The sequence below is a fragment of the Papaver somniferum genome, chromosome 6 (genome assembly GCF_003573695.1).
Source record: "Papaver somniferum cultivar HN1 chromosome 6, ASM357369v1, whole genome shotgun sequence".
Lineage (NCBI taxonomy): Eukaryota > Viridiplantae > Streptophyta > Magnoliopsida > Ranunculales > Papaveraceae > Papaver > Papaver somniferum.
Window position 1 is genome coordinate 111,036,997 of NC_039363.1, and position 60,948 is coordinate 111,097,944.

Here is a 60,948-nt window from a genome sequence, read left to right on the forward strand (position 1 = left end):
CAAAAAGTTGATTAAAAGATAAAGAAGAACTAAAACAGTGAATCTGCGACCCACAGAAGGCGTCAGAAAACAACGATATTTTACCACTGCTGTAACAGAAACAACGATACTTAGCTTCCACTGTCGCTGTCGCTTTTGTTTTAAGTCTGCTGGAAAACGACGGTTCTGGTAAGTGTGTTCTTCGTGTTCTTCAGGCGTGTTAATGGCAGCAGCATGTAACTTCTCTGCAACTCCTCCTGCGCCTCTCTGCTCGCCTCCAAACCTCCACAAACTCTCGACAACCTCTATACTAAACCCAAGGGGTCCTTTTATACCCAAAAGGCGCGTTTAATCTCGCCATAACTCGACATAATTCTCATTAAACCCGCTGTCCAAAAATAAACGATAGTTACCATTTTTAGAAGATTTTCACGTCAATTCTCTCCCTGCACGCTCCAAATTGCCTTCTCCACGCCTCAACACTCTTCCTGAGATAGCACATGCACGCTCTAACTCCAATTATTTTTGCTTACAGTGCGTGTTGCTCTGTTTTGGTTTGGTGAATCGAACCAGGAATTCTAGCCAAATTTGATCAAACCTGATGCCCAAAACATGTTCTCTATGCCATATCACATCTCTATGCCAAAATTCAGCCATTGAAGCGACGTATAACTGCTTCATTTCTTCGGTCGAAAATCTCCTGAACTGTGAACAATTTTCCCGCCAAAAATCAAAATTTGAATTTTGAAGAAGACTGCCCCCTATCCGTCTCTGGAGTGCAAATAGCAAATGCCCAACTGAGATGCCCCTTAGTAATTTGGTTGCCCCTTAACCAAAATGAGAGTCCGAATGACAAATGTCCTCTGGGGATGCTCCGCATAATTTTTCGAGCCGATTTTTCCAAAATTATTTATTTCCAAAAAATACCTACAAACACACAAAACATCATAATAAGGACGAAAACGAGTACTAACAATACGAAACAATGAGGACAATTTAGACACATAAATGCGTCTATCAAATACCCCCAAACTTATTTTTTGCTAGTCCTCGAGCAAATTTATTCTTGAAAAGTGACCGAGTTAATCTCGGGTGGGTTTATCAGAGGTGTACCCACAAAAACCAATACTCCAGACCCTAGCTATCTACGAAAAATCTTGGAAAGCACTAAAGAACCTCCTTGGTTGGCATACTTATTAATTACAGGAGGAAGTACCCTGACGCGAAATTCCAATTGCTGTATACGAGTTTGCACTCAAGCATACTAAAATTCATATAAGTGACAGAGCTCTACTAAGATAGTTTCACGATGGACATCATACTCGGAGTCAGACTAATCACATGAAAAGATTAAGAAGATGGAAAAAGAAAAATGTAGATGGTTGAAAAGTGAACGGTGTTTTCCATATCTGTCTGAAGGCCTCTGCCAAGATGAACCTAACCTAAATGACTGAGATACCGGTCTGACTAATATTAACACACTGGCATATACAAGGGAACCAGTGGTCAATAACTTAAATCTAGATCAACAAACTGGCAAATACAAGGGAACCAGCAGTTGACTACACATAACAATAACCATTTTTTTTTTAACTTAACGGCATGAATAGATCTTTTTGATCCAAGCGCATGCTTCTTGTCAGCAGATTACACGATAGTTCCCACGGGTCCTGCATTCCACGCTTGCTTAGGCGACGGAAACAAGGAGAACATACGCATATTGCTATCCAAGTGTTAATACTTATTCCGATTGGTCTAACTGGTCCGGTCTAATTTTTTTTTTTTTTTTTTTTGAAAAGGTAACTCAGTCACTCTATTTCACCCTAGCAAAGGTAACAACTTGAATCGTGTGCCCCACCAAATCACTTGAAATAAAAGAAAAAAAAATAGAAAGTGAAAAGGACTCGACGAGATATGGCGAAACTATCATGTTATTTCTAACACCTGAGCTCTGTGCTTTTATGAATAGACTCTATAGATGTTTCCATCTAGTTAGATTGGTTCCTCAGCTCCTAAAACAAAAATGTTTCCATCCACTTAGATTGGTTAGTGCTATCCTTAATAGGCGTAAATTTCTAGGCTCTGGAGTTTATTTATTGCAACTAAAAAGTTTCTCCCATACCCCAAACTTAAATCTAACATTGTCCTCAATGTTCTAAAGATAAAATTAAAAACATGAACGAGGAGAAACGGTTACTATTTGAAGTAAAAGAGTTAAGGAAGGATATTACCGTGTTGCGTGAGATTGGGTTACCTCCCAAGAAGTGCTAAGTTTAAAGTCTTCAGCCAGACTTAGGAAAGGATTAGTCAACTCGAACCATAAAGTAACATTCGAAATAACTGTGGGTCTTCAAAACTAAATAGAGCTGACCAAAGGGAATTGCAGTAAACCAAGAAAATGGACAAGAAAAGCATGCCCTTACCTAGTTTCCTGATTAAGATATTTATATCTAATTGTGGTTCAGGTTCAGGTTCTATGAAAGGGTCTAAATAAAATATTTTCCTTGGATGCATTTTCTCATAGATTGGATCCAAATTACTAGGTCCTAGAGTCTGGAAAAACTTAAATAAGAACTTAGAATCACGAAATAATAATAACCTAAATAACTGAGGATCCTCTAAGTCAATAAGGTTTGACTTACATAATTGACCACAGTGAGAGTAGTGGTCATTCTTAACCAAATGTGTCGATTCTAATTTCCTAAGGCATTTAGGTTTAGTCTCACAACTTAATATTCGACACATTTGAAATCTATATGTTCCCACATTTGGAAGAAAACTATTTGGTGGGAAAACAAAATCAATCTTGGTATTATTGCCTAGGTTAACCACATCAACCAGAGGATGGGTTTCTAACATTTGAGACTCTTGTTGGATATCATTAGGTTCTGGAAAATGATTATGAAGATAATCTTGTAAGATGGTTGAGGCATTGATGTTAAGTCCCAAGTGAGGGACCTTACTAAGAGTTAAAGCACATGGAGAATGATACTCACCCCCAAACTTAGAGTTTTCGGCGTCTCTAGATAGACTGGTCATAACCTCCCTAATTTCTAGGTCGGCAATTGATTTTTCTAAGTCAGGTTCATCCTCGCTAATCTCTACGAGTTCATATAAGACTATTGTTTCTAAATCGTTTGACTCGATCTCAAGATAAACTGGTTCCTCTAAACCATCATCGGTTTCGTAAACAGGACATACTACATCGTCTGAAACGGGGGTATCTTAGTCAAAATCCGTCCTTTTGGGTGAATAATTTTTAAATTATTAGGATCGAACCAGAAATAATATAATCATTATAAGGCTCAACTGGGGTAACCAATTCCTGATCACTATTCCCACATATTTCAGATTCTTCATCATCACTATCCTCATCATCATGATACAATTTTGAAATTCAAGAATTCTCAATCTTTGTTCCAAACTACATGGTCTATGTTTATAATATTTCTCATAGATCGTTAGGGTGATTCCTCAATAAAAGTTGGAGTATCCATATATCGCTGCCCACGCATATATTCACCAAGAGTCATTTCCGAAGACGTCTCTTGATAACGAGAATTTCTAGACATATATTCTCGCAACGTCATCGCAGGGCGTCTCCTCAAAAGGATTCATCACCGAAAAATATAAACTACAAGGGATTCTATACAATCACAAACAAGGCCGACTCGACTCCACCAAAGCAAACCTAAAGATTTCTAGCAAACAAAAAGCATGATGGCTCCACTTAGATTGTTTCTAGACCAGCTTCTATCTTTCGAAAGGGAATTCGTTGCAATTTGAGCAAACCCCTCTGGAATCAATCCGAGTCAAAGTAAGTTGAATTGAGGCGAGGGAAGCTCAGTGGAGCTTTGATACCCAAGGCCTCACCGCTATCACAAGGCGGCGCAGTCACGCATTCAACTCACAGAAACCATCATGAACTTTGGAGTGTGCTTAAAGAGCAACCAATTTTTCGAACGAGTTTCCTATTAAGCTCGTTACCCTATCGGTCTCGTTCTATTCCAAATTTTAAGCTTGGGTTCGCGTTAGGTTTCGTTTTACTAAGGCGGGCAGAAGGGAACGGTGATGAAATCCGAACCCTTATCTTGTTTAGGCCAGGCCTTGCCCTTTACTAGGAAAATAAAGACAGTCCGGTTCGTCCTCAAACAATTATCACCTTAAGGCAGACAGTAACCCGCTTGCAGGAGATTCGCGGGTGTTTCGATTGGACTTACCTCCCGTACCAGACGGGCGATGAACCGTTGTCGTCGACTCGGGCCACGACTCCTATGCCGTGTGCGAACCCGAGGGGCCGAGACGATATAGTAATCGTCGTCCTTCCCTGCACACAGTTTATATAATTTTTTTTTTTTTAATAATAACCCTTCCGTAGGGTTAAAAAAATAAAGTCCAATTGTTTAAAGTCCAAAGTCCAAAATAAATAAAAAAAATTACAGTTTTCCTCACACACTCTAAAAAAAAAATTAAAATTAAATCCTAAAATTGTCCTTTTTTTCTCTTTCTTTTCGCTTTTCGCTTTAAGCTTTTTCCTCTCCAAGTCCTTAGTGCTCCACTTCGAACCTGTAAATCAAAGACAAAAAGACAAAGTAAAAAGGAACAAATAATAAAAAAAAAATAAACCTAAAAATTCTACCTAAGCACAAATCCGCGTCGGCGCGCCAAAATGATTAATATTTTTCGTGGGTTGTAGTAATGAGGTTCAAACTCTCGGACTTGTGAAGTAATTTTTTTAAAAAAAAATATATACAAAATTTTTCACAGGATCAAGAGACACTAGGACTCAGGATTCCACCATTAATCATTCACACAATTCATATATTTATTTGAAACAATTATAGCTCAAATCATAAGGACTCTCATTCTTGCCAAGGTATATTTTTAGAATATTTATTGTATATCACTAGCATGACGCATCAAAAGCACTACGACCAAGCATACATCATCATACGATATCACAACCAATTAAGAAAAATCATAAATCGATCAATAAAAAGTGCAAGTAGTCAAAAAAGAATTAATATAATTATCATATGTGTAAAGAACGACTTCCTCCATCATCCCAATGTTGGGGTTTAGCTACTCATATTAATCATGTTCTCAGAATATATTTTTATAGCTCAAAAAGTTGATTAAAAGATAAAGAAGAACTAAAACAGTGAATCTGCGACCCACAGAAGGCGTCCAGAAAACAACGATAATTTACCACTGCTGTAACAGAGACAACGATACTTAGCTTCCACTGTCGCTGTCGCTTTTGTTTTAAGACTGCTAGAAAACGACGGTTCTGGTAAGTGTGTTCTTCGTGTTCTTCAGGCGTGTTAATGGCAGCAGCAGCAGCAGGTAACTTCTCTGCAACTCCTCCTACGCCTCTCTGCTCGCCTCCAAACCTCCCCAAACTCTCGAAAACCTCTCTACTAAACCCAAGGGGTCCTTTTATACCCAACAGGAGCGTTTAATCTCGCCATAACTCGACATAATTCTCATTAAACCCGCTGTCCAAAAATAAACGATAGTTACCATTTTTAGAAGATTTTCACGTCAACTCTCTCCCTGCACGCTCCAAATTGCCTTCTCCACGCCTCATCACTCTTCCTGAGCTAGCACATGCACGCTCTAACTCCAATTATTCTTGCTTACAGTGCGTGTTGCTCTGTTTTGGTTTGGTGAATCGAACCAGGAATTCTAGCCAAATTTGATCAAACCTGATGCCCAAAACATGTTCTCTATGCCATATCACATCTCTATGCCAAAATTCAGCCATTGAATCGACGTATAACTGCTTCATTTCTTCGATCGAAAATCTCCTGAACTGTGAACAATTTTCCCGCCAAAAATCAAAATTTGAATTTTGAAGAAGACTGCCCCCTATCCGTCTCTGGAGTGCAAATAGCAAATGCCCAACTGAGATGCCCCTTAGTAATTGGGTTGCCCCTTAACCAAAATGAGAGTCCGAATGACAAATGTCCTCTGGGGATGCTCCGCATAATTTTTCGAGCCGATTTTTCCAAAATTATCTATTTCCAAAAAATACCTACAAACACACAAAACACCATAATAAGGACGAAAACGAGTACTAACAATACGAAACAATGAGGACAATTTAGACACATAAATGCGTCTATCATTGATCAAAAACTTTATCGATATATCATTGGAAGCCTTTTATATCTCACGACTACTCGACCTGATATTGCTTTTAGTATTGGTTGCTGTGCTAGGTTTCATGCAAATCCAAAGGAGTCTCATCTTTCAGCTGCAAAAAGGATCATACGATATATTAATCACACTGCAGGGTATGGTCTCTCCTACACTTTTGATACTAACACTGATCTTACTGCCTATTTAGATGTAGATTAGGCATGATGTGTGGAATATAGAAAAAGTACATCAGGGGGTTTCTACTATGTAGGATTGAATCTCGTAGCTTGGCATAGCAAGAAAAAAAATTCACAATCCATCTCAACATGTGAAGCAGAATATATCGCTGCAGGTTCATGTTGTGCTCAACTTCTATGGATGAAACAAATGCTTGCTGATTATGGAATCAACACTGGAATAATGAGAATCTTATGCGACAACACCAGTGCAATTCGCATAACAGAAAATCCAATTGAGCACTCAAGGACTAAGCACATTGACATAAGGTACCATTTTATCCGAGATCTTTATGAAAATGGTATCATTAATATGGAATTTGTGCCCTCGGAACAACAATTGGCTGATATTCTCACCAAACCATTAGATACTGCTACGTTTCAAAACCTACAGCAGTCTATTGGTGTCGTTCTAGTTCATTAGTCTTCCATAACTCTTGCCCCTGCTCTTATTTAGATCCTTTGGGCAATATAGTTTGGAACTACTTGAGGTGTAAAGTTTTCCACATTTGTTTCTAAGTAGATGTATCTTCTAAGTATCTTAGTGTCTTCTTGAAATCCTTCTTTTTCTTGTAAAAGTAAGGTCGCTCTTTTTGTTCTTTCGGGAATGACATCAAATGCGGGAGAGTTCTTTTGAACTTGCGCTTAATTTCCATATCTTTGTGGGGAGTGCGGCTGTGAAATATTTGAGGAGTTATCTTGTATCTTTATAAACTCCATGATGAATGCATTTAGCTTCAGTTTTATGATTGCATCAAAACCAAGTTTTTATGTACTAATCTTTGGTCTTGAAGTATCTCTATGAGAATTTCATTAGGATCCCGTTTTCGTACCTTTGCCAATTTTATTGAAAAAAAGGGGGAGAATTAATATGTAGTTCACACTACAAATACATATGGTTTACGTGTTTTACGCATCATTATGTAAGGGGGAGTGGTTTTCGTGTTGAGACGAAGTATTGACTAAGGGGGAGCGATACATATCACCATAATATTGTTGTCGAAGTTGTGATATGAGAACTTTGATGCTGTGTAATAATACTATGACACTGTATAACAATGATCGAGAACATTTGTTTTCTCATTGTTATGGCTACGGAACTTCAACAACGATGATGCTAAACTTACAACCTTTGGAATCATTGGAGTACTTGGAAGTGCCGAAGATTTCGAGTAATGTTGAAGCACCAAGGAGATCAAGCATGTGGATGAGAAGCTACAAAGCTTTTATCTATTTTGTAATCCATATGTATTGATAATTTTGCTAATAAAATTGACAAAGGGGGAGATTGTTAGAGCATTGCTCGGTCGAACTCGCATGCGTTGCTATCTCAAGCATGTTTGTTAATATTAGTGATCAAAACTATATGTCTTGATTTCTAGTTTACTTATGACTAAGTCTCGATCTGGGATAGTCATGTTTAGTTGAAGCTCCAGAATCCATGGCGATCATCCTACAAAGACGAAGAACCACTCGAGGAACCGGTGGAACTTCATCCGACTAAAAGGTATGTGGAGACTTGAACTTATCTATCACTCAAAAGTCTATTCTATCTCCTACTCTTAAGACAAAGTCGTTTAAGTATGATAGTTTTCATACATACACATTTGCTATTTCGAGCCGAGTTTACTCGCCTATCTTTTTCTTGAAATATATGTTGGTAAGATTTCGTTTTAACCATTTTCATCTTTACCCGTGACGAAATTCATGATGACGTTTCAATCTTGAAAATAGCTTCGATGACGATAGTCGTGAATAACGATTGTTATAACATTATAGAAGAATGTTTCAATGAATGAAATGTGGAGTTGAGATTACCATCTATGGATATAAGCATATATAGTATGTTCGCACATTAGTGTATAAATCCATGTATCGTAAGCCAAGTGCATGCATATGTGTGCATGCAGTATTGGTGAAGGAGATAGGTTGAGTACGGGTACCCACGAAAGTTTTCATACTGAAAATTTCTGATGGAGTTTGTAAGTTTTCAAACTAGTAAACCATGCACCTTAGGTACTCGTACCCACGGAAGTTTTCAAACCGAAAATTTATGCTGAGTTTATTAACTCAAATCAGGTAGCTGAGGTACGCATACCCGTACGCGTACTCAAGATGGTGATATCTCAAATCGGTAGATCATGAACTTATAACAATAAATTATAAGGAATGAAATCTTTGCAAACCATGGATACATTGTGAATTGATTCAAGTGGATCAAACCGATTTTCTTTCAATCGTGTCTATGAATAAAGATCTAAGCAATTGAAAAACTCTTCAACTAGTTCTTATGAGTCATTTGAACTTGTTATGAGAAAGATGAATACAGTTAATATGAAAGTGCTCATATGGCTAACCATTGGTTAGCTATTTGTGAACCAACTAAGTGTAAACATTTAGGTAGGGTTACTCAAACATAAATGAATGCATTTCATTTGTGTGTGTGACAATCTAAGTTTCGATCTAACGGTTGAAAGATATTAGCTTGGTTGAATCAGGTTTTTCATCTAACGCTGAATATTGGATGCTTTGTTACCAAGGTAACTTAGATTGCAAACCCTGATTTGAAAACTATATAAAGGAGACATCTACCATCTATAAAAACTAATCCCCACACCTCCTGTGTGATACTAGTTGGTTTGCTAGAGTCGATTCTTCTTTAACCTTAGGTTTCTTCTCGAGACCCTGTAGGTTAACGACTGAAAGACTTCATTGGGATTGTGAAGCCATACGAAACTAATTTTCTTGTAGTTGAGCGATCTGATCTTGCCATTTTCTATCATACGAGTTCAATTGAATAATTAGCTTGAGATTATATCTCCGATAGGGCATGATAAAAATAAATCACAAACATCTTCGTCTCATCGTTTGTGATTCCACATTATCTAGTTTCTCTACCATACGATTTAGATTATTGTGAGGTGATTGATAATACTCGGATGTTCTTCGGGAATATAAGACCGGTTTATCAATTAGTTCATGTTCACCTTGATTTATCAAAGACGGAACAAAAACTCTTGGGTATTTCTGTGGGAGACAGATTTATTCAATTTTATAGACTTTTCTGTGTGACAGATTTGTCTATCAAGTCTTCGACTTTGGGTCATAGCAACTCTTAGTTGTGGGTGAGATCAGCTAAGGGAATCAAGTGCGTAGTATCAGAGACGTCAGGAGCGCAACTATACCTTGAATTGAAGTGAGATGATTAGGGTTAAACTATAGTCCAGACCGAAGTTAGTTTGTAGTAGGCTAGTGTCTGTAGCGGCTTAATACAATGTGGTGTTCAATTTGGACTAGGTCCCATGGTTTTTCCTGTATTTGCGGTTTCCTCGTTAACAAAACTTCTGGTTTCTGTGTTATTTCTATTTCGCATTATATTTTGTTATATAATTGAAATATCAAAGGTTGTGCGTTGTATCGATCAATTGTGAAATCTAACCTTTGGTTGTTGATTGGAAATTGATTGATCCTTGGATATTGGTCTTTGGTACCATCCAAGTTTTTATCCTTGTATTTGATAAAGACTCGCAGATTTATATTTGCTTGAGTAAGGATCAAATCAAGAGATTGAGATATTAACTCCTCGATATACTTTTCTCTAGATTGAGTCTGACTGTCTAGTTGATTTTATAGAAAGTATATTGGAGTTAGTCCATACAGATTGCTAATCGAGATATAGGGTGAGGTTGTTAGACTCCTGCATTTTCACACAACACAAAAGATTTTGTTCATAAGGAAAGTTACAATCTACGCACGGGAATACCATAATAAAGTCCGTTATCCCAAGTTGCTTCACTTGCTGTGAAGAATTCTGCTCTCAACTTCTTGGAATCGTAACCCTAAATAGTAAATGAATAACCTATTCCAGTAACCACCTTACTGTATACCTCCAAAACCAAGAAATAGTTAGAGATAAAGTTTAGTACAAATGAGCTTATGTTTAATATATAAACTCCTTTGGTCAAAGAGCATACCAAGACAAGGATAACTTATCTCAGTTAGCAAGCTCTACTCAAGCAATTCTACGAGGAATGTAACTAACCAGTTTGCCTAATCATTTCATAAGTTTTACGTTTATAAAATAAACTATTCAATAGATCCATGAGAATGAAGTGTACATGAAGTATCCCAAAGATCATAATACCAAAAAAAAAAAAAAAGATCTTCTAGTCTTCAATCTTCAAGGTATCACATGCACTAACAACTTGAACTCCTTTAGTAAAAGAGCATACCAAGACAAGGATAACTTATCTCAGTTAGCAAGACCTACCCAAGCAATTCTACGCAGGAAGTAACTAACCAGTTTGCCTAATCTTTTCATAAGTTTGACATTTATAAAATAAACTATTCGTTAGATCCATGAGAATGAAGTGTGCACGAGTATCACAAAGATCACAAAAAAAGAGACTTTTAGTCCTCATTCTTCAAAGTATCACATGCACAAAAAAATTGATTCATACTAATGATAAATACATACAAAACAGAATATACTTGTTAGAGCACTGCTCTGTCGCAAATATAGATGTTGCACTTGCTTCTGCGTTAATGGTTTTCACGGACAACGGAAAATAATTTCAGAGACTCATAAAAGGTGTTGCTGCCTTATTTGAGTTTGCTAGGGATAAGGGAAAACATGTCCGTTATAACAAACCAGAAACAGATCAATTTTATAACTCCTCTGGATACTTTGACGACTTGATATGGGGAGTTGCCTGGGTGTACTACGTAACTGGAAAAGTGAGCTTCCTGTCATTAGCAACAGATCATGACATGGATGTAGGTGCTAAGGTCTTCTCTCGGACGCCGGAATCTAAAGTTCTTAGTTGGGATAACAAGTTGTGAAAATACGAGGGTACCCAAATATACCTCAATCTAAAACTTTTTCAGCTATAAGTCCTTTCTCCGAAAGTGATTGTTTATGGACTGAGTCGAGACAATACAACTAATCGGTTCACACTTCGTGTGATCGTCTATGGATACGAGATTGAGACAATACGATAACAAGATAACTTGTGTGATTGACTATGGATACAAGATCGAGACAATACAACAACGAAGTGTGATTACTTGATAATAGGTTCGAACTTAACCAAACACAATAGGATTGCTATCAATTAATTAGGGATTAACGTTTGTGTATTTTACTTCTAATTATAATAAAAAAAATTATAATTGCGGAAATAGAAAAGTAAAAGACACAACAAGATTTTGTAAATGAGGAAACCGCAAATGCAGAAAAACCACGGGACCTTGTCCAGAATTGAATACTCTCAGGATTAAGCCGCTATACAAAATCTAAACCAACTTCGTGTAGTTGAGACCAAGCAACTAAACATATAGTTCACCTAGTTACCTCAGTATCCCTGCGCCTCCAACTTGCAATAATTCACGCACTTGGAACAATTCCTTTGGTTCTTATTCCAAATAATAAAGGAACAACAAATCTGTTCGGTAACAACTCTTTTTAAACAAGTGATATGAGTTTGACAAAAGGATCTTCCGTTTATCCCAATAAACTCCTTTGTCAGGTTCTTAGATCTGTCTATTAATGCAACTACCAAAGTAGTTGGGTCTAGATTTTGCAATCAATATTCTTAGTCACAAAGACAATATATTGGTGCCGATCTACTCAACTAATCAATCAAGATTATCACAAAGATAAACCGATTATAGTTGGATCCCCAGCCGAACAAGTTTTGTGCACACCAAAGATTATGAACTCAAATAAGAAATCTTCTTTGTCTTCAAATCTTCTTAGATATTCAATAAACACATGCACACAATCAACTTGAATCTCTTGTGATCAATCACACACAGAACGGAGTATGTTAACAATGGATTATCACAAGACGTCTTTAAATCTAAATACAGTCTAAAGATCCCCGTCGAAACTTCGATCTAGTTTGAGTGAATCTTATATCAGAAGAGAAGATTCCCAAGCATAAAAAAACTAGGTGCAATCAAACTTCAACCACCGTTGGTCAATCAAATCAATCGAAAACTAATAATATACTGCAATTATCTAGTTTTCCACCAACAGTACTCGTAGAGCTTCCCAATCCCAAATAAGTCTTTAAAACGAGCGGTCATAAGAGATTTCACCTAATTAGAATACTTTCCTCTCCAAATAGACGACTCCACCGGTAACAACACAACTAGGTAATTTTGTTGGCTTTGAGGATTAGTTTGCTCGAAATGCAAACTTCAATATTTATAGACCAAGGAAGTTTGGACACCAAGGAATTTCCAAAACCGAAAATATTCTCAAGATATGCAATATATTTCCAAATTCGGTTTTCATAATTCCTGGAAATGCTCTGTCCAAATATTGACCAAAATCTCAGTAGAAAATCTCCAATTAGTAAATGCACATTACCAATTTTTATTTTCTAAAGATATGTATTTTAATTGCTGGAAACTAAAAGCATAGAAAACTAAAAACCTTAATTAAAAGATTCTCAATTTATTTCGATCCAGGATTCTCCTTTAGTTATTAAGGATTATCTTTAAACAATAAAAGATAAGAGTTAATGCACATGTTCAAAGTATGTCGACATCTTTACTTTGTAAATCCTTTTTCATATTTACAATCTTGGAACCGATTTGCTACACTTCCAAATGAGTTTAGAATTGGTTCATCTGATTTCCAGGAACTATGTAATTGATCAAAAACGTTCAATCACCATTCATGGGTTTAATGGTTCTACTAAAACAAGTTCCGGTTCTACCTCCAAGTAGCTACTAGGATCGGTCACATTAGTTTCCAAAACATTGTTAACTAAGTATCAGGATCGGTTACCACTTAATTATGGTACTTACTTGTGATCGGTTGCACAAGTTATAAGATCGGTCATACCAATTACTAAAACTTGTTAACCTACTACAAGGATCAATTACACATCTTGTGATTAGACCCAACCAAGTTCTAGGATCGGTTACCCAATGACTAGGAATGGTCACACCAATTACAAATATCGATCATACCATCTCAGGTGATTACTTAGGATTGGCTTCACTAATAAAAGTCATACCAGTACAAAAGTCAGGCATTGTGAATAATTTTACCAAGATACATAAACAAGTTATGAGCGGCTATACTAAACACACATATTGGTAATCCAAATATTTGCAATGAATAACAATACCAATAAGCCTAGCGATTTTCCTTTCGATTCATAAAACAAGTTTATGAATTGTACTTCCTTTAAACGAATGTAAAACATTGTTTTCTATGACGAAATCTTCACCCATACCCATACACATAATCACAATAGCATTCATACGATTATGTCGATATCTTTGAAAAAGCGGGGTCTAACAACACCACCCAATATTTCTCTTAGAAATCTGTATGGACTAACTCCAATATACTTTGCTAGAGAATAAACTAGACAGTTGTATATGGTGGATTTTTGACAAGGCCTAAAATCGTAAACCCATAATTATACGTACTTCTGATCCAACAATCAGATGAGTATTGAGGCTCATGTCTCTCATCAAATCTCTGACTGAGAATATTGTCTCTCGGAGTATATGCAGATATGTAGCCTCTCAGCCGAGGCAATGGCATATCTCGTGAATACTGAGCAATTTTAGTAATTACTTCCATATAGAATCGCAAGATTAGACGGCTCCTAGACAGCTCTCCTGCTAGTATAGAGCAATAACGTCTTCAGGATGTAACAATGTTTTCCCTGACTATATAGAAGGAATGTGACGCTTCAACAAGCTCATATCACTCGATTCCTCCTGAATAATTAATGCTCCTAGACGATCGTACTAGTATAGAGCCATCAATTAATTATTCCTAAATCATTAGATTCATTCACTGAATCCTTGAAAAATATTCTACGTTATTCATAATATTTCGTTACTTCAATTCATGGTTTTCCCAGCAGAACTCCATGGGTTAGTGATAAATATTCAACGTACGGCCATCCGAGCTACCTTTGAATAAGCCCCGACCAAAAGGATGCAAGTGTACTCAACAATATTGTACTAACGAGCACCTGAACACACGAACGAGCATCTCAAAATACGACGGGACAATGAACCTATGCAAAATAGGAAAGAAAATAATAAATAATAAAATATTAACCAAGGCGCTGGGGGACTGGGCCCACCGGCCGGCCGGTCGTGCCGTGACCAGTCCCACGCCCAATTTTATATTTTATCATATTTTTATTATTTTCCTTGATCTCATGAAAATTCCCTCATTTGAGCAAAATTCCTCCGTTTCAAGGAAACTCCTCAGTCTCATGGTGTTTCCTTCATCAAGGAAATAATAAAATAATTAGGAAAGATGTGCAGGACCAAGTCTACTAGCCGGCCGATCATGCCATAATTGTGGCCGGTCCCACACCTTGCGTTCCTTATTATTTTATTATTATTATTTACTTGATCCCTTGAAATTCCTTGATCTCATGGTATTTCCTTAATTTCATGATATTTCCTTCAAGTCATGAAAAATTAGGGAAACTCGTGGGACCGAGCCCTAGCCGGACGGTCATGCCGTAGCTGGTCCCACACGTCTCTTATTTTATTATTATTATTTTTTATGTTTCCTTGATCCCATGAAATTCCTTGATTTCATGATATTTCCTTCAAATTATGGAATTTCCATAAAATGATGAAATAATACATAAAATTAGGGACAACTTACGGGACCATGCCCAAGCCGGTCCCACACGCCCTTATTTTATTATTATTTGTTTCCTTCATCTCATGAAAACTCCTTCACTTCAAGGAAACTCCTTGATTTCAACAAAAACTCCTTTATGTCAACAAACTCCTTGATTTCATGGTATTTTCATAAAATCATGAAAAATATAATAAAGTTAGGAAAAATGCTATGTGACCGGGCTTATTGGCCAGCCGGCCATGCCTTGGACATAGCTGGGACCACACTTCATGATTCCTTTCATTTTATTATTATTATTTTTTCTTCATTTCATGAAGTTTCCTCGGTTTCAGCAAAAACCCTGATTTTGTCATATTTTCTCAAATGTTGCTCAAACGCACATCAGAAAATATCAAAATTCTCAGGACTGAGACACGGACACTCTAGCAACGTGAGCATGTTACCTTTACCGACCAAGGTTGGCTCTTTGGCTATTAAGAAGACGGTCCTACGCATTTTCACAATTTGACCTAATTTGCGCAATTGCACGTATTTGGGTCCAAAACTCTTCCAAACAACTTGGAATTTCATAGAATGATCGTCAGACGATCCCGTGACCAACCAGGGATGGTTTTATGACCCCTTGGTCGGTCCCTCATCTCTTCATAATGAATTAGGTTTTATCACCTAAGACTCAGACGAGCATTATTTTAATAATAAATGATTAAACCGGCATTTGATCATCCTTTCACCAACTCTTCAAGAAACCTTGGTATTTTCTCACTCGAGCATACAGGTGCTACATGGTTGATCCATGATCCCATGTAGCCGGTCCCTCCTTCACTTTGTGGTAAATTTTCAATGAACCATCAATTGATCGAATTAGGGTTTCGAGTCCAAGGTTCATAGTTCCAGATTCGAACGCTAATAATTTTACGTTGATCTCATGATCAACATTTTATTAATTATACTCGGTCCAGTTTCCAGTATCTTAATTTAATATTTTATCTGGTCACGCTACCAATTATTCATCAAACGAGCAACATTTGCTCAGAAGAGCAATATCTGCTCAAACCAAGGAATATTGGTTCAACTATCAATATTCAACAATTCATCGAATGAGCAATATTCGCTCACCTTAACTATCGACGTTTACTTGAGAATTATACCTCTGTCTCAACAGACATGTTCAATTTATGCGTTTCAGAACATTTTCAAATCATGTTCAACTCAGCAATACATGGACCCATCGTCCCATGAAGTCAGCAACTGACTAACTAAATACACGGCTGCCTTGCAGACTCCACAATCACGAGACATCAACCGTGTCACATGGGGGATATTAACTAGGGTTTTGGTCTGGCGATCTACGGCACGTGTGTTCATACACACGATGAGAGTGTGAGCAAGTCGTGCAATTAGTTGAAGGAGTTAACAAAGTATTGGATGGAAAATCGACCAAGTCTTTGCACGTTGAGCAACTGGTTTTAACACGATTTCCACTTCTCCAGTCTTTGATTCCATCAACTGTCACACTTCATGGGATCATGGTTTACAATTCTAGCAATATAAATAAGTCTCTGAATCATGATTGAAAACAAGACAATCTTACGTCAAACAGACAACACAAGATTAAAAACTCAACGTCTGAGCAATTACTCTCAACAGAGCAAATTCAATCATTCAGAACTTATCTTATTCTCAGAATACACAACACACCCACAATCTTCGATCACCATTGATCTCACACATTTCTCAGCTTCCCTCCTACAAATCGACCCATCCTCTCTTGTGACAGAATTTACTCTGTAACGTCCATTGTCTTGGTCTAGGCCGGAGTACTACAGATTGATATCTCGAATTCAAAGCACTCCCTTCTTGCAATGCATCTGTGTGAGGTTTGACAGTTCGCTCAGTTCAAGGAGTTTCCTCCGCACGGTCGTCTACTCAATTCCGTAAAAACCAGCAACTCGTTTTGCCCCATCTACAACAGTCAGACTCAATCTAGCTTAAAGTATATCAAGGAGTTAATATCTCTTTCTTGTTTTGATTTACTCGAGCTAATAGAAACACAAGGAATAACTTGGATGGTATCAAAAACCAATATCCAAGGATCAATCAATTTCCAATCAACAACCAAATGTTGGATTACTCTAATTGATAATCTGATGCACAACCTGTATTATTTCAATTATAAAGATAAAACAATATAATACGGAAATTGAAATAACACAGACACCAGAAATTTTGTTAACGAGGAAACCGCAAATGCAGAAAAACCTCGGGACATAGTCCAGATTGAACACACACTGTATTAAGCCGCTACAGACACTAGCCTACTCCAAGCTAACTTCGGACTGGACTGTATTTGAACCCCAATCAATCTCCCACTGATCCAAGGTACAGTTATATTCCCTGCGCCTCTGATCCCAGCAGGATACTGCGCACTTGATTCCCTTAGCTGATCTCACCCACAACTAAGAGTTGCTACGACCCAAAATCGCAGGCTTTGACAATAAACAAATCTGTTTCATACATACAAGTCTATCAAAGGATCAATCTGTCTCCCATAAATAAACTCTAAAGGTTTTGTTCCGTCTTTTTATAATAATCAAGGTGAACATGAACCAATTGATAATACGGTCTTATATTCCCGAAGAACAACCTAGAGTTATCAATCACCTCACAACAATCTTAATCGTATGGTAGCGAAACAAGATGTTGCGGAATCACAAATAATGAGACGAAGATGTTTGTGATTACTTTTTATATCTTGCCTATCGGAGATATCAATCTCAAGCCAATCAATCTGATTGTACTCGTACGATAGAAGATGCAAGATCAGATCACACAACTACGATAAAAGTAGTACCGGTCTGGCTTCACCATCCCAATGAAGTCTTTAAGTCGTTAACCTGGTTTTAGAAGAAGAAAACCAAAGTTTAAAGGAGAATCGACTCTAGCACGCAAACTAGTATCACACGTAAGGTGTGGGGATTAGTTTTTGCACAATACTAGATGTCTCCTTTATATAGTATTTCAAATCAGGGTTTGCAATCAATGTTAGCTTAGTAACAAAACATTCAATATTCACCGTTAGATGAAAACCTGATTTAGACTCAAGCTAATATTTCTCAACCGTTAGATTGAAAACTTAGCTTGTTACACACACTTGACAATGCATGCTTCTAGGTTTGTTAACCGTACCCAAACGTATGCACTTGTTGGTTCAACAATAGTTAACCAAAAGGTTAGCCATATAAGAATTTCATATCAACCATGTTCTTCTTCACCATAACTAGTTCAAACGACTTCAAATGAACTAGTTAGAGAGTTGTTCAATTGCAAGGAAATCTTATGTACTACACAAGACATAATTGAAGCAAAGATGATTTGATTCACTTGAATCGGTTCATGAACTTTTATAGCCACGGTTTGCAAACTGAATTCCTTAGTCTTTTTAAGTTTAAGTTCAGAAATCATCTTCAGATATATAACCTTCTCAAGTTCGCAGACTAGGTTCGCGAACTTAAGTTACCGGGCAGAGTTTACAAACTCTAGCAGAAATTATCGAGTATGAGAACTTCTCCGGTTCGCGGACTTAGATTCACGCAAGTAGTTTTTCAACTCCAGCAGAAATTCTCGGGTTTGAGAACTTCGGCAGTTCGCGGACTTGGTTCACGCCATTCTTCCGGTTCTCTTGATCGAAAAAGTTCGCAAACTTTGGTTCAAGGAATAGGACTTATACATAAATGTGTTTCCACAACAATGATTATGTCCACCATTAGTTATGTAATCTAAACTCTCATTTCAATCACTGAAACATTCTTAGAGGACGTTACGTAGTTGCTACACCATTTCCCGTCAAAGCAATTTTCAAGATGATTGAAACATATCATGACTTTTGTCACATGGTAAAGATGAACTTGATCAAAGCGAAAAGCTTACCAACACATATTTCGAGATATAGATAGGCCAGGTATACTCGGCTCGAAATACCAAATGTGTATAATCAAAGTCTATATATGTAGCATACGACTTCTTGTCTCAAAAAGTATGAGATAGAGTAGATAGACTTTTGAGTGATAGATAAGTTCAAGTCTTTACATACCTTTTTGTCGAGAAGTTCCACCGGTTCCTTGATTAGTTCTTCTACTTGTATGATGAATCGCCATTAAGTCCTTGAGCTCAACTACACTTTCTAGCCTAGTCTGAAATTTAGCTATAATAGACTAGAAATCAAGACTTATAGTTTTAATCACTAACATTGATAAACATGCTTGAGATAGCAATGCATCCGAGTTCGACCGAGCAATGCTCTAACAATCTCCCCCTTTTTTAATTTTAGTGACAAAACTATCAATACATATGGAATACAAAAAAGATAAAGAAACTTTAGTAGATCCTATTCCACATGTCTAATCTTCAACATTCCTCGAAATCTTCGTCACTTCCAAGTACTCCAATGATCCCAAAGGTTGTAAGTTTAGCATTACCGCTGTTGAAGATCCGTAGCAATAACAATGAGAAAACATAGTTCTCGATCATTGTTATACAGTGTCATAGTTTTATTACACAGCGTCAAAGTTCAATTTTATCACAACTTCAGCAATAATACTACGATGATATGTATCACTCCCCCTTAGTCAATACTCCATCTCACATGGAAACCACTCCCCCTTACATAATGATCCGAAAACCATATGTATTTGTAGTATGAACTACATATTAATTCTCCCCCTTTTTGTCAATAAAATTGGCAAAGGTACAAGAACAGGATCATAATGAAATTTCTGAGAGAGACATTTCATGACTAAAAGAAAAAATACATACCAACTAATTTAGATGCAATCATAAAGCCGAAGCTAAACGCATTCATCAATGAGTTTAAAGATACAAGATAACCCCTCTAAAATTCCACAGCCACACACCCCTCAAGATATGACCATTAAGTGCAAGTTCAAAAGAACTCTCCCCCATTTGATGTCATTCCCGAAACAACAACAAGAGCGACCTTCATTTCAAAAGAAAAGAAGGATTTTATTGGACACCAAAAACCATGAGAACGATTTTCTATATCCAAAGAACTCAATCAAATTAATCACAAGTAAACCCATGATTAATTTAATCGGAATACACAATCAAATTAAACACTAGAGGTGATCAATTCAATTGATTATGCTCAACATAAGAGAACTCATGGAGACACGAAAAAAACCCAACTAGATTAATTACAAGAGAACCCATAATTAATCTAATTGGAATACACAACCAAACTAATCACAAAAGTAATCAATTTAATTGTCATTTGTTTTGCTCGACATAAGAAAACTTACGGAACAATAACTAAATAACCAAACAAGATGATTAATTTAGTTCAATATGCTCGACATAACATATCTCACGGAACATCAACTAAGCTAATAAATCAACTTGGTTGTATAGTGCTCAACATAAGATGCATTACGGAGCCTTGCATTAATACATAAAATATGGATCAGGTATGATTAATACTGCGGAATACACAAGGATTCATTCTATCTTTAATCACTATTTGCATAACGATAATTAATAGACATAATCCTTGAAAACAAAAGATTTTAACCTATCTTCCATCAAATATTTGACAATATAGGCTTAACTTTTGTATTTTTCAAAAGTCCATTCATTCTTTTACCAGTACGTGAATACCGACCATGAACGACTTTACTTTTGACAAAGTATAGGCCAAACATAGTTCAAGGATGTAAACACCAATCCCATAACAAATTGCAATATAACAAATCATAAAGATTAATACTGCAAAACATCATCCTCCAAATATTTTTAGAATTTAAACCAATAAACCTAAAAAGAATAAGAAGATGAAAAATAATAGCTATGTGTAATCACAATCATTGCTATCCAAAGCACTAGTTATTCTTCCAAATAAACCAAAAAGAAGACATACTAGGCAACAATGTCTTTGAGAAATTCCTTATCATTCCAAAACTCCTTGTCGTCAACGGCCATTGGAATATAAGGTTCGTGGAGGAAGGAGTCAATACCAACGAACCGTCTTGGCTGATGATGTCGAACCAGGGCCTTCTGAATTTCCAAAGATCTTAAAACGCAAGCCTTTATTTCACTAATCTCCTTTCTTACTTCATTCAACTCATCAAGAACGTGGGAAAACTTCTGAGAGTTAGAAGGGACAGCCCTTGGCTTTCTTGTATTCCTCCTCTTTCTTTTCAAGGAAGGAGTTACTAGAGATTTCTCTTTTTCCTTGATTGATGGCTTAACAATCATGTTGACATCTTTTCCATCCAAAGACATGATGCTTAGAGAGCAATTATAAACAACTGGTTTTTGTGAGTGGAATTCACAATCTCATCAAGCAGTCTTAAGATATAAAGAATATCAGAGAGGAAAAAGGAATGTAGGGTTCGCAACCTTTAAACAGGTTCGTGGACGTCCAACTCTAAACCCTATAAAGAGTAGAATTGTTGATAATAACCCTTTAATTTATTTGATAGACAGGAAAAACAAACCAAAAAAAAACTTTTCCTAAAGCTTGAACGGTACACAATCTTATCTCTTTTGATCAGGCACATGAGACAAGATTTACCAAACAACAGAATCAATTTGTGGTGTGGTGAACAACAATTTGTCCACCATTTTCCTCTAGAGAGGAATCCTCAGACTTCTGTCTATCAAAGAGATTTGACCATACCTTCTTCTCTAATGGTCTTATTTTGTCTTTCGAAACCAACTTCTTAGACGAAGATAAAATCCTACATACCTCAGCAGTCTTCTGAGCAAGTTTAAACTTCCTTGGGAATCGATTTGTTCTTCGTTGAAGTTTGTTGGCGTGCCTCACTTGATGTTTGTACTTGTAACATCTTGATAGTTCATGACCCTTCTGAGAACAAAACGAGCACGTCAAACTTGGATAGTATTCAGGCATCTGTGGTGTGAACGCATCTAGACACATAGTAGATCCTGAAACATTACAACCAGAGTTTCCAAAGGATGGGTAATTTGATTCTTCCAGCTTGATTGGATTCTCCTCTTCACCGAAACCATCAAGGTTTATATATGTATTGCTACAATTATCAAAATCAATGTTTTCACATAGAAGACCGACACTTAATTTCCTATCTACATCAGAATCATAGATCTCAGACATCTCATCAAGTGTTACAGCAAGACCTTTGTTCCCAGTGTATTTTCTACGATTTGGGCACTCGTTTTCAAAATGACCAAAGCCTTTACACTTAAAGCACTGTGGCATATCCTCGTCATCAGCCTCGTCAGCATCCCTGTTTTTAGGAAGAATGCGATTGTGAGGTTTATTTGATGACTTCGGTTTGTCTCTTAAAAACCGTTTACTTCTCTTCAATAGAAGATCCCTAAACTGTCTTGTGATCAAGGAGACTGATTTGTCAAGATCTTCATCCGAAAAATGATCCTTAGGGACATAAACACTTTTACCTTTATCAAGTAATTTAGTATTCTTGTGTGCTTTAAATGCAACATCCTTTCCGATTTTGTATGTTTGCTCATGATCAAAGATCTTTAGCTTTCCAACCAATGTATTTCTGGAAATATTATCAAGGTTATTTCCCTCAATGATGGCATGCTTCTTAGACTCGTATCTAGATGGCAGCGATCTGAGAATTTTCGTCATAATGTCTTTTTCAGAAATAGTCTTTCCCAATGCAAAAGATGCATTAACAATTTCAGACACTCTGTGATTAAACTCATCAAATGTATATTCATCTGCCATACGAAGGTTCTCCCAATCGGAATTAAGATTTTGAAGTTTAGCTTCCTTTTCACTGGAGTTACCTTCAAATACGGTTTCTAAGATATCCGAAACATCTTTAGACCTAGTGTAATTTGACATATGGTGCTGAAGATTTGGGGTAATGGCATGTATGATTGCATTCAAACCGTCGGATTTTTGCTTTGCAGCAAGTATCTCGGCAGGACTGTATTCACCAATATTCTTGCAAACGTTTACATCTCCAACTGCCACAACGGGATCATCATAGCCATTAACAACATACACCCATGATTAAAAATCACGTGCTTGAAGAAAAGCTCGCATAATAATTTTCCACCATAAGTAATTAGCGCCATCGAAGACTGGTGGTACGTTAATAGAGATAGCACCTCTGTCCATAGAGTCAGATCGCTACAAACACAGACTTGTAAGGTCTTGAACGTGTTTGTCTGCTCTGATACCAATTGAAAAGGCGGGGATCTAACAACACCACCCAATATTTCGCTTAGCAATCTGTATGGACTAACTCCAATATACTTTGCTAGAGAATCAACTAGACAGTCAGACTCAATCTAGCTTAAAGTATATCAAGGAGTTAATATCTCTCTCTTGTTTTGATTTACTCGAGCTAATAGAAATCAGCGAGTCTTTAATCAAACACAAAGAATGACTTGGTAGGTACCAAAGACCAATATACAAGGATCAATCAATGGCAATCAACAACCAAAGGTTGGATTACTCTAATTGATGATCTAACGCACAACCTATATTATTTCAATTATAAAGATAAAACAATATAATGCGGAAATTGAAATAACACAGACACCAGAAATTTTGTTAACGAGGAAACCACAAATGCAGAAAAACCCCGGGACCTAGTCCAGATTGAACACACACTGTATTAAGACGCTACAGACACTAGCCTACACCAAGCTAACTTCGGACTGGACTATAGTTGAACCCCAATCAATCTCTCACTGATCCAAGGTATATTGTACTCCCTACGCCTCTGATCCCATCAGGATACTGCGCACTTGATTCCCTTAGCTGATCTCACTCACAACTAAGAGTTTCTATGACCCAAAATCGCAGGCTTTGACAATAAACAAATTTGTCTCACACAGACAAGTCTATCAAAGGATCAATCTGTCTCCCACAGATAAACTCTAAAGGTTTTGTTCCGTATTTTGATAATAATCAAGGTGAACAGGAACCAATTGATAATCCGGTCTTATATTCCCGAAGAACAACCTAGAGTTATCAATCACCTCACAACAATCTTAATCATATGGTAGCGAAACAAGATGTTGCGGAATCACAAATAATGAGACAAAGATGTTTGTGATTACTTTTTATATCTTGCCTATCGGAGATATCAATCTCAAGCCAATCAATCTGATTGTACTCGGACGATAGAAGATGCAAGATCAGATCAGACAACTACGATAAAAGTAGTACCGGTCTGGCTTCACAATCCCAATGAAGTCTTTAAGTCGTTAATATGGTTTTAGAAGAAGAAAACCAAAGTTTAAAGGAGAATCGACTCTAGCACGCAAACTAGTATCACACGTAAGGTGTGGGGATTAGTTTTTGCACAATACTAGATGTCTCCTTTATATAGTATTTCAAATCAGGGTTTGCAATCAATGTTAGCTTAGTAAAAAAGCATTCAATACTCACTGTTAGATGAAAACTTGATTTAGATTCAAGCTAATATTTCTCAACCGTTAGATCGAAAACTTAGCTTGTTACACACACACTTGACAATGCACGCTTCTAGGTCTGTTAACCGTACCCAAACGTATGCACTTGTTGGTTCAACAATAGCTAACCAAAAGGTTAGCCATATAAGCATTTCATATCAACCATGTTCTTCTTCACCATAACTAGTTCAAATGACTTAAAATGAACTAGGTAGAGAGTTGTTCAATTGCAAGGAAATCTTATATACTACACAAGACACAATTGAAGCAAAGATGATTTGATTCACTTGAATCGGTTCATGAACTTTTATAGCCACGGTTTGCGAACTGAATTCCTTAGTCTTTTTAAGTTTAAGTTCAGAAATAATCTTCAGATATATAACCTTCTAAAGTTCGCAGACTAGGTTCGTGGACTTAAGTTACCGGGCAGAGTTTACAAACTCCAGAAGAAATTCTCGGGTATGAGAACTTCGCCGGTTCGCGGACTTAGCTTCACGCAAGTAGTTTGTCAACTCCAGCAGAAATTCTCGAGTTTGAGAACTTCGGCAGTTCGCGGACTGAGTTCACGTACTTGGCTCACACCATTCTTCCGGTTCTCTTGATCAACAAAGTTCGCAAACTTTGGTTCAAGGAATAGGACTTATACATAAATGTGTTTCCACAACAATGCTTATGTCCACCATTGGTTATGTAATCTAAACTCTCTTTTCAATCATTGAAACATTCTTAGAGGACATTATATAGTTGTTACACCATTTCTCGTCAAAGCAATTTTCAAGATGATTGAAACATATCATGACTTTTGTCACATGGTAAAGATAAAATTGATCGAAGCGAAAAGCTTACCAACATATATTTCGAGATATAGACAGGCGAGGTATACTCGGCTCAAAATACCAAATGTGTATAATCAAGTCTATATATATAGCATACGACTTCTTGTATCATAGAGTAGAAGATAGAGTAGATAGACTTTTGAGTGATAGATAATTTCAAGTCTTCACATACCTTTTTGTCGAGAAGTTCCACCGGTTCCTTGAGTAGTTATTCTACTTGTATGATGAATCACCATGAAGTCCTTGAGATCAACTACACTTTCTATCCTAGTCCGAGACTTAGCTATAATAGACTAGAAATCAAGACTTATAGTTTTGATCACTAACATTGACAAACATGCTTAAGATAGCAACGCATGCGAGTTCGACCGAGCAATGCTCTAACAGTTTTATATACGAAGTTCAAAAGATAGACGTTATACTTCGTACTGTAATTCCTTAATACTATGTCTAACTAGAGTATAATCATTCACAGCTTCGCAATTATGTTTTCAATATGCACGACTTGAAAGATACGTTATGAATAAAACAGTTCAAGTCAAATATTACTAATCTCAAGTGGAAGGATGATGTCGTCGTTGTAGCCCTTTACTTCTTCACATTCTTCAAGTCTTCGTGTAATACTTGTAAGTCTCATATCCTAGTAACTTTCTAGCTAACCTATACGAAGTTGACTCTAGTAAATAATCAAGCGACTCTTTAAATGAGTTTTGATTCACTAAAATATGACAACCAAACTTGATATACCAACGCTTGGTGGGTTCAACCGAGCTATGCTCTAACAATCCCTCCCTTTGTCAATTTTAGTGAAAAAACTCTTACATCATATGGATAAATAAATTACAAGAATTCATTACACATACGCTTGATTACAAGTTTCAACAACACAATCTGTATACATTCAATTGACATTATAATAACAAAGCTAATACTCCCTCTAAAGGTAAGATAGGTAGATTTTCAATCCGCACATCTTTGTTATTCCCTTTGTAGTCCATATAACGACAAGTATCAATATGATATGTTACTCCCCCTTAGTATATGCTTTACTCTTTCGTTAGATATAACATTTAGCACCATTGTCCTTTCCTTAGTGATACCAAATCACTTGTTTACTCAATATATTTCTCCCCCTTTTGTCACAAAATGACAAAGGTACGAGCAAACAAAAGACAAACCAAAAGGATCTTACAAATCTCAAAAAGACTTGCAACCTATAAGAGTTAAGCACAAGGGTTCCACACACCATTTTAGATAACCAATATCAAAACCGAAACTACAAAGTAATTTTGTTTTGATATGTTACCAAGGAAACAATTTCCCGAAACAATTTTCCCTAATAGTTTATCAAATCAAAAATTGACTAAGCACCTTAGTTTTTTTGCTAAACCGATTGTACAAATACAATCGCTTGTTCGATAAGATCAGAATTAACTCTGTTTTTCTCATCAGGTTCTAATTATTCAAATAATAACTTATACCTTTCACTTTTAAACAAGACAAATACTAGGTTGGTTAACTAGCATTTCTTGTTAAGGCATTCAATTAGACTTGAATAACCGAAACCTCCACTTTGATAAGTCTAGCTAAGATCAGAAATAACTTAGTTTCTCTTATTCGGAATCAAATTGGACTAAACAATTCATCCTGAAAACCTTTTTGTTAAGCCATAAACAATTTATACAAACCAAATAAATCAACTTGCATAATTATTCACCTCAACCGGAAGCAATTGAAACAAACATAGACATTAAAGTACCGCAATTTGTAAGCCTAAACAATCGATACCAAACCATAAAGAAAAGATAACAATAGTTTTTCTTAACCAGAAACAATTGAATCACACGCACATCCATACACAAATAATGGAATAAACATCAATTGTACCGAAATTTTGTTAAGCAAAGACAATAAATATATACAATAAAATCAGACTTTTCTTAAACAGGAAAACGATTAAAACCACATGTTTTTTTTGAAGCATACATTTATTTGATGTTGCTGTGAGAAAGAGCAAGAACGTACACAGAAAATAAACACGAAAAGGAAAAGGAAATAAAGAGGAAGAAACTTGTAGCTTTAGTTGGAATTAGATAGAGTATGCAAAGATTAGGCTAAGAGCAACCACAGTCACGACCAAATTTGGGTACTAAACCCAAATTTGATCCCAGAAAGTGCCGCAGTGGTGAGGAGTAAAGCCATATTTAGTCTAGAGAATTAGGGTTTGTGACCAAATGTGGTCGCCAACCCAGACTAAAATGATCAATAGTGGGACGGGGTTATTACGAGCGTATGAATCGAGACGGAAGTATAGTGGGCGCTTCACACCGGGCGTATGTATAAAGAACGTATGATATTGGGGCGGATGTATACAGAGCGTTTGAATTAGGCATATTTATAAACACCGCCGGGCCATACGGAGATAAAACATACGCCCCATAGCAGGCGTAATTATAATGTACGTCCCAATGGGGCGCAGTTATTAAAAGCGCCTGGTCTGGGCGCATGTATTACGTGCGCCTGTGTGAGGCGCATGTATTATGAGCGTCTGTGTGATGCGCATGTATTATGAGCGTCTGGAATGGGCGCACGTATTGTGAGCGTTTGGTTTGGGCGCATGTATTACGAGCGTCTGTTACCAGGCGTACACCCAGACGTGCGCCAACGGTTATATTTTGGAACTGATTTTCTGATTATCTGATTTTCCGACCGTTTGATACATTGCAACGGCTCTTTCGTATATCTATATATAGCATTTGATAGTACTAATTTATTTCTGCATCCATTATTATCTTATCATTTATCATTTTTATTTCAAGAAATATAAAAGTATGGCACCACGCGGTCCCAATTTTACAACAGAAGAAGATACAACGATATGTAGAATCCATTTAGCCATATCAGCAGAAAATGAACAAATCAACATCTGTTATGCTTAAAGAAATCAAATTCCACCCAAAAACAAATCAAGAAAATTACGCCTAATTAACCTAATTACTTAGGAATAAAAACCATACCTTTAATCTTCAATCAAATTTCCCCGCACCCAATTAACGAATTAGACTACTCGTTTCTTTCACAAGAACATAGATTAATGGCCATCACATGAGATTTGGAAGAAAATTTGCCCTAGATTTTTACTTAGGTTTCGTCATCGTTTTTTTTTGCTTCTGTAAACATAGGTTATGTAAAAAGAGGAGGAGAAAAGATAATAACGTATATATCCAGACGGTCTTTCTAAAAACGCCCCACTCAGACGGATATTCTATGCACGCTCCACTCAGACGCTGCTTCTATAAACGCCCCACTCAGACGCTGCTTCTAGAAGCGCCCCACTCAGACGGATTTTTAATAAACGCCCGACACAGACGCATAATCCATCTACGCCTGAACTAGACGCACTTTCTATGTCCGCCCAACACAGACGCACCTTCCATATCCGCCTTACCCAGACGCACCTTCTATGTCCGCCCGAGTCATACGCACTTTCTATCTCCGTATGTATCAGACGCACATAACTTCTCCGTCCCAGTAGACGCACTTCCCATCGCCGTCCCATGTTAGGCGTGAACTATACCTACGCCTCAATCAGGCGCACGTAATAACTCCGTTTCATTCAGACGCATATTTTAAAGAACGCTCGGTCAAGAAACGTGAGTATAAGTTCCGTCTGCACCAAGCGTTCGTATAAGTTACGCTTCACCAATTTTTGGGCGTCCCCCATTGCGCTTGAACACCCAGAATATCAAAAAATTTTGGCTTTTAGTATGGCTTTTGGTATTTGGTCAGTCTCATGACTGTGGTTGTTCTAACCTTTCCCTTTTCTCTGCCTTACCAGCAGCTTTAATTATACTTGTACTGAATCTCCATCCTTGTATTTTTGGATGGGGTATGTTAGGTGTTAATCCAGTGTAGCAATTCAACGACTTTTATAACTCCATTCTTCTTGTATATACTTTTATAAAAGAATCTGTTTTAACAAACAATAAATAAACCTAGCTAACTTAGCCATCTACCTAGCATATGCATTATCAGCTGGGACTTGTATTTTATTGAAATGCACTGTGCCAATTAGGTACTACCATAGAGAAGAAGATAGGGATTTGTGATCAATCCTACTTAGATCCTTCATATAAAATTATTACTGTGTCCCAAACAAGTTAACCAAGAATTTGAGCTTGGAATGTTGTCTGGCAGGCAGGGTCTAAAGAGTGACTTGGAGTCAAATGGTTAGAATGCACCTAAGTGGGCCGAATGGCGATGTGCATATATAAATGTCTAACAATGAGTACAAAAGAGTATGTGAAAATCATAAATCTCGGTGAAAAGAACACAAAATCAGGAATTCCGCCCTATATTTTGGTTAGATGTGTTCGAGGATGTATGACACTAAACTAAATCAGCCCATTTCCGATAATCATTAAAAAATAATTATCCAAGGTGTAAGGAGTTTTTATTTTAATGGGTAGGTTCACAAAATACTGATAAATATGGTGTCACAAATCTTGGTTTGGTTTGATTTAGTTTATGTCAGTTCTTGTTTAAGTTTATTGCAGGAATTGATTAATCAAATCGAGGATGGATGTATGGCATAATACAACATTAAGAGTATAGTAATGCGACAAGAGAATACCGATTAATGGTTGGCCTAACTCAATATTTGTCTGATTTCATCAAATAATATATACTCTTGTCTGTCTCGATCTGACTAGCAAAATGATGCTTTTTCCATCTTCTTTTTTCCCGTTCATTATTTCAGCGAGTGAATGGAACAGTACTAGCACACTGATACATACAGATGTAGACAAGATTATAAAGTTAGCCCTTCTTCTTATAGTTAGTCTCTGTTTAGCTTCAAGAGTTACTTTATCCCTCCTTATCCAGTTATATTATCCTTGTAATTGGATTTGGGGCCTATTCGTTTGTACTACATAGTTTTGCAAGTGAGTTTTACACTATAACAAGGGCCAGGCTGCCCACGGCCGCAAGTGGATGTGCAATTGTTCATGCATTATGTTGCTTGATAATCTTGACAGAAACCCCTTATTTGGTTTTTTGTTCTTGGAAACCTTGATCCATTTACTTTCTTTATAATGTACTTGCCATTGGCAGACAAGGAGAAAGAAGTGCACCAAACAGAAAAAGGGAGAGTGCTTCGTAATAATTTGCAATGATATATCATATACTACCTCCATTCCAGAAAAAGTGATACTTTTCGTTTTTCATTTTTACATAAACGAAAAAGTGAAAATATCACTTTTCCTGAAACAGATAAGTATTACAATATGTTTCATATTCTTTTTAGATCGATTGAAGGATAAGTATCTACGAGTTTCAAACTAAAGTCATTGCGGTCATGCGGGAACGGAACGGAACCACATCATGGGAGGAAAAATAATGATGTTATGCAAGTGGAACATCACTTAAGCTTAATGATGGCTTGCCATAATGGATCAGTCAATAAAAAGCTGTGAAGAGCTTTGGGTCGTTATCATGGGATGTGATTCGCAAAAACACATAGTCATCATCACTCAACTCAGACAGTATTGCTTCTCCATGTTGTATCTGATGTCCATTTTTGGCTCATTCCACCATCGCTAACTTTGTTGCCTGCCAGTGGTATTATTTTCTGAGAACAAATTGGTGCCAGAATCTCATATATTATAGAGATTATTTTTTCTGTGGCTTCCTAATATTGCCCCTTATCCCAACAGAGTGTACTTTTTTTGTCGAATCCAACTGATTTTTTATTAGGAGCGACAAACATTACATTAGTACAAATTGTTGGTCCTTGTGACACTACTAAAAACGACAGAAATATGGAATCAAGTACATGGGAAAATGTCTCTCTTTGATCATTAGGCTTTATAAAAAAGAATGCTAATCACAATGAAACTAGTACTAAACTTGAGTGTATACACATTGAAACCAATGTTTTTCAAATGTAAATATCATTTACGATACATTAAAACACATCATTTTATTTTCAAACGTCTTCATATATTTTCGTACATCTAGTTTAAACAACTATTTTGTTTTGTAATCTATATAAATAATTTTTGATCAATCATGATTAAGATATCCGAACAGCGTACATGTTGTCCCAGGGCTTCTGGCTCAATATGCAACTGTTAAGTGAAAAATAGAAAATTAACGAACATAACACCTTTACTGAAAATAGAAATTATGTAATAGTTGCAAGTACTTAACAAATAAGCCAGCCAGCCAGCCATTGTTCAACCCACTCCCACGGCACAACTCTCCACTTTACTCCTCTCTCTAAAAAATAAAAAAACTCAGATCCCTTCCTCACTCACCATTTAATGTGAATTAACTCTCCTTCTGTCTCTCTTGTTTCTCAAACCATACCTCTCCTCTGTTTCTCTCTCTGTTTTTTTTTTTTTTTTTGTGAGAGAGGGAGAGAACCTTCATAGAAACCCAACCCAATTCTACATCTCATAATAAGTGAATTCATCATCTTCTTCTCTGGCTAGTAATTGCCATGGCTTTCTCAACTTTCTCACCAACACCTGATAATAATAACAACCACCACCACCATCATCATCACCATTCAAGAACACCTTCAAGAACAACACCCAAACGCGATACTAGTGGTAAGAAAAAACCGCAACCACCAGCGAAAAACCCATCTTCATGGAACCAAATCAAAAGCTTAATAACATGTAAAACAGTAGAAAACTCTAAAGTCCACGACCCATCATCATCTAAGAACAACAACATTCATGGCGGGTATTCGAAGTTAAGTTCATCGTGTAGTTCTATCTGTAATTTCAGAGATGTTGTTCATGGTAATACAAGAGTTGTCCATAGAGCTGATAATTCACCTGAAAACAGCTCTGTTGGTCAAGAAACTGGTCTGTTAAGTCGAAAATCAGTTCATAATATTGGTTCTTCATCAAATCGGTCTACTACTAGTTCTGTAAGATCTTCAATTCATACCAATACTGGTACTACTCCTCTCCATGGGTCTTACACTAATTCAACAACAACTTCTTCTTCAAGAGGAATGCAGCTCAGAAAACTCTCTGGGTGTTATGAATGCCACATGATTGTCGACCCCAGCAGGTAAACTTTTCATCATAATTCTGTAAATTCCTGGTTTGGGTTTTCATTGTTTTGATTGATTTTATCAAAATTGACTGTAAATTGTTTTTTTTTGTTCAGGCGTCCAATTACTCCAAGAACAACAATCTGTGTTTGTAAAGAATGTGGAGAAATTTTCCCTAAAATTGAAAGTTTAGAACATCATCAAGCCATCAAACATGCTGGTAATTTTTCTTCTTAATTTTATAATTTTAACTAGAAAATTTCTCCATTTAGAAAAACACCTGAATTCTCTTCATTTACAGTTAGTTATTAGGTCTGAGAATAGAGTACACACCACCATTGAAGTAAAAATCAGTCAACTTAGGATTCATTTGGCTAATTAAACAGGAAATGAAAAAAAAAAAACTACTCCACTAGGTAGGTATATTTTGACTGGACTGGAGAAAGCTGGTCAATAGAGTAATAACCCTGCAAATAATTACCCCTCACATGGTCACATGGTACAGTTCTTCAAAGCAAAATCAACACCTGTTCTGCTCCTTCCACTCCCTTTCGACAGAGTAATGACCAAAACACCCTCACCATGACCAAACTCTTCGTCTTCAACCAAATAAATATCTCTCTGTATTAAATTTTTGAGATTTCCTCATTTTCAAAATTTGAACAATGGGTCTCCATTAAATTCTGTATTGATGATGGTGGTTGTGTAATGTTTTGTAATGTGTGAATGCAGTTTCGGAACTGGGACCAGAAGATTCAGGTCGAAATATAGTTGAGATCATATTCAAGTCAAGCTGGTTAAAAAAGGACAGTCCAATCTGTAAAATTGAAAGGATATTAAAAGTCCATAACACTCAAAGAACAATCCAACGGTTTGAAGACTGTCGCGACTCGGTTAAAATCCGAGCTACGAGTAACAGCACCACGAGAAAAAACGCTAGATGTGCAGCTGATGGGAATGAGTTATTAAGATTTCATTGTACGAGCTTGACCTGCGGACTCGGTGCACGCGGTTCGACTAGTTTATGTGGCTCGGTACCTGGTTGCGGTGTTTGTACTATTATAAGACACGGATTCCCTGGGAAGGCCCATGATCATACTAAAGGGGTGTGTACTACGGCAACTAGTGGTAGGGCGCATGATAGTTTTGGTGGTGGGGCACTTGAAAGTTTAGGCGGTGGTGGTGGTGGAAATAGAAGAGCTATGCTCGTGTGCCGTGTGATTGCTGGTAGAGTAAAGCGTACTGCTGCGGATGATGCCGCGGCTCAAGAGGAGGATAATAACACTAATATTATGGCGGGAACTTATGACTCTGTCGCTGGTTACGCGGGGATTTATGCAAATCTTGAAGAACTTATTGTTTTCAATCCAAAAGCTATCCTTCCTTGTTTTGTTGTCATCTACACATCTCAATGATAATAACAACTTAATTAATATTAGAGTGTATTAGGAGGTTTATTTAAAGTTTAAACTCTTTTGGGGGTTTGTTTAACTATATAAATTTGAGTAGGAGGATGCCATAAGTAAGCATGCTGATGTAAATATAGTATGTATCTTTTCTAAGAGAGTTGTTTCTTTTGGTAATTGAAGCACTACTAGTTTTTTTGCCCAAATTTGGGTTTGAACTTTGAAGTGAGTGTTGGTGTTTGATGTGCCCACTTGGTAGCCTGTAATGGGGGTTTATTCTAAGAAAAGTTAAATCAAGTTGGAGATTTTGCTGTTTGTGTTATATTCTGTCTTCATCTTATTAAGAAATTGTATATCTTATTCTTTGTCCCCATTAATTCAGTGTTTTGTTCCCTGACTTGTGATATGAAAGATTATTAAAAACGTCCACTATAAACTCAAAACATAACTTCCATTTTCAAAAAATAATTCCCTCGAATTTAGTTCAACTTTTGAATTTGTGAGTGTTTTGAGTCGGGAACTTCTTATCTTATATACCCGTATATTGGATAAGTTTTTAGTAGCTGTCCATAATTTTATTGATTCTGCAAATATTTGTATTGGAAAAATAAACTTCTATAATACAATAATTATTCTAATAAAGATTAGATTATTTTCATAAATACCCTTAATTTCTAGAGATTCTTTATTTGACCTGTGTAACTGTTTCTTCTTCCTCTCGTCTTTGTTCACATACTTCTATGAAGCTCTATTAAATTTAGACAATGAAAATCAGTTTATCTTTGAAAGAAAATCCTCCTTAACCCAGACCCCAAGATCAAAACATAGCGTATAACCGATTTTCAACCTAAACCGATCCAAATCAAGTCTGTTCAAACCATAGATTCATCTTGATAGAACCCTAAAAAAAAAATCTCAAACAGTTACCAACTGTAATTCTTTTTAATCTTCTACCATTGTCTTTCGATTTGCTCGTTCCCCTTGATTATTAACATAATCAATCACATCTCTTGAGAAAATTTTAAAGTCCCTAACCTTGGGAATAAACCAGGGAAATTAACTATTTTGCAACCATGGTTATAACTCTAATCTTGTTTAATCATTTTGCATAAGAACAAAAATAGTGATATTATTTGGGTTTTTGAGATACTCCCGAGATCTATCAATGGCGGAATAGTGGAAAGGAAGATTCTTAGTGATTATAAATAAGGATATTTTTGGAAACTTTTCTGTACTTAATGAGTAGTTTTTTGAAAAATTATATTATTATAGTTCCAAGAAAAAATTGGTGAAAACAATAAAAAATGGGGCAGTTAATAAATACTTATTTTGTGTCCTGATATACAGATTAACAGGACAGAGGGGTGGCTGAATAATCCAAATTTATTTTGATTTCTAGGGTTGGAAAAGATAATATTGGCGTTAAGCCATTAATTCAAAACCAAAACATCTCAAACATCATGTAGGAATCAAATATTTGTTGTTTGTTTTTCTTGTTAAACTTTGGTGCATGTGGGTTGTGTACTACTAGTACACAATGGGGGAGAGTAAGTAGATGATGATAGGTTAGCTAGCATTATTAAGGGGGCACATGGTGACCAAGCAATCCAAGAGTATGATTTTGATGGTGGTGAGAAGAAGAACAGGACAAATTTCTCACCACTGTAATGAAAATGAAATAACTAGATCTCATTCCCTTTATCTCTAAAAGAATAACAGTTTCACATGCCTATAAGCATCACTATTTCGTTTGCTTCTCTTTGTTTGCAGTCTTTTGGAACACTGTACATTTGCAAGCTAGTGTTTATCTATCTTCTGCAACACCTTGTAAGCGACACAGAGTAAATTACATGATCTTTCATTAAGGAAATTATCTAACTAGGATTTCGTGAACCTAATTATACACTTCATACCACGCTCTAAACATCTTCATTAAGGTGCATAACGCGTTTAACATACCGATGTAGCTTTATTTGCTTAGTGAAAATGAAGAAATAAAATGATTGAGATTTTTTTAATGATACCCATTGGATTGGTATTCGAGGTTACGAGTAAACAATGTACAACTAGGGGGTGGATCGCGAGAAGAATGATGGTAAAACAGCTAGCAAACCTCATGATTATTATCATAATTATGCTCTCGACTAATTGTATTTAAAAAATACCACAATTAACATAATCACTGCAATGTAGATTGATAGACCCCTACGGATAGCTCTTTATTGGTCGTGTGACAGACACTTGCACCACGTTAAGAATATCAATCACGCCTAAGGGTGCACAGGAACCGAGCCGGACCGATAGACCGAACCGGAACCGATGGAACCGTACCTGATTTTGGACCGAACCGAGGTACAGGGTACAGGTACCGGTCCAAAATATAGGAACCGAGCTCTGGGGGTACAGGTACACGGTCCAATACAAGAACCGTCCCGTACCGGACCGAATTCCCGAATGATTATGACCGTTAGATTTAGGGGATAAGGGATCGTGTCAGTCGTTGGATTATAGGGGGGTATATAAGCTAACATTAACTGGTTACTTGGTTAGGGTTTCAGTTCTGTTTTTCGCCTCTTCTGTGTCTGAGTTCTGAGAAGGAGAAGAACTTCTTCTATCTTCTCTGTTAACCTTCACTTCAAAAGACTAAACAACTTGGAGATTGTCTTCGTAGTATTTTCCCTCACTGTGTTTCTTTTCATCGTTCTCATCCACTCATACAGGTTCAATTTCATTTCCTTACCAACTATTATATACCCAGCCATGGAAATGGAGAAATTAGTAACCCCAAACATTTACCATTGATTCTTGTTCTGATTCTAAAATCCCGCAACTCATTATTCAATTTGTGGATCTCAAACCTGCTGGAACCAGATTTAGGTAAGTGTTTTTTCTTTTCTTTTCAATTATTATTTTTTTGATTGAAACCATTTTTGTTTCATTTTTCATTTCTAGGGTTTTTTTCAAATCTCTAACTATGTCTGATATAAAATTATTGTTTTGAGATATGGGTGTTACTCAAAAATGATTATTATTGCTAAAGCTGTTCGATTCAGTGTTTCTGGTTATTTAGGGTTTGAGAATCTTGAGATGTCCTTTAATTCATTAGTCCGTGAAGATGACTTGAACCGTCTCGTGTTTGACTAATGATACTGTTTATGTTTTTGCAGCCTTACACTATAAACAGTGCCAAAGTAATCTTCTTGAACCCAAGGCCTCAGACAAGGGCTTGCAAGGGTTCCGCCAATATTTGGTACAATTGTGAGTTTATGACAGAATTCTCCAAGAAAAATATCACTTCTGTTCAAGTGAAATCAAGTGAGTTTTCATGCCTATTCTCAAAACAATGAAATCATATCATACAAATATGATTTACATGCCTTCTGTTAGGGGTGTTTCCCAATTGTCTATAGTTGACACCAAAATAGCAGTTTACATGCCTTTTTCTTATGGAACAGAATTCTTCTGTGAATCACTGAATCTGTGATTGATATTAACGGATTGTTGTTTTCTCTAGCGAGTAGCGGCTTAAAGGATTTTCTTCATCTCCCACCAAACCTTCATAGCGAGTAGCGGCTTAAAGGATTCACTGCAATCACCGTAAGATATTTTTCTTCTTCATATGGATGTTGTTTCTTTTACACTTCTGAAACTAAATCTATGCTTTTAGTGTTCTGTCACATTTTTGGATGATTTTTTTTGCTTTTAGATCTTTGATTCATGAGCAGTAGTTTAGCCGTGAAGATGGAAATGCTATTCTAAAGCTAGGGTTACCTAAAAATTTCTGTAATAGACTAATAGTTGTTTTTTAGTTTTGTGAATGCTGATAAAATGGTATCATGGGTGTTGAATTAGACTCTGAGTATTTAGTTTACCATTCTTTTGATTGAGTTAGTTTAAAGGCTATTTTAAAATGTTTTTTAATTACTGAGAGGACGAATCTGTGGTATTGTTTGTTGAATCATAATCTTTTTAACTAACCTAAATTTGTTTAGTTAGGTTTTTAGATTGCGTCTTGGTTTAGCTAGAGTTAAAATCCCCTACATATTTATACTGTTTGATAACTAAACTACTTAAGTTAAATATTTTCCTAGGTATTTGTCCATTGCTGCAAACTATGTCTAAAAATTTCAATTTCTCTATAACCCACTAATGTACTATGTATGCCCATTGGAGTCATTTATGTCTTCCTCACTCCACTTCAAGGTGAACCATACATGTTTGTACAACCACCCAAATGAGAAATAAAAAAACAGGTAACTCCATTACTTATTACATGTAATTCTGGAAATGTGTTGTCTATTATAATTCTAATTCCACTGTAATTCAGTTGAGTTCTTATTTCATTTCTTGTTTGATTTCATTTCTTGTTTCATTTATTGTTTCATTTCTTGTTTCATTTCAGTCATAAGCTGGCATGGATGCATCAAGTCAAGCTCATGAAATAGCTACTCCTACACCTACAACTGCTACACCTACCACTGCCACAGATACAGTTGTTGGATCCTCAATGCAACCAACAAATGAAGCAGCACAGCCAGAGACAGCAGCAGTAGATGTAGAAGCTACTTCTACTCAAAAGGGTGGTAGTAAGATAACTTCTAACGTTTGGAATTATTTCAAGAGGTTAAATGTTCAAGATGCTGCATGCAATTACTGCAAGAAGGTGATAAAGGCTCATACTGGAAAGAATGGTACAAGTGGAATGTGGAAGCACTTCAACAGATGCAAGCAGAATCCTAACAAGCCAAGGCCAAAAGGACAACAAACTCTGACATTAAATCCTGCAGCACTGGGTGAGGATGAAGGTCAGTTAGTCTGTACTAATTTCAGTCAGGATAAATGTAAAATGGCAGTTGTTGAATTTATTATAATTGATGAGATGTCATTTAGAGCAGTTGAGGGTGAAGGTTTTAGGAGAATGATGCATGTCTTAGAGCCTAGATTTGTTGTGCCAAGTAGAATGACTATTTATAGATGTTTATTAGACATGTATGTATTAGAGAAAGAAAAGTTGAAAAATTACTTCAAGTCAACCAAGCAGAGGGTTAGTTTGACAACAGACACATGGACTTCACCAAACAATTTCAACTACATCTGTGTAACAGTTCACTTTATTGATCAGCAGTGGAAGTATCAAAAGAGAATTATTATGTTTTGTGAGGTTAGTGGTCACAAAGGAATTGACATTGGTGAGATGTTAGAGAAGTGTTTGTCAGACTGGGAGCTTAAAGATGTGTTTACTGTCACTTTGGATAATGTGAGTGCCAACAAGGTAGCAATGGATTATTTGAAGACTAGTATTGTTTCAAAGACAGGGGCAGAAGAGAGAGCTAAGTACTTGCATGTAAGTATATGTATATGAATATGAGTCATATGACTTATTTATTTATTTTACTTTCTACAGTTCTACTTATTTATTAAAATATCTAATACTTGTTTGAACTTTGAATTCACCTTTTCAGGTAAGGTGTGCAGCTCATGTACTTGCACTTGTGGTTAAAGATGCTGTGAGGGTCTACAACAAATCAATTTCAAGAATCAGGTCAGTTGTCAAGTATATAAAAGGTTCTCCATCTAGGTTGGCTAAGCTTAAGCGTTGTGCAAAATTAGTTGGAATAGAGTCTAAGGTAACATTGATATTAGATGTTAAGACTAGGTGGAACAGCACATTCTTGATGCTACAGGCGCAGAAGTGTTTGAAAAAGCATTTATTAGGTTAGAAAGGTATGACAAGGAATATCGGCAGTTGTTTTATTACCCAAAACATAGTGAGAAAGATCTACCTGATGCTAATGATTTTGATATTGATGTTAATGTTGGTGAAGAAGAAGAAGAATTTAGTGAAGAAGAACAAGAAGAAGTTGAGGTGACAGGGAAGAAGAAGGCACAAAAGAAGAAGAAGAAGGTAGTAGTGAGGAAACCTGCTCCATGTGAAGAGGACTGGATCTTTGCCAGAGGACTTGTCAAATGTTTGAAAGTATTCTTTGATGCCACTGTTGCATTTTCAGCCTCGACTAAGGTAACAACAAACACTTTCTTATGGCAATTAGTTATCATATATGAGCAACTAGTTGAGTTTAGAGATAATGTAGATGAAGATCCTTTTATTGCTACTATGGCTGGAAAAATGTTTAAGAAGTATAACAAATATTGGGGTGATTATGCAAAGATGAACCCTACAATCTTTTTTGCCATGTTGTTAGATCCTAGAGAGAAAGAAAAAGGACTACAATTTGCTCTTGATCTCTTGTATGGGAAGAGTTCTTCTAAGGTTGAATCTGTTATGAAGCTTGTTAAGTTGGATTTTAAGATTCTATTTGAAGAATATAAGGATGTTTATTCAGTTCATGAGGAGTCAAGTAGTTCTATTCAGGGACAAGCCAAAGCAGTGGTAAGTAAACCAGTGACAGGGCCAAGTCGTATGAAAGAGTTGATGTCAAGGAGTAAGAGGTTCAAGAAAGGCCCAAATGATGATGAGGGAAAAACAGAGTTGGATAAATATTACATTGACGAGTATGAACAAGGTGAAGGAGAAGATGATGAGGAGGAGTTTGACTTATTGGGTTGGTGGAAGACCAACAGTACAAAGTATAAGATACTTGGACATATGGCTAAGGACATATTAGCCATTCCTGTGTCTTCTGTTGCCTCTGAGTCTGCTTTTAGCACAGGAAAGCGAGTCTTAAGTCCTTGTAGAAGCTCTTTATCTACAAGGACAGTTGAGGCATTGCTTTGCACACAAAGCTGGCTAAGGAAGCCAATACAACTTGATCTTCTATCTGATTACATACCAGATGATGATGTTGAAATTGAAGAAGGTAACATATTACATTATTACTTGTGTTTGGCAGTAATAGATATAGTCTAATGGTTACTAACTGCTATTTTTTTTTTTTGCAGCGTTACTTGGTCCTATCAACAATGATGACACCACAAGTGTTGCTGACATGGATTAGAAGATCAATATTCAAGGCTACTACAGCACTGCTAGACTGCTAGTTGTTCTTTTATCAGATTTTCTCATTTTCAAGACTTAGTGTGTGTCTGTGACTACTGCTACTTCTTTTTTAAGATTTTCAAGACATTGTTTGTTTGGTTTGCCATTAATATTGCTACTTATTAGTTGTTGCTTTGAGATATTGAAAAATAGGTAAAAAAGTAAAAAACATGGCAGTAGGTTTTTGTTTTTGTTTTTGTTTTTTTCCCCTGAAATGGAACCGGAACCGGTACTGGTACCGACCGGAACCGACCGGTCCAAAATGGAACCGGAACCGAAGTACTCGGTACCGGGACCGGTCCATTTTTTTGGTACCGAAGGGTGTAAGGTACAGGTACTCGGTCTCGGCAAGAACCGAGCCGAACCGTACCGTGTGCACCCTTAATCACGCCTAAATAATGCGGCACTAAAACACCACTAGTGTCTCCTGATGACGCAGTCTGCAGCAACTTCATCTGTTCTGTTCATCGTGTGTGTCTAATCATCGCGACCTTGGTTTGATGGCTGAAAATGCTGACGTGGAATGATCTGCATGTACATATAAAATGCCAAGCAAGCAATAGTGGGTCCCAACCAAAAAAACCGATGTCCATCCCATAGGTGACCACCTCTAACCAGTGCAGGACCTAGACACCTCGCAGGGTTCATTACTGCACCAGCATACCCGCTCTTTGCAGTGCCAGTAACGGTAGTGGATACAAACACCATCAGGCCGACGATAAGTCCAATAGTAGAGGAAACACCAACAGGCCCAAGGGCTTTGGCCTGTCGACCGTCAAATGCAATCCAAACAGAAGCAAAAAGGACTACTAACATACAGAAGATTTCAAGCCAGAATGCTTGGCTAGAGCTGATACTTGCCGACGTTGGACCATTTGCACCCGGTCGAGTGACAGTCAGTGTACAACCCCCTAAAGAGTAAGCTTGTACTATGGAGTCACTGACTACAGCCTGCAGTGCAAGGGCCCCTAACACTCCTCCCAGACATTGAGCTAGGATGTGGATGGTGGCGCGAGCAAATGAGATGACACCGAGTAAAGCGGCAGAAAATGTGATGGCTGGGTTAAGATGGCCACCTGAGATAGGGAAGGTGGCTAGAATAAGAATTGAGACGGAGATGAAAATGAATATTGACATTAGTACATTTGGTGTTTCGGTATTTATTTCCAAGGAACAGATGACTATGGTGTCCAAGGCAAATACAAGGACAGCCGTGCCGATGAGCTCTGCAACTGATGCACGCCATACCTAATACATAAACGTACTTGTCAATGACTAAGACTTGGTTATTGTTGTTTTTGAAACAGGCAAATCTGTATTCACCCAAAGGTGCTAATGCAGTATACGAGAAATGAAATGATACTAGATTGCCAATTCGTTTACTCTTTGCAACCTAGTGGAAAAATAAAATAACAGTAAGAGGATTATGGTATCGAGGAAGCACCAAAATCTTACCTCGAGCGAGAAAAAGTCCTCCAGCCCCAAAACCAGCTGTTCAGTCAAAGTTTTCGGCATATGGTTCTTGTCATCTCCACTCTTTCCCTCTTCAGTACTTCAAAACAAAAAAGTAACCAGATGGGAGCAGTGAGAGTTGATCCACAATTTGTGATCGAATTGCAAAGAAAGACCAATGCAGTGTTACAGAGTAAACTTACCTAAACCAATTACTGATGTGCATTTCGTTATCCATCTTCAAACAGCCTAGTTCCTCTCCAATCAAATGCACCTTAAGAGCACCCTTTCTGATCTTTCCTTCCTATTTCTGACTTCTGAAAGAACCTTAATAACGCATAACGAGAATAGTCCACTTTGGCATTTCTATCTAAATCATTCCTGACAAACAAGTACTAAGTTGAATTTGTATATGGCATCTAGGATACATCGAACACTTAGTATAGAAAAAATAACCCGAGGAAGTAGCTCCAAATCTTTCTAAGAAGATGACAACAAGGAATATTATAATACCGCAAATTTTATTCCATATAGCATAGTTTACAACGGCATTAAGTAAGTCAACACCTAAAACCCCTCTACTTTTTAAAGCAATGAAAGGGTTAATTACACGAGATAGAAAAAAACTAAGCAGATACTACATTATTTGTATAGGATTAAAGCCATCTGGCTCTTACGGCCTGAGCAAGATCAGATAACACAACCATATATATGATTCAGAAGTACCGATGTACCTGATCATTCTACTGATTCATGAAAATGCTGACGTGGAATTATCTTGGTGTACAGATAGAATGCCACACAAGCGATAGTTGGCCCCACCCAAAATACCCAGTGTTCATCCCATAGGTGTCCTCCTCTAACCAGTGCAGGACCTAAACACCTAGCTGGGTTCATCCCTACACCAGCATAACCTTTCTTTGAAGTCACTGTGGTGGATATAAACACCAACAGGCCAACTATAAGTCCAATGATCGAGCAAACAATAACAGGTCCATGTGTCTTTGCTTGACGATGGTCGAACGCGATCCAAACAGAAGCAAAAAGGAAAACAAAAGTACATATGATCTCAAGCCAAAGAGCAGGGCCTGTTTCTATACCAACTGTTACAGGTCCATGTGGGCCTGGTGCAATAACAGTGAGAGTACAACCACCAAGAGAGAAGGCATGTACAATTGTGCTACTGACTATAGCTTTAACTGCAAGTGCCCCTAGCACAGCTCCAGCGCATTGGGAGACAATGTAGATGGTGGCACGTGCAAATGAGATGAGACCAATCAGGGCAGCTGAGAATGTGACGACAGGGTTGATGTGGCCACCAGAAATTGGGTAGGTTGCAAGTAGGAGAATTGTAACAGTGAGGGAGATGAAAATGGACATGAGAACATTAGGTGTTTTGGTTGGGGTCTCATAGGAAGAGATGACTATGGTGTCTAAGGCAAACACGAGGACAGCCGTGCCAATGAGCTCTGCAAGAGATGCCCTCCATACCTGGTGCACACAATCGACAAATAAATATTTGATTAATTAACAGATTAATAATAATTAATCATTAACCAAGGCAAAGGATTCAACCATTCACAATCAGGAAGAACTACTTCCATTAACAAAATTTATATGACAAGAGGATTACATAGTACCAAATATCATCAGGATTTCGAAATAATATGCATTGGTTCAACATCAGCAGTCATTCATTAAAACGATAATCTTGACACTTCAATTCAACAAGATCTACCTAGATGTTTTTGTCTTAGAAATAGAAAACGATATCAATCTTGTCAGTTTTCACAATGACAAATCTTTTTCATAAAAGAAAAGAAGAAACAAAAGCCACCTTAAGAGACAAAAAATCCGCTAAGCCCAATCTTCCACTGAAGGACATGGTTGTGTGTTTCTTTCCGTCGACATTACTCCCCTCTTCCACTCTACATACGATGAAGAAGAAAAGTCAGTGACAAATAGAGAGTTAGCACTAAAAATGTAGTAAGACAATAGCAAACAACACCAACTAGATATCCTCCATAAACTGAGAAATAAAATGAGTTATTGGTAGTACAATTGCCTAGGGGAAGAGTTGAAAGGTTGAATTCTGGATCCAACATGAAGACTCTCCACATCTCTCAAATTTCCTCCGCTTCCCACCATTCTTCTTATTCTAATGATAATAAAAAAGCACACTTCTAACTTGTTTTGGGTTTAGGTTTGATATTGGATTTTCATATATATAGCAAACAAAAACCCAAAACTTTAAAACCCTATCAACCCCCCCTTGATGGCAGAGTTGGAAGTGAAATGGTTGGGTAGAGAGATGGAGAGAGAAAGTGGGGATGGTAATAAATGAAACCCATCCAACTTAGATACTCTAGATATTTTGGGGAAGTCCTTCACTGCACTTATGCAGACCCTTCTTTGGTCCCGTTCTGCAGTTAATTTCGAAGTATAAACCCATCTATCATGATCATACAGTTTTCTGGTAAAGCAATTTCACATCTTGCCATAATTACCTGTAAATAAGGTATCTGCCGTTATACCAAGTGAACTCAAATAACTTAGAAGCAAACCGCAAAATTAAGAAGAAGAAAAATGGAAATTTGATTGTTCAGAATAGATCAGATAACTTATGGATATGGGCAATTATTGTGGTATACCATAATCAGAAAAAAATATAAAATTGCTACATGATATTGCATTTATTTTTGTACTGAATCCAAAGAGGTTGGGAAGATGCTAGTAAATGTAAACTCGGTCAAGTCAATCAACATCCGCCCTGCTTAAAGTTTAAAAAAAAAAAGTAAAAGCATCAATCTAAGGTGGGCCACTAGACATGAAGGTGTGGACACCTCTGCATTACTTTTATGGTCTAAACATTTAAGCATATGAAATCATACGGGTATCATTCATAAGTGCAATAATTCATATGGGTAATGCTTATTAAAGAGGAAGAATGCGAGATAGGAAACAAAATCAGTAATTTGTAAACCTTTGAAACCCTTACTGTATATATGATGATGATGTTACCCTCTGACTAACTGCAAGCAAGTGACCGAGTAACACTTTTCTTCGATGCCGCTAGCCTTCTTGAGGGACAAATCTATTTTGCTCCAACATAACACCCCAATTTCGATAAGTCTGGAATCCAGAATGATAGTTCAGAAGATCCAGTAGCAAACATTAGGCTTCCTGGAACCCATTTTATTACCGGAGGTTCAACTTCAGTACTCAACCAACTAGCAACCTGCCCAACAAGAAAAGAACAAAAAACGTCATTGACTCCCAACTCAGAGTGGAAAAAAAAAAGTGCAGTAAAACTGCCATACTAAATCGCTTATTAGAATGTTAAAAGTAATAAACCCAGTTTTTACTTGACTTCTTCTGGGAAAGGGTTTTATGGAATGAAACTAAAAAGAGATGACATACAAAAAAAATAGTGTTAAGGACCTAGTGTTGTGTCTAACTACAAATTTTAGACCAAAAATATGAAGGTTGTTCGAATTCCCAAGAACAGATGACCAAGTTCACACACCTACTTCCCATTTTACTTAATCAGACAACATTATGCTACTTGTGTTGAATTTGTGTTCAAAAACGGCCTTCTTTTTTCCCTCTAACCCTGTCTTCGCTTTTGCACAGTTTCAGGATGTTACCCTACAGCTATTTCACGAAAAAAATGTAAAGCCACGCGATCTCTAGAAAACTATAAGAAATATGGAACATATTACTGTATTAATTGCACAGTTTCAGGATGTTGCCCTAAAGCTACTTCAACGATAAATCGTAAAGCCACAAAACCTTTGGAAAATTATAAGAAAATATGAAATATATGCATATCCAAAAGATCGAAGTGGCGAGTGTTATCATACTTCTTTTCCAGTTCTGACACTCCATGCATATACACTGCCGTGCCCTGAACCTACATAAGAGAGAAAATAGTTAAAAGGAAAAGATAAGAGCAAGAACTAATGTAAAAAGTACCATCCTGAAACTAATACAAAAGCTAAACCATCATATGCATGGAGTAAGATTTTAATAAGTGACAAGAACTAATACAAAAGCTAAACCTATCATATGTATGGAGTAAGATTTTAATAAGTGACAAGAACTAATACAAAAGCTAAAAAGCTAATCTGATATGTAAAATATCTGCCAAAATGGTTTGTACAAAGACAATTTGTAGATGCATATCTTATGCCATAGTCAACCACATTATACATCATGCATCAATATTGTTGACTTATCATGGGTAGTTTTTCTTTAATATACATGATTGCTAAGGATATTGAAAAGGTTCCTCTAGTAAACTTGACCAAATAATTATGTCATACAGAATTTAAGGGATTCAACCAATCTGTCGAACATTTCAAGTTAAATTTGTAAAGTAAAAAAAAAAATCAAGAAAACTACCTGATACAACGAACGCTCCATCAGGACTGAAAGATGCTTCTAAAGTGGAATTGCTTGAAACTGGCTTGACATTGTACGTGGATAGCTGCATCAGTAAAAGTCATTAGAAGCAAACCAGGGAGGTCAGATAACCCGGACTCAACTTCACCACATCTTGCTTATTTCCCAAATCAAAAGAAGAAGGAAAAAAACTATTGGAATGTTAAGTGGCAAAAGAAACTCACAAGTGTGCCACGGAATGAGTCAAGTACATGAATATGCCCGCCTGTTGTGGTCAGAAGCATACGTGTTCCATCATTACTAAATTTGACAACGAAGGCATCAGATATATCGCCCCCAACTGAGAAAATGTCAAAAGGACCCTAATGACAGCAAAATTTCACAATTTAGTTTCAAACAGATAGTTGAATATAGCATGGTAAATGCACATGTAAGCACTTACATGAAAGAAAACAAGGTTTCCCAGATAAAAGTTGATACTAGTTTGGTAACCATCCGCATACCTTATCATACATGCGCGCATCAAACATTCTTATGTATCCCCCAAAGGCAACAGAAAAGACAATGCCTTGATCATCATAAGCAACAGCAGGCCTTCCTTGCACATGTAAAAGAGCCGTCTATTGAAAGATAAATTGTTAGGGTCTCTATTTGAAAGGTCCCACTCAAAATATATACAAAATCACTCTATCCCAAATGAATATCATATTCCTAAAGGTCAAGGCCAGTACCTGGCACTTCTCGGCCCGCTGATCCCAAAGTATAACAGTTCTATCAAGAGAACCAGAAATGAATAATTCCTTCCGTGAGCAGAAGTTAAGTGACACAACCCTGGCACATGAACCAAACAAGTCTCAACATGTTCATAAACAACTATAGCAACAAAATTGAAGTTGTGACAGAACGAAAAAGAACCCAAAACCAATGAGTCCACGGTACCACACCTGTCATGATGGCCTTTGAAGTAACGCAAGTACTTGTTATCATTCAAGTTAAGAAGTCGCAAGGATTCTGAAACAGATAATCACTAACTGATTAGTTCTAGAAAAACTAGATTCATCCATAATTGACTACAACCATACTTGTAAGTAGTCAACATACCATCCCAGCCATTTTTGGAGGAGTATAGAACTGTTGTGGCATTTGAAGCAAAGCATACGAGATCAACACCATATTTTTTGCTATTAATGGTCTTCAAACACCTAACAAACAATTGACATCCACAACCAACAACAAATATTAAAAAATATACCAGAGATCAAAACCTTGAAATCCACACAGAGCTGCCAAAACTGGCATTATTTTCAAGTATCCAAAAAAAAAATTAACATACATGGCATTAGCAACATCATAAAGGCGAATGGATTCATCGTCACTAGCTGTCACCAGACAATTTGATCCTTTATGAAAATCCATCGAACTAATTCTCCCATTCTGCGAAGTATTCACCAAAATAGAGTCAGAGAACAAGAATAATTTCTTCTCCAAATAAACCTAATCAAATATCGCTTCAAGGTTTTCATAACTCGTAAAGGAGAGCGAAGAACTTACATAATCTCTAAAAGCCAAACCAACTTCCATACTCTTTAAAATTTCTTCAGTTAACTCCATTGAAACTTTCTCTTCTTTCTCAGATTGTACACCTCCGGCTCCTCCTCCTCCTGCCCAAGTTACCAACAGTACCGGTAAAACCCTAGATTCGGCACTTATGCAATATAGGAGCCGTCGGAAACAAGAGAAACAGAGATTAAACCTACCTGGCATCATTAATTTATATGCAGCTTTGCTATCTCTTTCTTTGAAACTGGAATGCCGGGAATTTCGTAACAAAGTTTAATTGCCGCCTTCGAGAGATTTTTCGTTTTTGGTCCGCCTTCAAGAGAACTGCAAATCAATAGAGATAAAAACCAGGGCGGACTGATCTGGATTTTACTATACTGCGCTGCTGGGTGTTCTGCGCACATTTTGCATAATCGTGGGCTTGGGCATTGAGTAGGTGGAAGTTCATTTGAGTGGAAGCCTAAAAGGTGATTTGGGGATTGCGATCATCCCGGCCAGCTCAACTATAAAACTTACGCGGATGTATTGGATCAAAATTTGTATGGATAAATTAGATACTAGTTTACCTGAATTTAGTGGATTTATAATGTTTCTTTAAAGAATCTAATAGATTGTTATAGATATATAATATTTAGATTAGGTCCTAGAAATAATATATTAGGATTAGTTTAGATTTATAATTTGCATCATATTTCCCTTTAAAAAAAAAAACCATCCATAAGTTGAGGTGGTGGGTGATGGCGTGTGAAGGTGGAACTGATGGTGGTTGTTGTTAGTGGTGGGTGGTGTATGTGGTGGTCATGGTGGTTGGTGGTGAACGTGGTGGTTGTTTTTGGTGGTAGTTGTTGATGGTCGATGGTGGTGGTCAATGATGGTTGTCAACTTGTCATTGATGGTGGTTGTGGTGTTGGTCGGTGGTGGTGGTGGTGCGCGGTGGTGATGGAAAAACATAGCATGATGTAATAATTAAAAAAAAATTGTCCATTAGAATCCATAAAACTCTTGTGGTGCGAATTGAGATTGATATGAGATAATAACACACATATTTTTCTTACAAATATCCATATGAATCTATATATACATTATGGACCTTAACTATCCTAAGAAATCTTACACGAATTGAATACCTAGGATATTTGTGGAATCTAAAACTATCCAAATTGAATACCATGGATACTTAATGATTTATTATAAATCATAATTGAATACCTATGAATTTTTAGAATTGTTAATTAACCATTTAAATCATAATCCAATACACCCCCATTATCAAGTTTTGCCTCCGGCTCAGATAAGAGAAAACCATCAGCTCCAGTTTTGCCTCCGGCTCAGATATGCTCCCATGGAGTGGATCTAAGCCTACCACAACCAAAAAACCTTCTTCTTCATCTGTTCCTTATTTTGGGTACTTTTTCTTTACTTTGTTGATAGATTTAGGTACTTCTCGCTTGTTTTTCTGCCTATTTTGTCTTCTCTTACTGTTTTCTTATCTAAGGTTTGATTCATCTTACCCTTAATTTGATTACAACAATAGTTCTAGGTTTGCTTATTCTAGTTTATATTTGGGTTATTTTGCTTTGGATTTTTGCCTGTATACTTCATCTATGAAGATTTTGTTCAAGAGTTTCCACATGATTTTAAATGGAGAGAAATCTATTACTGCAACAACAAGAACGACATCAACCTTAGCATTGAAAACAAAGACATAAAATCCAACAACAAGATCAAGTTCTTCATTAACATCATTTGGTATATCAACTGTTATCAAGACTCCCATGTCGATTCATCCCAACTCAGCCCGACTCAAACCTCTTATTACCGACTCAGAATACCTATGTTCCTGTTACTTTGAAAAATTTAGTTACTGTCACTTTGATAATCTTAGTTGTTATTACTTTGATTCACATGTCTTTAGCAAAACTCGGTTGGATCTAAACAAGATCTCATTGCTGCTATGTGCAGTGATGCAAACTAGTCTTGTTAGGCTAGTTTGGCCACCAGAAGTGGTTATTGCTTCTAAAAAAACTCGGTTGGATCTTATTAAGATCTCATTGCTGCTTTATGCAGTGATGCAAAGTATACTTCACTGGATTGTTTGGGCACCTGATGTGGTTTGGTCCTCTCGGAATTATGAAAAGGTCAAAATGTTTGTGGGGGCAGATTTGTTAGGAAAGAATTGGGGGAGATGATATAGATTCAATGAATGTATCATGAACTTGAAAAACTCTGTAAGGTTTTCCGACTACCAAATCCGAATTTATGAATGAATTTTTGGAAGATTTTCCTCTTTTTATGAAAATAAAATAAAATAAAATAAATACACCCCCGTTATTTAATACTCCATATTATTTGTACTTGGACCAAATTACCCAATTAAATAGAAAAAATGTCATCACTAATTGTGGTGGTGAAGAAATTTTTTTTAGGGTCGGAATCTATTAACAAAACGTTTTGACAAAAAATAAATAACCATAAGGTTTATATATTTAACAACTAGCTTTTCTAATGACATGGCACAAAAAATTGTTTTAGGATGTGTTTGGGTTATCACTAACCATAAAATACGGGAACACAATACCTAATACAAAAAATAGTTTGCGAAGATGTTTAATCAAACTTTGAAAATATGAATTGTCCATTAATTATAGTACTTGGCTAAAGATCAAAAGATCCTAAAAGATTGAATATGTTGCTGAAATAAGTAGCCATAGCGAGCAGATTCACACTAAATGCTGGTGGAGATTTTTTTTATCGAGCCTTAATTAAATCTAGGGTTACAAAAATCTTTTTGAAGCAGCATCGAATAATTTCATGTTAAAGCGGTAATAAGCAGCATCGAATATTAGGGTTATTTTGTTTTTGGTACTCAGGTTTTATCCAACTTTTGAGTTTGGTCTAATATTTGTCCAGTTTGTGTTTGGTACCTGAAATAGACGTTGACAGTAGTTGACTGTCATTGACCAAAATTTAATTAATTTCTAAAATAAATAATATTGAGATTACAATTTTTCCCTGAAATGGGACTCAGATCCAACGACTTTGCTAAAATGATTAATCTTATGGCCGCGATGTAACCTAAGTCTCTTCTGTCCCCACCCCCCCATCCGCAGAAACCCCGAACTCTATTGATGAACTTATGTTGCAGAAGTCAGTCCAAAATTAATCCTCCAAAATTTGTTGCAGCTGTCAGTCAGTCCCACCACCACCATCGCATGAGATAATCAACTCATGATCTCCATTAACCATAGACTCCACTCCATACCCATTCGGGCCATTCCTACAACCCCTACAACAGAAATCCCAAAAACTATTCTAAAATCCCATTCATGAACTAAGTACTGAGTACCTAAAACTTAGGAAACAAAGTAGAACTTACCCATTGTTTTTTCCATGACTAATACTGCAAATTGATTAATTTTCATTCCATCAAGACAGAAGTCGATCTATACGGACGGAACCCCCAAATATGTATAAAATTATACACCAAAACAACAATTTCAGAACCCCAAATCTTTGATAAAACAATTCAATTCCTCTAATTTACACATATTTCTTCAAAAATGTCTGGTTTACAGGAAACCGTTTTGATCTATTAACAAAAAGTAAACCTAATTTTCAATTCCAGATCGTAAATTTGAGTAATTAGGATTCACTTTTAAGTTCTTAGTTTATCAGCTCTTCAATCAACACCAAATTAAACTAAGGTGAACGATTTGCAACCCTAATCAATTTCGATTGAGGAAAATTTTTAGGAGAATGAAATGTTATAGATTCAATGAAAATGATCAAACTGATTCTTGAAAGTAAATCTGTTAGTATTTGGTGGAGGGTTTGACGTATGTTGCGAAATCTTTGGTCGTCGACAAGCTCAACAGGACCAGTACCACCTGTTATGTTTATTTGAAGGAGGAAAAAAAATGGTGAACGTCTTTCGGCGGAGATTCAGGGGAAAGAAGGAAGAAAACGAAGAAGAAATAAGGGATTTTCAATTTATTTAGCTAAATATTTATAGTCGTCCACGTTTATGTAAGATCAACGGTTGACAAAATTTACACAAAAGTACTGATTTGATTGAACTAAAATTTGACTTAACCTAGTCAACTACGGTCAACGTTTATTTCAGGTACCAAACACCAAGCTGGACAAATGTTAGACCAAACTCAAAATCTGGACAAAATTTGAGTACCAAAAACAAAATAACCCCAAATTTTATCATCATGTTGATTTATATATAAGGAGGTTGATGGTGGTGACGAATAGCTATTTTGGTGCTACTCACTCATAATGGAATCTTGGCTCCGTTTGAGACTTCAAAGATTTCTCTGCATATCAGTAACAGAACTTTCCTTTGGAAAGATAAGGAATAACAATCAACAGAGGCAAGACTCAAGAGTTTAAATCCATGAGCAGAGACGTACAAAAATATTATACTCAGGTTTTGCACACATTCCTGAAGCGAGTTGCAACCAAACACATAAGAAAACTAATTTACATGACATGTCATCAAATGTGTTAACAGTCAGATATAAAAGATCCTACGATAATTATGTTTTGTCAAGACCTTTTGTTAGTTGATCCCGACACTTTTTTTTATATATATACTTTATTATTTTGAGAAACGAGGACAGGGGTATCATGATCTTTGTTAAGATCATTTTAATCGGTATGTGATCTTGTCAAATTATGCTACTTTTTGTTCCCTAACTTTGTTCATAACAAACCTCTCCTATATGTAACATTAGTCAAGAATTGTGTTGAATATGTATTGGATATTTACAATACATATATATTATATATATTCTTGTTAGAAGAAGAGAATATTATTGATGAAATATTAAAAATGGGATTCTTGTTAGAAGAAGATAAGATTATCGATATAATACTAAGAATGGGACTCATAAATGTAAACAAAAGTATTAGGATTGCTTGGTTCGGTTTTTTAAAATTATTTTCTAACATCATTTTTGATTGTTTTCAATACATACCATCTTTTTCTGTTTTCATTTTCTTTTAAATTAAAAAAAGTGTTTGGGATGAAATTTAAAAATCGTTTTTGGAAAGATATTCTCAAAGATCAGTTCTGAGTTGTAACTAAGAGTACATGTAGTGATCAATTTCATAAACAAGAAAGGGTATCATAACCCATGACAACTCATCGATACCCATCATACCACCATTCATTTTCAAAACCCCGCAACAAAAAAAAAAACTAAAAAAAATCCTCAACAAGTTAATGAGCGAAGAAAATGATTTATACCTTATCATCCCCATCTCGAGAACCACCACCCTCTTCCAAGATAACATAGGGTCTTGTCTTACGGCTTGTCTTATCAACTCGTCGGTAAGCACCACGAGCTTGAAGAATCAAAAAAATCATAGTGAATAATAATAATAATAAATAAATATAAAGAGTGCATATAGTAATGATGATGTTCTTGCATATACGTAGTCGTACAACAACATGCACATTCAATATAAATTTGTTATAGTTTAAAGGATATCCTATTCGGCGAATTCTGAATTGAGTCATAAACTCATATACTTAAAGGATCACGTTTGTTGTGGCAGATCATCGAACACCTACGTTGCATAATTATAATAGGTGAACTGAACAGCTGAAAGACAACGAAGTTAAATCGGCACTCCACCGCCTATAATCAACGTGAATCCATGGTTACCCTTCTTTTTTTGTACGTAAATTTACAGTATTACTTATAAATGGAAATTAATTTGATGATACCTTAAAGTTCGATTAATAACGAAAGTTATATCGTATGCATTGTCCTTGTAGTCAAAACTGACTAACAAAATCATCCAAAATAGTATATTTTGGTTGTCCTTCTTGCTTAGAACCATTAATTATTCAAAAATAACATATTTGAATCGTAGAAATTGATCTAAAACTAACGATATATAATTGCATTGGAATTTCCATATGAGTTCGAATAATTATCCTACTAACCTTAATATTGGTACTATTAATATTAGTTTATGTTTGTTCTTAAGATCTTCTTGGTATAAAATAAAATCAAAAAAAGAAAGCAAAAAGTCATCTTTGTAGTGTGCAAAAGAAGACAAAGAGAAAATTTCAAACACTGGAAAAAAATCTTGAGCAAAAGAGTGTGTAAAAAGAAGACAAACCCAAAAAAAAAATTGAACAGAAGAAATGGTGATTTAAGGTCATCAAGAACATCTCAAAAACCATAAGTTTTTTCACTAAGATTAAGTGATGATTAAAATAGTTGAATAACAGTAAAATTGAAAAGATCGTAATGTCTACCCTTGTATGAATAGTTTAAGAAGAAGAAGAAAAAGACCGAAAAAAGCGAGGGTCTAAGGGATCAACAAAAGTGAAGTGCGAGATTTCACGCCGTTGGTTTTATATTTGTAAATACAACATTGGACTCTTGGGATCAAGAATTACATCGCCTGTTTGGGACGGTTCAATAAGGACGTCAGGATCTTGTGCTTACCTCGTCGTTATGTTCAAGAAACACGAAAAAACAAGAAATATTCAGAAGTACCTTATTATTGGAGTCGGTCAGGTTGTTAGGATTTTAAAAGACTATATCTCCTGTTTGATGCTTGCTAGTAGCAGAAAAAAGACATCTGCAGGAAAATAACAGATGTGTAAGATTTGGGTGTAGCACAAACCTTCTATGGGTAATAAAATAATATTAGTGAATATTTATGTGGAAACTCGTGCTTGTCTCTTAGGTATCTAGAGAACCCTTAATTTTAGAATCATATATATGAAACCTATAAATAAATAATCTGCACACAAAAATGTTCTCTTATGTTTACAAAAACAATTATTTCAACAAATAACGAAAATTAACATTTTTTTTGAGTATAAATGAGCTAGCTAGGAGATTTACGACACTATTATCTATCTTGTATAAATTTATATAGTTACGCTATCTTGAGAACCCTTGCATATTCACCAAAAACACATATTAAAACAACAAAAACTTACTGAAGTGTTTTTTATCCTTTTTGCTTGGTTCTTATATAGCCATATGTCATTGAAAATGGTGCAGATAATTCATGCTTAAAATCATGTAAATTATTATAAATTTATTCCATGGATTATCTAGGTGATAACATGAAGTGTATTCTTGCAAAACGTTATGTGAATCATATATTCGATGACAACTGGTTGATTCCCCTTATGAAACTTTTTTTAATGAGGACCGAATTTTATGATAAACATCTTGTTGAATATTTCCTCGCTGAAATGGGTTTCTCTATACCCTCTGATCATCTTTTTAGTGTTTTGTTAAACCTTTTTTTTCCTGAAGAGTCAAACAACAGAGCTAGTCTGGGCTTCATGCTATCAACAAACATTTCTCTAGAAGAGGGGTCTTCGTCATATACGTAACCATTCCGACAGATGGTTTGTTATTATTTGGGATGGTGCTTATTTGATTTATGAATCATACCAAAAATACAAAAATACAAAACCAGCTGTTTTTAGAATAGTTATAATGCCGATTTTAAGTTGAAAATCACTAATTTTTATTGTCCAACAAAGAAAAAAAAAATGGATTAAATTAGCGGAGATAATGGATGCAACCGACATTTGGTGTGTTGTAGGTGACTTCAATGCCACAATAAATGACATGGAAGAGAAGAAAACGGGGTATATAAAGAATCTGCGACGCCCGAGCTTGATTAAATTTATTGACGACAATCAACTAATAAATCCTCCATTATAAGGTGGTCTATTCATACAAAGAAACAAAATAAAATCTCCAAAAATAATCAGGTGTATATTGGATAGAGTTATGTGCTCAGTAACTCTTGGCGGAAATATATTTGTCAAATTAGGTATGTCAGCTTCGATTAGGTTTAAATAAGGCAGCAGTAGTATTAGGATGTTTTGAGTTACTAAATACGAATGAAGGATTGAAGATCACACAAAGACATCAATTTTAAGAAATTTCATCGAGTTAAGTAACAAAGATTTTTTTCTTTTTTAAACCCATTTACATCTATCTATCTATACATCGCATCAAAAGTTGGGGTCTTTAGTATTTGATCATAATTCAAAGAAGATCATATCACAGATTAGCATTTTGTTAATTATAGTGATGTTTCGAATTCCATGCACTTTCTGGTCTAGAATGTGAAACTAATTAAGCTTGAGAGAAAAAAACAAGTATTAATGAAAATTTCAAGGCTTGCAAATTCATTCTTGAGTTTGTAATTTCTTTTTCTTTTAGTAGTAGTAGTTTACTCCTAATGATTTTTGATCACTCGAGTTCACGAACATAGTAAAAATAAGCTTGTAGAACTCAAAATATAAGGAAAATAAAGTCCATGAGTTCGCAAACCTAATACAGTGAGTTCCAAAACTTACTTTGGATAAATTCTCAGATAACTTTTGTCTTTTGAGCTTGAGAAACATGAAACCTATAAAAGAAAAACTTATTCTACGCTTGAATATCATTTGAGTTCTCGAACCTAATGCAAATGAATTCTCCTGAGACTTGACAGCATTTGAGTTTGCGAACCTAACAAGGTTATGTTCTCCCAAGACTTTTGAACATTTGACTCCGCGAACTTAAAGAGGTGAGTTTTCCAACCTAACATGAATAATATTTTCTGAAGCCATTATCCGTTTGAGTTCGCGAGCCTACAAAGGCGAAATTCTATATTTTTACTATTTTGTTCACGAACTTGACTATTGTTGGTCATGAACTTAAAGCTTAATGAGACGATCCTTAACTCTATTATATTTTGGCTCAATCATTTTTCTTCTTTATAATTCAAGAAAAAATTTCTACACAGTTACGAACTGCTAATACTTTGATGATTCTCATGGTTAAAAAATCTAGTTATTTTCTTGAAAGTTTGATGTTATCTTTGATAGTAATTCTTTTCGTAGATTTTACTTGAGATAACAATTATATACAAGTTCAAACCGCGGAAAGAACCCCATTGCAAGTCTAGTTTTGTTCAAATTTTTTTTTATGTATTTTAGGAGACGACTTTGACTTAGCAATACAAAATTAACTTAGGTTGCAAGAAATTCACTGACTACATCCGAAGCAACCCATCTTGATTCATCACCATAAATTTTAGACATCAACAACACAGAAAATTCAACCCTTCCTGTGTATCTTGTTGCGAAGTTGTCTTCCAAAGACCTAAGGATCTTTGAGATCTAATGTCCTGTTTTATAAGACTTTACATGGGATTCGCAAAGCACATGTTCACCTATGTTTATGAAAGATAGTCTCGTAACATGTATTTGCTTATAATTCTTGTTCATTATATGTTCTTCCTCTTCTGATATAAGGTCATTCAATAATTGTAGATCAGATCCATATTTGATAGGTAACTCTTATCTATTGAAATCATGTTTGTGAGTTTTCCACAAGAATACATCTTAGATTAAGTTCTAGTTTTGATTCTTGCGTAGATAAAAAAAATAGGTATCTCTATAAGTTTTGAAGAGTATAAAACCTAATTTTGGATTTATATTTGTTTAAATTTAGGGAACCGATTTCCATCCTTGATATAGAATCAGAAAAGAAATCACCAGACGTCCTTTTGGAGGAAAGGTAGATAAATCTTCACGACTGACTGTGTAGAAACTCCTAAGGCTATAAAGGAAATCACTAAGGGAATAAAGTGTATAGATTATTCTGAGGATCACGATACGTAGGGGCATAACTGTAGTAACTTGGAGGGTCTATTATGCCTCTACAAAATCATAGACCAAAGTCTTATACGTAGTAGGTTAGTTTTTATATCCGCTTAATATATCGCGTGTTTAAACTATAAAAGATCACGAGGTTATATGCTAGATTGTAAGTTTCCTTATTAACAAAATTTTGTGTTTCTTTCTTTACTTTTATTTTCGCATTATATTGATTATATCTTTATAATTAAACGTGTAAGCAGTTGTAGTTAATCAATCCTTCTGATTCAAGAATCCCTTTTAGAGATTATTCAGGGATATTTTCTTATATGCTCTAATCTTGGATTGAAATTCATGCAAGAAAATAGTTTATAGGTTCTGAAACGAAAAAGTTGGTGGTATACTTGGTATCCTCCACTTTTTAATTGGTTTCGAAGAAGGAAAAAATACCTAACGGTCTATGTTTGTAACAATCCTAAAATATTTAATTTTTGAATCATGGGCGCTTATTTCAGGAAACTTGTTACGGTAACCTATAACGTACATTCAAAAATTCCAATATTCTTCTAAATTATTTTTTTACTCTAAAGTGTTATCTAAAAAACGACACTCACGTGAATGCTTTGGAATCATTTATTGAAACTGTGTAACCTTCTTCCTCAACCTCTAAAGTGTTATCTAAACCTCTTTTCAAGGTTGATAAATTGATCACACCTACCTCTCATGTTTGTGATTTGATAAATCACTCAAAAATTATTGATTCTCATTGTTCCAAAAGAGAAGTACTAAAAACTAATCATGATTTTTCCTCGAAAAACACTAAGGATTTTATCAGTAAAAGATCATTAACTTAAGAACCTTAAAAGGATTGTTATAAAATATCTTAAGAATCACGTGGAGGAATTATCTATTGTACATATGTAGTGTCTTTGTGTTCTTCTCGAATTGTTGATTCAACTATTTGACGAGATATGCAAACAATCGCTTTCCAAAGGACTTTGTAAATATTATGGTAAATCTGATCACTCCTAAAGCTATTGTAGGCTTAAGAAAAGAATATCAAAAGCGGGCATCAACAAAGTCAACAATCATAGGAAGGAGTGGGCTAAACAGAAAGATACAAGTTTATTAAAAAAAGAACATGGAATCCACCATTCAACATATACTAAGAAATAGGAATTTAGATTATCATCCAGAAATGGTTTGTGAGCATTTACTTGCGCATCCTTATCCTCAGTAATAAGATCTTATGGTACACTATTTATACATCCCATCTTATACGAATTATTTTTCATGGGATTTGTGCATATAATTAACATATTCATGTATGATTTTGTTCTGTCTTTGTTAACTTTTTCTTGATCCCAGTTAATTTATCACCTTTGTGTGCTTTATCACTTGATTGAATGGGATTATAGTATTTTTTTTTGATAAATTGTATATAGGTTAACTCAGGATTACTTCGATTAAATTCTTAGAAAGACAATAATATTCATCTCCATCATATTCAACACTCTATTCAAGGACGTGAGTCCTTTTTTTTTTTTTAAGTTACATGACTTCAGAGAATTATCTATGATTCTCAAAAGTCATGTAACACGATAATTGTCCTTTTAAAGTCACGCTTTATCAGTCCTTTTAAAGTTACTGTAAGGACCTACCTTACAAATTAGCACAGAAGATACTCTTGATCTCTAAGGATAAAGATAGACTGGGAGAACATAATTTTTGAGGGAGAAAGATACTTTTCTGATTAATTTTTCATGATGAACATCACTTCTACAGAACAAGAATTATAAAGACTAACCTAACTCGCAACTCGGGTGAGTCACACATAGTGTACTGATCAAGATTAGCTACGGCTAATACAATTAGAAATTAGCTACTAATTACACTAAACATATTACTAGACCCCCCATAACCTGGGTGGCCCTTAACTGAACTTGGCAGCCCAAAGCTGGGTCCTGACAAATCCCACTCCTTCAAATTATCCTTGTCCTCAAGAATATGAACTGAGCTCGAACTTTGGAGAACACAGGTGTGGCAAAATAGCAGCTCCATCTCAAATGTGAGCTTCACAACTTCAACACCAAGCCATAAAAAATTTAAACCATTCATTCGAACTATATGCATCCAGATTGATTGTACTCCTTCAAAAGCAGTTGATGCTCCACCTTCAAAGTGATTAATTCCCTTAAGTATACTTTGCTTAGTTCTCCAAAGAGACAGATGCAGTAGCTTCGTAATTCTTGGATTCATGGTTTTGAACTTATACATGTGGTTGCCACAACAGATTATATGCCTAACATAATACAAGGATTGGAGACAACTCATGGTCAAATTCAGATATACCTTAATGATTTTTCCTCGACTGTCAATACTTCCATAGACATGGAATGAAGAGATTATAACACTTGAACTTGTGTAAGAAAAATCAGACACTCGAAGAATTTTCCCAAAGACTGCTGACCTAGTCGCTTCATAGTTGTAACCCCACGCATAACACATATAACACACTTTCATCTTCTTAGTGACAGCAACACAGTCAGAGTTGGTGTAGTAAGTCAGTTTCATGTTGATGTCTATTAATTGAGCTGGGTCCAAGAGTATAGCTCAGTGGTATCCCATCAACTCCGGTAAGGAGGAAGTCAGGGGTTCAATCCTCGTCGCCGTAAAGGTTTGTAGTAGATAAATTAGTTGTATAGTGGGCTGAGCGGTGTTGGGCATGGCAGTGGGGCCAGTCCAACTGGCTGGGTTCGGGTAGGGGCCTGGGTCCGGCTTTCGCGTATCAAATAAAAATAAAAATATTAATTGAGCCGATGAGGGAATTGGCTCCAAAATAAACTTCCCATATCTAATCTTGTAGGAAACATAAAAATTCACGACAAGGAAGCGTTCCGCCAGGCCAGTATGCGAGATGGATGTATTCATTTTATCCCTTGGATCAGCTGTACGAGAGTCGCGATTTATGCTGGCATGTAAGGAAGTATCTACTGTGGTGTATAACTCATGTCAAAACCTTCTAAGAAGTCTGTAGCCTTTGATGTGCAGTGAGTTAATTAGAAATCCATGTAATGCAGTCAAAAGAATAAATCTTACCTCCTTAAAATTGTGTATAATAGCCC

The 60,948-nt window shown here is 36.1% G+C and overlaps 3 protein-coding genes across 8 annotated transcripts; 1 reads left to right on the forward strand and 2 right to left on the reverse strand.

The window, feature by feature from the left end:
• The first annotated feature begins 31,506 nt into the window (after window positions 1–31,506).
• On the forward strand, window positions 31,507–34,059 carry LOC113288855. The gene is made up of 3 exons (XM_026537979.1): window positions 31,507–32,372; window positions 32,472–32,575; window positions 33,088–34,059. The coding sequence occupies exons 1-3, from the start codon at window positions 31,789–31,791 to the stop codon at window positions 33,768–33,770; spliced, it is 1,371 nt and encodes a 456-aa protein (XP_026393764.1). The 5' UTR covers window positions 31,507–31,788; the 3' UTR covers window positions 33,771–34,059.
• Window positions 34,060–41,188: 7,129 nt separating this feature from the next.
• On the reverse strand, window positions 41,189–42,448 carry LOC113291308 (aquaporin TIP4-4-like). The gene is made up of 3 exons (XM_026540857.1): window positions 42,414–42,448; window positions 42,214–42,310; window positions 41,189–42,006 (listed from the first exon to the last, which is right to left on the reverse strand). Exons 1-3 carry the CDS (start codon window positions 42,446–42,448, stop codon window positions 41,236–41,238), a joined length of 903 nt encoding a protein of 300 aa, XP_026396642.1. The 3' UTR covers window positions 41,189–41,235.
• Window positions 42,449–42,701: 253 nt separating this feature from the next.
• LOC113288856 (protein ANTHESIS POMOTING FACTOR 1-like) lies at window positions 42,702–48,503 on the reverse strand. 6 transcript variants are annotated; one of them, XM_026537981.1, is made up of 13 exons: window positions 48,372–48,503; window positions 48,166–48,275; window positions 47,948–48,048; window positions 47,716–47,816; window positions 47,559–47,625; window positions 47,346–47,445; window positions 47,118–47,234; window positions 46,839–46,976; window positions 46,615–46,699; window positions 46,074–46,123; window positions 45,194–45,448; window positions 44,048–44,138; window positions 43,531–43,701 (listed from the first exon to the last, which is right to left on the reverse strand). In XM_026537981.1, the coding sequence occupies exons 1-11, from the start codon at window positions 48,379–48,381 to the stop codon at window positions 45,305–45,307; spliced, it is 1,023 nt and encodes a 340-aa protein (XP_026393766.1). In that variant the 5' UTR covers window positions 48,382–48,503; the 3' UTR covers window positions 43,531–43,701; window positions 44,048–44,138; window positions 45,194–45,304. The 6 variants fall into 6 exon arrangements, with proteins under 6 accessions (XP_026393769.1, XP_026393770.1, XP_026393766.1 ...); XM_026537980.1 differs by lacking the exon at window positions 43,531–43,701 and having other exon boundaries at window positions 44,055–44,138; window positions 45,209–45,448; XM_026537982.1 differs by lacking the exons at window positions 43,531–43,701; window positions 44,048–44,138 and adding an exon at window positions 44,375–44,717 and having other exon boundaries at window positions 45,209–45,448.
• Window positions 48,504–60,948: the final 12,445 nt, after the last annotated feature.

Excerpts from the sequence above, each read along its gene's own strand:
- LOC113288855 (XM_026537979.1), top strand. The coding sequence starts at position 31,789 with ATGGCTTTCTCAACTTTCTCACCAACACCTGATAATAATAACAACCAC. Across the intron at positions 32,373-32,471 it reads ATGATTGTCGACCCCAGCAG|GCGTCCAATTACTCCAAGAA; the intron begins GTAAACTTTTCA and ends TTTTTTGTTCAG. Across the intron at positions 32,576-33,087 it reads TCAAGCCATCAAACATGCTG|TTTCGGAACTGGGACCAGAA; the intron begins GTAATTTTTCTT and ends GTGTGAATGCAG.
- LOC113291308 (XM_026540857.1), bottom strand. The coding sequence starts at position 42,448 with ATGGATAACGAAATGCACATCAGTAATTGGTTTAG. Across the intron at positions 42,311-42,413 it reads CACATCAGTAATTGGTTTAG|TACTGAAGAGGGAAAGAGTG; the intron begins GTAAGTTTACTC and ends TTTGTTTTGAAG. Across the intron at positions 42,007-42,213 it reads AGGACTTTTTCTCGCTCGAG|GTATGGCGTGCATCAGTTGC; the intron begins GTAAGATTTTGG and ends TTTATGTATTAG.
- LOC113288856 (XM_026537981.1), bottom strand. Across the intron at positions 48,049-48,165 it reads GTTTGGCTTTTAGAGATTAT|AATGGGAGAATTAGTTCGAT; the intron begins GTAAGTTCTTCG and ends AATACTTCGCAG. Across the intron at positions 47,446-47,558 it reads TTCAAAGGCCATCATGACAG|GGTTGTGTCACTTAACTTCT; the intron begins GTGTGGTACCGT and ends TTCATGTGCCAG.